Source organism: Diadema antillarum, unplaced genomic scaffold, assembly GCF_040938485.1.
Source record: "Diadema antillarum isolate AM-2024a unplaced genomic scaffold, OU_Dant_1.0 seq00000384_RagTag, whole genome shotgun sequence".
Taxonomy (NCBI): Eukaryota; Metazoa; Echinodermata; class Echinoidea; order Diadematoida; family Diadematidae; genus Diadema; species Diadema antillarum.
This window is the reverse complement of record NW_027271382.1, coordinates 569,589-641,677: the sequence shown is the minus strand read 5'-3', so window position 1 is coordinate 641,677 and position 72,089 is coordinate 569,589. Positions and strand designations below refer to the sequence as shown.

The 72,089-nt window shown below is 39.0% G+C and overlaps 3 protein-coding genes, 1 non-coding gene and 1 pseudogene across 4 annotated transcripts in view; 2 read left to right on the top strand and 3 right to left on the bottom strand.

Moving 5' to 3' along the window:
- The first annotated feature begins 21,374 nt into the window (after positions 1-21,374).
- LOC139731741 (alpha-N-acetylneuraminate alpha-2,8-sialyltransferase ST8SIA3-like) lies at positions 21,375-50,539 on the top strand (annotated as a pseudogene).
- On the top strand, positions 41,084-41,156 carry Trnar-acg (transfer RNA arginine (anticodon ACG)). Its single transcript has one exon. It is a non-coding gene; the product is annotated as a tRNA-Arg (tRNA).
- Positions 50,540-55,192: 4,653 nt separating the features above from the next.
- LOC139731774 (uncharacterized) lies at positions 55,193-59,567 on the bottom strand. Its single transcript, XM_071642653.1, has 4 exons — positions 59,188-59,567; positions 58,330-58,765; positions 57,302-57,635; positions 55,193-56,478 (listed from the first exon to the last, which is right to left on the bottom strand). The coding sequence occupies exons 1-4, from the start codon at positions 59,565-59,567 to the stop codon at positions 55,802-55,804; spliced, it is 1,827 nt and encodes a 608-aa protein (XP_071498754.1). The 3' UTR covers positions 55,193-55,801.
- Positions 59,568-64,396: 4,829 nt separating this feature from the next.
- Positions 64,397-66,524, bottom strand: LOC139731773 (uncharacterized). The gene is made up of 2 exons (XM_071642652.1): positions 65,835-66,524; positions 64,397-65,034 (listed from the first exon to the last, which is right to left on the bottom strand). The coding sequence occupies exons 1-2, from the start codon at positions 66,415-66,417 to the stop codon at positions 64,397-64,399; spliced, it is 1,221 nt and encodes a 406-aa protein (XP_071498753.1). The 5' UTR covers positions 66,418-66,524.
- A 4,060-nt stretch (positions 66,525-70,584) lies between these two features.
- The window catches only part of LOC139731772 (uncharacterized), a 1,877-nt gene continuing 372 nt past the window's right edge, over positions 70,585-72,089 (bottom strand). Inside the window, exons 1-2 of the mRNA XM_071642651.1 lie at positions 71,885-72,089; positions 70,585-71,177 (exon numbers count right to left, since the gene is read on the bottom strand). The exon at positions 71,885-72,089 is cut by the window's right edge and continues 372 nt beyond it. Of these exons, the coding sequence (XP_071498752.1) occupies positions 70,585-71,177; positions 71,885-72,089 (798 nt within the window). The remainder of the gene's footprint in view (positions 71,178-71,884) is intronic.

Below are 72,089 nucleotides of genomic sequence, written 5' to 3'. Positions count from 1 at the left end.
GGGCCTATGAAAAATCTCTCTCGCCTTTAAATTTGCATTTTGCTATGTTACAGTTGTCTTGTATATTCTCTCATGATATCCTTGGTTTTTTTTTTAAATAATAATTGTTTGATATTGACATATATGTTTCCATTGACCTCCCCAATTCAAAAATTTCCATTTTTTTTTTTACTTTTTGGCTTGTCGACGGCAGTGCTATTATGGGTATTGATAATTACCTCAACCATATCCCATACTCGCTTTATCAGACGTCATTTATCCGTTCAGTCATAACAGATTTTCCGTTCATTGGATGATTTAAACTGTGACAAAAAACAACAACAACAACAACAACAACGTTAAATATTGCAGTGAGTCATGGACTTTTTGACTAGTCTTTGTGAATGACAACTGACCAACAAATACATGCATCATAGTAGATAGATATACAAGATATATATTCCTCAGACATGTTAGCAAAAACATAATTTCTTCGTCACACCAACGTCCTTTCGTCTTCCATCCATACACCCATCATCAATTGGCTAAGACTAGAGGTGACATTGTAATGACGGCTTTCGGAAGTCATGAAGCCGCATTTTCGTCTATCTATATAACCATGTGCATTTATGTAAGTTGCGTTAGGTCATGATATCATTATGGATTGTCGAGGAAGTTCTCTGCAAGGATGTTGCAATTTAACTGTTAACAAACCACATGTGCTGCAGACGAAGGATATCACATTATGTCATATCTCTTGAGTGAGTATGTGCATGTGTATGTGTGTGTAAATTATGTTTATGTTTTCACTTCTACATCAGTTTAGTGTGTACTGTGAATAACATTACTTTGACTCCTGATGTTGATATTTTGCAAACCGTGCACTGGATTCGAGACTTGTCGATAGGGGTCTGTATGTATTCATAGGTTTATGCTGTATGAATATTAAAATCAGTATCCAGTATACTAAAATGGAAGAAAACGTAGAAATGTATTGTCTTCGAGCTTCTATGATACGACACGATAAAAAACCCCGCAAATTATCATCCCCTTTCTTTTAAGTTCGTGCACGGTACCATGGAGCTCCATGATCGTACTATGCGGGACTGAGTAACATCGTTACCTGGGTCACTGGTATACTAATTACATGTGGCTTCTATCCTATACTATAATACTCGAAGTTGTTGTTGTTGTCGCGGCCTTATGTATTTCCTGTTTTATTCCGGCGTTGCTGGATTGTCTATCTCCTCCCGAGCCGTCGGCTCCGGGCAGCTGCGACCGGTGCCGTCGGCCGCAGGAGAGTATCCTGCATCGAATGGCGCGGGTTTCGTCCCCTCTCCGCCTCCGTGTCGACGTCGAGGACGAAAAAGAAAAATTAATTAGCTACATGCATAATGCATTTTTGTGCGTGACGAAAGAGCCGAGCGTTTTAATATTCACCGATCCTGCGCTGGACTCCTACTTTCTCGATAGTGCATCATTTATCTGGCTGAGACAGTGGGATACTAAAGATGATGGGTGCAGCGAAATCTTTGACATCTTCCGGCGGACACGCAGGCACGCACACAATGTACTCTCGGGTGGGCACGGTACGCCAGTGTGTGGCCTGCGCCTGTGTGTATGTATTGACGATGGTTACATGAAACACTATCATTCTGCTTTCGCGTGATGGACTCTCATATCGTATAATACACGGCGCGCGCGGTCATACAAGGGCATTTAGGTACAGTGACGTTCGCCATTGGCATTGGCGTGCCCTAATGAAAACAACGAATGCTGTTATTTTATTGTATTTTGCACAACTGCAGGATACTATACATATGCAGCTCAGGTACGTCATTAAGTTTACTCTCAAGCGGGTATCATTGTACTCAGACTGTTTAGGACGGCTAAATATCCACTTAAATTTTGTCCTTGCCGATCGTATCCTTCCATATCAGATTACACGCGCCGCTGTACTGTAGGGCTGCTGTAAACATGAATATTCATAAGATGAGCGGACGTAGAGGAAACCCTCGCTTTGCCGACCGCTTTTTTTTTGAATTTCCAAGTGGAAATAAAATGGGTAATTCTATGGTCCATCACACCAAGTTTTGTTGATAAAAATAAAAAAGAGGGAGCAAATGAAGACAAAAATATTCTTCTTTCTCCCATAACGAGGGAAAAGAGTTAAAGAAAAAATACGAGGCCCTGAGATGCATGGATTCCAACAGGTGCCTACTTATTAAACCTAATGACTATAATATGATCTCCCCCTCCACAAATAATAGTGGAGATTATAGTGGTAATATAATAACGATAATAATAATAAGAATAATAATGATAATAATAATAACAATAATAATAATAACAATAATGATAATAATGATGATAAAATGTACCTGTGTCTGAAGCAGATAAACGGGTGGTTCTATGATCTATCAAACCAAGGTTTGGTGATAAAAACTAAAAGAAGAGAGCAGTATAGTGAAGACGAAAATATTGTATTTCTCTCAGCACAATAGCAACAAAAACACAACTGGGGTAGTCCTGCTCAGCACAAGATTGAGTATGTTAGTGCGGTGAAGCAGTTTTGGACAGTTTGCGCAGGACTGTCTTCAGAAAAGCTTTTTATCAAGAGCAGAAAAATGGGGGACAGAGATTTTTACAATTCTTAACAAATTAACATTTCTGCCTCCCTATGTTGATCATCCCTATATTATGACTCTACTCTCTCCTCTCCCCTAATGATGCCTCGCTCGAGTGACTACATTTGACTACATTTGTTTGACCAATATTGCAATTTTATGTAGCATTAAATCCTTGAGTTTTTACCTTGAAAATTATAAACTATTTTGTTCATTCCGTAGAAATTTATTATAATCTCGACATACTGAATTTCGCATGTGTTTCGTCATCTTTCGTAATTAGCATGTTGCACTAAACGCTTACATTATTTCTTTGGAACCTACATCCTACAAGCATTGCTTTTTAGTAGGTTCCTCATATTTACACATCATTGTATTACATGTCCTTATACATTTGTGAAATTATGTCTAAAATTGACTGTTGTGTTAAACATATTTTACTTCAAAATCAAATGGAATATGTAACCTGAATATGAAATGTGAAATTTGGAACATGATTAAAAAAATAATAATTATTATAAAAATGTTAGTAATAATAAAAATGATAATAACAATAACAATATTACACTGTAATAATGATGATAAGAGAATAGGCCAATACAAATTAATGGGGAGGGGTGCTATAATCCATAACTAAGAGTGGGCGGAGGAGACGCAAACAGGTACTGGATTGTTTTAATGTTTAAAAATAAATATCAATGATAACGAAGCTATTTGAAATAAGTAACCTTGAGAGTAACCTTGACATGACGGACAAAAAGATTCACTATCCTTGACCGATAAACTTTTTTTCTGAATTCCCTCGAGTCATCCCCATGTCAATGAATTATGTAAAATAGCAATGAAACCGAATGACTATGATCTCCCCTCCCTGAAAATAATAATAATGGTAATAATCATAATCATAATCATAATCAATGATTATAATGATAATAAAAACAATAAACAGTATCAATGAGATAAACAGGCGGTTCTAGATCCATCAACCCAAGTTTTGATTGTGAAAACAGAAATGAGGGAGCAAATGAAGACAAAAATAATCTTTGTGTATTTCTTCTGTCATAACGTGGTTGAAGAAATATTAAAAAAAAGAATACGAAGCCCTGAGACCCGTAGATTTCCACGGGTTTCTTATACTTATAAAGCCTAATGACTATGTGATCACAATAATAATATAACAGTAGGAGCATAATAATGATAACAATATGATAATATTAATGATGATGTTTAGTCTGAAGTATATAAACGGATGGTTCTCTGATACATCGAACCAAGTTTTGGTGATTAAAAACAAAAAGGAGGGCGCGATTGAAGACGAAAATATTATATTTTTCTCTCATAACGTGGGAAAAGAAATAGGAATGAAAAAAAAATGCGATGCCTTGAGACCAGCCGCGGATTCGCTCGGGTGCCTCCATGGATGCAAGAACAGGGGGTATAATTAATATCAAAGTCATACAGTGTCAATAGCATCTCCCCGTTCAGACGGGAAGAATTTGTGGGCAGAACTTTCGGAGAATCTCATCAAGCGTTTTTTGGTGATTTTTCCCTGAATGTTTGTTTGTTTGTTTGTTCTGCGAGGGTGAAAATGTGTGTGAGGGGATGGTAGTCATGAGTAGAAGAGAGCACAAGTAACTGTTCTTTTTATTTCATCAATAAAAATGTGTAAAATCGTATATATGAGAGGGAAAAAAAGAGTAAAACCCCTCAGACCCGTGGATTTCCACGGGTGCTGCTAGTTGGTTACTAATAGTCGGCTGTCAGCCATACATTTAAACTTTGGCGCGAAACTGCTGCGGATCCTCAATGAAACTTCACCCCGGTGCAGACAGACGGTTATCATACCCGATTTATGAAAACCCTAAGTAGCAAGTATTGATTTTAGATTTGATCGCGATCATCAAGGCAGGCATGATTGATTGATAGCGGCCATCGAGGCAGGCATGATTGATTAATCTCAGTCATTGTTCCCTATACCTCACTTCAACTCTCTCTATTATAGGATTAGATCTAGCTGCCGTGTGGACCATTAGCATTGAAGTCATAGCGTTAACCTCGATACACTTGTCGACACTAACCAGCGCGACTGAATTTAAAGCAGTGTCGAAGTGAAAATATTAACATTTTTTATGTCGTCACTCAATTGTGTTGAAACAAGAACAATGAGATGTTACTGGTATAATATCGAGGAGGTACAGCCTCACCCAGTACCTCCTCCTCCTTGGTAACATACTTTATGATTACCCGGGTTGGATGAAATAAGGTGAAGGCGAAAAGGGATAGAAAGTGTTCTAAACTTTATAAGAGCACGAAAATAGGCTTACCGGTGCCACATGCAACAATGTACATAATTATAGATTAACCATCCTCACTTTACTTTTCCCCCTAAGTAGAAATGGATGGAGGAAGGGATGAAGGGAGGGGATGGGAGGAGATAACGGATGGTGCTGTCAATTCTGCACCCGACAGGGATCCATCAACCCAGACAGGAATCTAGTCGCTTCTCCGCTGTTATATCTCCCAAGACGCATCGCAGGGTGACCCAGCAGGGCCGCTGCTGACCCCGACGCGCGCCGCTACGGGTTCCACGGAGCTAGGAAGCGAAGACGTATAAAGGATTACGAATTACGGAATTACGACAGAATGGATGCATCATATCTCCATTTGACATCTCGGAGCAACTGTATCTATTTTTCCGTTATCCAACTCCATGAAACTTGTCGTTTTGTAAATTGCTCTCGAGTACTTAAACCACAACAAAGACGAGCTGACATGGACATTTAAACTTCGGTAACCACTCGCGTATACGATAAAAGCTAGATTTTTACAATCTTTAGTAATGGAAATAGATAAAACATCTGTTTTGTGATTATGAGACTATAAGAGAATAACTACTTAGCTTTTTGTCAAGAGCTTTTTCGCTTAAGTAATTGCAAGGTAAGCAAGTAGAAGGTCGTCACGCTGTAGACATTATAGACATAGGTACCAGCCAGGAGTCGGACCCCAGCTGATGCACTCTCGGCTTCGGCTCCCTAGCTCACCGACAGTCTGTGCTGACAACAGCGCTCAAGTAGAGCCTCTGAAAAAGACTAATACTGTTCAGCTCAGCTGTTTGAGGTGTGCATGGCGTGGTTCACACATTAGTTACATTGTATCAGCTGCTGCTCCAAGAAAAATAATAATGTTTAATGTTATTGTTCAGTCCACTGTATATAATACAACAGTGGATTATGTCAAACTCTGGAATAAACTTGATTTAAAGAATTTAAATTTGAGAATCAGAAGATGAACCTCACTCTTTGTGCTATTACAATATTGGGTTGCCTCGTCTTGTGAACGATATGAATACTAAAAAAATGCAAAGCCATGTTAATTTTCATCGAAAAAGAAAAAAGAAAGAGTGATCCACTTTTCGGAGAAAATTAGAAATCCGAGCTGTTTCACTTTAATATTCTGTGGGGAAGACTGCGAAGACGAATGGGAACATAATGAGACACGTGGTCGTGTCTGTCGCGTCTTACGTCATTATTCCTGATTAAATCAGCTAATATCGACCTCCTCAAAAATACCACAGTAGTACCCTAACGTGTTCATTAAAAAAAAGGACAACACTCGAGTTTGCTCATGACTGTGACCTCAAGCTCCACAAGACTGAGGGTTTTCCACTGGGTTTACTCTGATTCTATTTAAGAACCAAGAAACTATCAATTTGACGTTTCAACTGATGAGGATTACAGGGGAGAGGCAAAGAACGTAAAAGAAAGCAGGGGGAGACGAAATTTCCCCCTCACGAACTTCCCTATCAATGCAAATATCCGAACATGGCCCCCATAGCCACGACGGACGAGCGAAATCTTAAGGTTTACATTAATATGTCCCCGCGCCGCAATCAAGTGCAGACACATTCTTATGGCTGCAGAGAAAAGGCGTATGCTCACCTACGCGGAATGTTGATTTAAACCCTGCATCTGCTATAAATTACCATAATTACACTGCTACTGCTATACTACCATTAGTGATGCAAAAAATAACATAGCCACTTCAATCACTACAAATAACAACAACAACGACGACGATGACGACTATGACAACAACGACAACAATAACTAGACCTCTACTACTACTACTACTACTACTACTACTACTACTACTACTACTACTACTGCTGCTACTACACTACTATTACTGCTAATGCTACTACTACTACTACCACTATTACTACTACTACTGCTACTACTACTATTACTACTACTGCTACTACTACTACTACGTTTTCTATACTACCTATAGGCCTACTTTCTAAAACGACGACAACAACTATTACTACTTCTGTCACTTATGTATACAATCATCATGCTACTTCCTTTGGCTCTTTAAACCTCCTCTACTGTTGCGAAAAAAATGGCTACTCCTGATATCACTGTCCAGCTTCAACTATTGTTGCCATGGTAACTATACTACGGGTGATCTACCCCATCTGCGACTATTTCAGCTGCAAGTGCCAAGTTTAAACTCTGTTCTTTGTTGTTCGCTTACCATGTTTTCATTCAAAGTGTCAGATACCATAGCTTATTGTGATGGTAACCTTGGTGATATTGATGATTACTAATTGATAGATAAAATAGCAACTCTTCCGATGATACGCCGCAGCGAGTTACCACCAGAATGGTCCGAATATACAGAATTGCCTCCGTTACGCGAGGTACACGTTTCCAACTGAGTACTGACCTCGCTATAACCTCCATCACAGCCGATGACAAAAGGAACATGCCGAGCGCGAATTACGGTATATATATTATAGGCCTGCCATAGCATCTCCCTATTGTGGTGTTGAAACTCACCTGCGAATCATTTTCAACGATTCAAAATGGATATAAACACCCTACATAGAAAAATTAAGGCTCTAGTACTGTTGCTCTATAACTTAAAAGTACACGAAAAAGAAGACTCATGTCCAATGAGACATGTGTCCATGAGAAAACAAAATACTGCAGTGGTTTGGTGGATATATTAAGATCATAGACTCATGAAATAACCTGGTTCGAGTCCATTGGCAAGAGCAGGTGTAAATGCTAGAAGAAATTCATCGCAAAATGAGTTAACTCCATTTTTGTAAATTTGAGATATTTGCGATTATATCTGCAAAAAAAAGAAAGTGATAAGAATATATGGGACTTTTTTATACCTTTAAGGATATTCATTGGAATCGTTATCATTGGAAAGGTGATATTTTGCTCTATCTGATGATGGGTTTAATTCAGAATTTTTTGAAATAGCGCTTAACCCGTTTTGCAATCAAACTTTTCATTTCTTCCTCATTACCCAGTTCTTTCAAGGGACTTTGTCCAGTATTCATTTGCTTTTAAAGGGACTGTACAGTTTTGGTTGAGACCTAATTTCAGGTTTCTAACATTTTTTAGTGAGATAATGAGAAACCTCCTACATGAAATATGAAAGAGCATGTAATTCTATGAGGAATTCAACGTTTATTTGATAAAAATTGGTTTTGAAATGGCTCAGATTTCCAAAAAAGAGCAATGCTAATGAAGTGTGGGACCCACAATTTATTACGATCGCTTTGTTTTACTTTGTTTTTGGATGTTTCAGTCATTCCACACCCGATTTTCTTCAAATAAACTTTGAATTCCTCTCAAAATGGTATGCTCTGTACTATATTATAAGTGTTTTCTTGGTATCTCGCAAAAAGTTAAAAGCCCAATTCTCATCTCCATCAATACTGTACCATCCCTTTAAAGTACATGTATTCGATTGCCTCCTTCTCAGCCACGTCAAATTAATGTAACTCAACACACCAAGTTTAATCTTGATATGATTAAAAACACCAAAAGAAATCAGAGCCTTTGGTTCCTTTCGTCCTTGAATAATTTTAGCTCACTGTTTCATCTATTTTTTTGGCACATGTTTACCTGACGTCACTTGCCACATTCATGTGAAATGCAGTGCAAGTTTGATAGGAGGGTTATGGGAGGGGTCTTACACCTGTACCTCTAAGGAAATGGGACGGCCTTATAGATGCTATCGTAAGACTGCATCCACCGACACAGATTGCGGAGAGCTGTATCAGATCCGATCTATATTGTAATCTTCTTTAGAGGGCGCGTCATACATGACATTCAAGCGAAAGCGCTCCAGATGACGTGGACGTACTTTTTCCTCTTTCTCTATTTTTTTTTAACTTTTTAAAAGACGCTTTTTAAACATTGCGGCGTCTCAGTTAGAAAGAAGATTATAACTTTGCCTGGCTGACTGAGTTGTATGATGATGTTTGAAAAGCATAACAACAACAACAACAACAACAACAACAAGCTTTCAACTGACAAAACTTTTGAAGATCATGCCAATAGTTATTATTGTTATTATCGTTCTTATCTCTATCAAGAGGTCTGTGAACATATCACTGTATGAATAAACTGTTAAACTTGATTGTTTAGTTATTCTTATACCACTGTTTGGTGGAAAATATCGAGTATGGTAATCCGAACACTCACAGAGTTTTATTCTTGGAGCTTTCGACGTTTATCGCATCATCATCAAAACTTTTTTTCATTGATTCATATTTTCCAAAAAAAAAAATGTTGTGTAGGCTCTGAAAATATATAGGACCGTGCATCTCGGATATATCAAACCAGAAACATTCTTAAACAGGGCCTTTAATGAATGAAAGACTTGATTCCCAGGTGACGATAACTACCCGCGCTTTCAGTACAAACATTATGACGTATTACTCTCTTCCTCAAAGTTCGAACACACTCCATAATAAAGCACCTTCAGAAAAAAGCGACGTAGTGTCATAACAGCTGTCCCTTTTTGTTTACAATTTGTCATTTATGTGGGCCTACTTCTTTGCCGCTAGGAGATTTGACGCCCCCATCCCAGTATTGACAGTTTTATGCACATTAATACAAACGTTCTCCTTAACATAATTCCTGTATATGATTATGCGAGGTGCGCGAAACGACTTTTCAGAGGACGCCCACTGCATGACACTTTGACATCACACCTTCGATCTTCTTCATGAAATTTATAGTCTGCAAGTTCAATTTCTGAATGTAAACATGAACAGGAAGAAAGTTGATCTTGTATTCATTTATGTCCGAATGAAATGAAAATTCTACCGATCTAATTGTTTGACTTTACTCTGTAAAAGGCAGTGACATTAACTTTAAATCCCCCCTGAGTGTGATTTGGCAGGGTTGACAAGACACACAAGTCCTGTCCCATGGTGACCGTGGAGTGTTGCTGAACAGCCCGGGCCTTTTTATTTCGTCAGATTTGAACAGCAATCGTGGACGAAGTTAGAATCTGGCTGGCCACCCTCTCCTCGGACTCGGATAGGGAGCGAGAGAGAAACCTAATGTATAGTGACCCCTCCCCTCCCCCTGTCTGTTTTCAAATATGCACTCATACGCACATGCACATAGATACATCAACACAAAGTATGATGTCGTTGATGTCTTTCTTAAGCATGTTAAGACACAAAATACTTGCTGCAACAGAATGGCGGCAACCGCCGAATTCCAAGCGGAAATCGCTATCTTCCCTTTGGTATGCATGCACGTCTCCACGGTGCCATGCAGTTCATTTTGTTTTTACTCTGCGATGAAACTCCCACGAAGTCTCTAAGGCTGTGTTATGAGAGCGAAACGAAAGAAAGGTAGGCATTCAAATGATGAAAGTTCTCACACAACAGCTCTTTTTGTAAAAATAACACAGGAATGCACAGCAAATGAGGTGACAAAATGACCTGACAAAATCTCCTATGCGCCGACCTGCATGAAAATCTTCGCTTCATAGATTTCATTTCATTTCATTCATTTCATTTCATGCATTTCATTTCATTCCATTCATTTCATTTCATTTCATTTCATTTCATTTCATTTCATTTCATTTCATTTCATTTCATTTCATTTCATTTCATTTCATTTCATTTCATTTCATTTCAGATTACTGGACTTCACTCTTGTAACAAAGTGAACTTAACTTTTGAATAAAGAAAAAATGGAGAACGTAGCTTATCACTCACATCAAATGCTTGCAGCGTTATGATACCTTTAATAGTACAGTGCACTGCTAAATCATCCCAACATTTTTTAAACATTATGAATTATGTACTACCCAAAATAGTATTGTATTGTGATGCAGTGAATCACTACATCTAGTTTGCATAACAAACATATTCAAGACGGACATTTTAGTATCTTAAGAACATGAAATCTTACAATTCCATTTACTTATCATTTTGTGTCCTATTCCAGTGTAATTTGTGTCGTTCTGTTTACTTGTATTAATATTTATATTCACTATCAAGATCTTTGTTACGCTGCTAACTTTCATGAAATTGATCAAGTCGCATATCATATTGTGTCATTTTGATAATAAGTAATGAGGTGTCGCATCGCATGTCTCAACACTTTGTGGGAATTCATAATGTGTACATTATACACGCTATATCATAGCAGGGGATGATGGAGAGCAAATAATTTCCAGATTGTCGGGGGAATATTGAGTGACATTTTGTTCCTCAGTGTCCATTGTAGATGTTTCAATGATGAGATGCTGTACAGGAGGTGTTAAGGATCTTTATGGATGAATTGATTGAATTTCATAGCGAGTAGACAGGGGAAAAAAAATTCACCGATGCAAGAGAGCGAACTTATTGGCTATCCAAATCTTTTTATCATAGTGTGAGAAACTAGTCTTAGGGAAATGTTTACTCAGTGACTTTGGAAGTTTTCGACAGCGAGGAATAAAGAATTCCCGACAAAACATTTCTGCTCAAAATAATGACAGAAATGTTGTGAAAACCTCTCCTTCCTGGGTGTAATAAGCGATAGCTGCGGTGAATCATTGCACTTTGTTAAGGTTTCTCGGACTCACCGGGTGTGCTACCAGAAATAGGAGCGTATGACAACAAAACACGGCGGGAAACATAAATGATAACGCGCAGTTTCGCTTCTATTATATTTATAGATATGTTGTGCATAGCACGAAGTCAACTCTCCTGAAAAAGGAGGATAGCGGTCATATTAAGTATACCAGGGCATGAAAATAGTGGAGTATCTTTGTAAAGAATTTAAAGGGGCAGAAAAAGACAATAAGGAAAATGGAAAGAGAAGGGGGCGGGGAGGAGGGGCGGTAATGAGATGGAGAGTCGCACAGTGACAGAGGGGTATCTCTTAAAAAAAAAGGAGAAGAAGGAGATCGTAAGTCGTCGTGAACTCGGGGAGGGCATAACGTCACGGTCGAAATGGTCTTGAAAGTATAGAAGAGGAAGAGAAATGAGAGAGACAGCGAGGGGGAAAAAGATCATGAAGAGAGCTCGCTTTCATCTTCGCATCGCATGACTCATCCCCCCCCCCCATCAAATAATTGACCCTGAACCTCCAGACGGATGACTTTCGGCATTGGTCGTCTACATACGATAACTGGATCGGCGAGAGGGCCAGGTAACATAATTACAAACATGGTTCCCAACCACTTGTGGATGGATGACAGTGCAGACTCGACAAGAGGGGGTTAGATAGGCTGGAGATGACAGACAAGAACTTGAACTTTCTCTCCTTTTCAGAGTGCATGTGCCTTGGTAAAGTCCTCTTTCCGAGTCCTGGCATATACTTGTCATATTGAGAGAGACACTGGTCTCTTTGTGTCAGTCTTTTTCTTACATCGAAACAGACAGACCTCCACTGCTCATCTGATGGCTCAATACCAGCTGACCTACTTGCAAAACAAGATGTGTACTTCATTTCGCAGCGGAAATGCAATTTGAAAGAATAACTGACCTTTTTTATTTCACTGTTGTGTACACCTCGGCTTCCAACCTCCAAGGCTCTGATAGGACTGATTACAAAGCATACATTTCAAGCCAAATGCGACTTCTTTTTTTTAAAAGTTGACTATTGTATAATTTTAAGAGATTGGACCAATCAAAGTAGTAGAACTGCAGAAACTTTCTTAAAGTCGGATAAAAATGTTGCAAGTGGTGGAATTTTAACGTTTCACATTTATACTTCCATGAAACAAAACCATTTGCCGCAATCTCACATTATACAAACCAAATAAGGCGGCCATGTCCTCTGATCCTAAGTCGCTCATAGATTTGCACATACTGACATTACAAGAACGATAAAGAACAAAATAAAACACATCACACACAAAAGGACGTACTACACTTTGGTCGATTTGCTGTAGGTACAGGTCGTAAAATAGCTTAAAGGACAAGTCCACCTTCATATACATAAGGATTGAGAGAATGCAGCAATATTGGTAGAACACATCAGTGAAAGTTTGAGGAAAAGTGGACAATCCGTTCAAAAGTTACGAATATTTTAAGTATCTGCGCAATCGCTGCTGGAAGAGAAGACTACTACAGTGTATGATGTCACATGCGTACAACTATATAGGGAAAATAAAAAGAGAATTTCACAAAACTTTACTTTTTGAATAAAATGCACAGTTCTTCGACTGCTACTGACGTATGTTAAGGCTGCGTTCACATAGAAGTATACTATTCGGGTATTCGGGGCTCGTTTTCGAGGGCACGCGAATAGCTTGAATCGAACGATAGGATTTCCTCACACCGGTTCACATAAGAGGGCACTATTCGAAAGTACCGAATAGCTGCGAATAGTATAGCAAAGTGGGAATCGAGCTTGTTCGATTTTCTTGCAGCGTATATACCGTCTCTCGTTTATGAAGTAATGACAATTTTGGTCTGGATTTGCCCTTTAGCAAAAATAAGCATGTAGACTGACATTCTGACGCAGTTTAGAAAGTGTTAATAAGATTTGCTGGGATGTAGGAGGCAGAAATCCTCACTGCATGGGATGGTGAGTTGACGGTGCGGGTGATGGTGTACTCGGTGCCCGAATAGCGAATAGCGACTAGCGAATAGCGACTAGCGAATAGCGAATACTTCTATGTGAACGCAGCTTAAGGGCAATATTATTCCCCCTGCCTTCTGAAAGAGAGAAGTCGAGTGTTCTTTTGTTATGGGAGAAAATGGAAATATGTTGAATTTTCTTTATTCTTCCTTTATATTGTTGTACTCATGTGACATCACAAGCTATAGTAGTCTTTTCATCCAGCCGTGACTGAGCAGAAACTTCAAAAATTCATAACTTTTTAACGGATTGTCCGATTTTGCTCAAACTCTCACTGATGTGTTCTACTAATATTGCTGCATTCACTCAACCCACATGTCTATGAAGGTGAAATTGTCCTTTAAAGTACCATATTGCTTTAATTGGAATGTGAGTAAAGACTTTAATAGAGGCTATACCCGATCCCTACTTATCATTGCTGATACAAGAGTCTTCGACACAACATTTGTTGTTAGTTATTTTTTTTTTGTGCCATGCGATCAGAATAGAGAGCGGATGTATTCCTTTTAACGTCTGATGTCCTAACGACTTTGGCAGAATTCCTTACAATGTGATGACGTTAATATATCATTTAACAATTTTTCAGGGATAATTAGTAATTATTTAGATGAGTATATACCTAAATCAAAAGATAAGTTAGTTAATTATAAAACATCCCCCAGATTTCCGTGGATATCAAAATCTCTTCTTCGTTCAATCAATAGGAAAAATAGGCTATATTATAAATTCAAAATGGAAAAAACTGAGAAGTCAAAAAAAAAAATATACTTCCTATAGAAATACTTTAACTAAGATTATACGGTTAGAAAAGAGGAAATATTATATGTTAGAAAAATATAAACATGATATGAAGAATACATGGAAGGTTTTGAACCAGGCCATGAATATATCAAAAAAGAAATCAAATATTACAACAATAAGATATGGCAACAAAATATATGAAGATCCAAGTGACATAGCTAATATTTTTAACTCTTATTTTTCAATGATTGGGGAGAATTTGGCTAGAAGGGTACCACAGTCAAATACGCATTTTTCAACATTTTTAGGTCAACCAAACCCAAGTTCTATCTTTTTTGTTCCAACTACGAAATATGAAGTTATTGATATTGTTACTGGAATGAATGACAAGTGAAGTGCTGGTTACGATGACATAAGTAATTTTATTTTAAAGGGAATTATATTTTCAATCGCTGACCCACTTTCACATATTTTTAATAGATCTATATCATGTGGTGTTTTTCCTGATTTTATGAAAATAGCTAAGGTTTTCCCTTTATTCAAAAAAGGCGATAGTTCTGATATGAGTAATTACAGGCCCATTTCTTTGCTTTCATCTTTATCTAAAGTTTTGGAAAAATTGATATTTAAAAGAACAATTAATTTTTTAACTTTTCATAACGTTTTTACAAATTCTCAATTTGGGTTTCGACAAAAACACAGTACCATTCATGCCCTTTTGAAGTTTATCGACCACGCAGCGCATACTATTGATAATCATTCCCATCTTATTGGTATATTCCTGGACTTCTTCAAGGCCTTTGACACAATAAATCATGAAATCTTATTTTACAAGTTGTCTCATTATGGGATAAGGGGGAAGGCCTTGGAGTGGTTCAGGAGCTACCTGCAAAACCGCAAACAATACGTATCTCTGAACGAGAACGTTTCAAGTCTCGAATTCATTAAGTGTGGCGTCCCACAAGGTAGCTTATTAGGTCCTTTACTTTTTATCATTTATATCAATGATTTTTGCAGATCATCCGACGTGTTGTCATTTATACTTTTTGCTGATGATTCAAATGTTTTCTTTTCACATCAAAATCCAGATGAACTCGTGCACATTGTTAATTCCGAATTAAAAAAAGTGACCCAATGGATAAGAGCTAACAAATTATCTCTTAATCTTTTGAAAACTAAGTATATGTTATTTAGTAACTCTACAGAAGTTTTACGTAAAGAGATTATTTTTGATGACATTCAAATAGAACGCGTATCTCATATAAAATTCCTGGGGATTACAGTAGACGATAAATTTTCATGGAGGCCGCATATTATTAACATAAGTACAATAATATCACGTAATATTGGAATCATTAATAGACTTAAGTTTCATATTCCATTGTCTTCTTTGCTGACGTTATATTTCTCTTTAATTTTACCTTATCTTAACTACGGTCTTTTAGCATGGGGTAACGCTCATCAAACTTTACTAGATAGATTACTGGTATTACAAAAAAAGGCACTTCGTGTTATTTGTGGCGTCCCGCCACGTTCCCATACAGATCCATTATTCACTAAATATAAGATTTTAAAAATTAAAGATTTGTATTTTTTTCAGCTTGGACAGTTTATGTTTAATTTCAACACAAATGCACTTCCCTGTATATTCAATTCAATGTTTGCAAGGAATCAATTTTTCCATAATTATCCCACCAGACAATCTTCTGAGTTTCATCTACCTCTTCTGAGAACATTATTGGCTCAGAATACATTTATATACACAGGCCCTAGATTCTGGAATTCATTAAGTAGCGAAATAAAAAATTCTCCTTCTTTGTATTCCTTTAAGCGTAAGTTGAAATCCTTTCTGTTAAACCCTCTCTGATGTTCGTTTTTGTTAATCAAGTTCCAACAACCACAGAGTTTATCATCCAACCATCAATCAATTGATTTCTGAATTCATTAATTTATGAAATAGCCATTATAATTTCTACACAGCTGTATGCAACCACCGGCTGTTTAAAGAATTTCTTCAATTCCCTCTTCAATTCTCTCTTTCGTTTCTTTGATCAGCGTGTAGGCATTCTCCTTCTTTCTTCCTTCCTTCATTTCATTTTCCACCTTTCTGTCTAGTCGTGTCATGTTATTGTGTGTCTCCCGTTTGTTTCCGTCTTGTGTAAATCATACTTGTGTCCAGCATATACAAATAAGTATTTAGTTAGAGTTTCTTGAGTGGTTCACAATCTACAAGCTTGCTTTTTAGTGGACCTCTCAGTTCTCCTTTTTTTCAACTGAAACAAAGACTTATATTATTTTGCGTATACATAAAATGTTACTTTATTATTGTATCATTTGATATCATTTGTAAGTTGTGTGTATACGATTGTGATAATAACCTAATTCATACTGTGTTGTGTTTTGTTGGAAAAAGGAGAATGAAATAAAATGAAATGAAATGAAATGAAATGTTGCTCACTTATGTCACCTTGCGAAACTAGCTCTTTTTTGTAGCCATGAACATTTAATTTCAAATTCTGGCTGCTGCAGTACAAACGTATTTCCAGCAGACGGCAAGCACGTCTGTCGCTCTGACAACGAGCACGTGATAAATACAAGCACGTGACCATGAATCCACGAGGCAAAGTCTGCGCATATTTGTATGTGTTCCTCCCCTGAGAATTTCTGCTGGGATCATAACTTCGTTGACATTGACCTTCTTGCCAAATTTCAGCCTGATTTCGAGCGAGGAGGGATTTCGTTTTGTTTTTGTTGTTGTTGTTGTTGTTGTTGTGTGTGTTTTTTAACTTCCAGTGAAACTGCCAATAGTCTTCTTTCAGTACACTTCTCGTTTGACAAAGGCATGATTTCGATATCAGAAATTCGCTTGTGAAGGAAGATAAATGTTTGAGCAATTTCCATACTTTTTGCACAAAGCAGGTAATAGCTACTAACTCCAGACGTCAGTTCTTGAATTCGAGTTATATTCACATTTGAAATATGAAAACAGTGATTCATGTAACTGGGAAACAAAAGGCACGAACGAAGATTTAAGTCATACTTTCAAGAAATGTTTTAGATCATTACTTCTTAATCTGATTTTGGGGACCAATTCCAGTTTGGTGATGGACGAAAATGCTATGATACCAGATCACTGGATACTTGTCTCCCGATTTTTCTGCGAGAAGGAGGAGGAGGAGAAGAAGAAGAAGAAGAAGGAGAAGAAGAAGAAGAAGAAGAAGAAGAAGAAGAAGAAAAATTACATCACGTGCACTAGATTAACTCCAGAAATGAGAGTCAGCTATTGATTATTTCAAGCGAAAACAATATGTTCGCAAACCTTCTGACAAGAAACCGCACATCCAGAAAGACGCATTGTAGAATATAGTGGTCACAGTTTCATCAGTTCTTCTTGATTAAACCTGGTTCGTGTGTCGGCATGTCGAAAACGGTGACACGACATTTGTTTGCTCTTGCTACAGTATTACTCCAGTCTTATTTTCTCCAAGCACTTAGGGTTAGGGTTTGGGTTGTGATAGGTGATGGTTAGGATTAGAGCTATGGTTATACTTGTAGGTAGAAATTATGTTTGGCTTCGCGTGCAGATATTTCATGGGGCAATTGTCGCAGAAGCCAATGTCATGGAACCGTTGAAAACAGACTGAAGTGAGAAGAGTCTTTGGTGAAGCATGAGCGATGAGATGTATGAAGGCGTTGATGCGTTCTTCATGTCAAATTCGTTTGATGGCTGTTGAGTAAATATTAATGAGAACGCTCACTGGCAAACTGCCAAAGATAAGCAATGTCTATTTCAACTTCTGTGAGACATGTCACTGTCTTACACTGCGTATTTTTCGTGTTGAACTCTCCGTCGACTGAATTCCAGCTCGTTTGTAGGCCCTACGTAGTCGGCACCATCTTTGGTCTGCACCCAACAACACCCTGTCGGTCCCAATCTGGGGATCAAAGCATAGGGGAACGTGTTGACTCCTTCTCATTTTATCCCCCGATCTCACGTCCGGGAATGAATCTTTTGGCGTTTCAAGGGGTAACCACACAATCCTGTATAATAAAAAAAAGAAGAAGTACTTGGCAAGTCATGATGAGACACATTGCAGAGAAATTCAAGATTTATGTGTGTGGAAAGTGCATTTCAATCAGCTACGCAACATATTGCAAACAAGCTGAAGGGGGGGGGGAGAGGAGGCGAGGTGGATGAACGAGTGGGAAGGGGAATCTATGTAGAGTGCTGGAGATGATGATGGGGAAGATGATAGAGATAACAGGGAAGTGTATAAGGTGCTTCGGCTGATTATATGAAGAGTTTGTTTGCAAAAACCGATAAGTCCATATTTGCCAAATGGAGATATTTGCGATTAAATGTCAAGAAAAATATAGAGAATAATAAGAACATTTTTGCTTCTTTCGACCATAACTTCAAAAAATATACCTATATAATTATGTAATGACCAATGTATCATTTAAAAGATATTATTTTGTACTTTATGACAGAGATCGTACTTCAAAATCTTCAAAAATGGACTTATCGGTTTTTGCAAACAAGGCCTTCATATAGGCTTATTATATCTAAATTTCCTTTTATTTCTTTCGAGAAGAGGATGGGATATTGAGAGAGGAAAGTCGTGAACCTATAAACTTTCAGCTACTAATTACGCGATTAAAATGACGATGCAAAATAAAATAAATTTTATCTGATAGGTCCTTTAATAATTATTTGATCTTAACAGTTTGTAGGTATTGTTAGACATATTATAGTGCAACATCATTGCTTTTGATCTATCTTGACGTTTAAGGAATTATATCATAAAGCCCTATCAAACTTTTTTTTTTTTTGCTCCAGAGCAGTTATGTATCGAAAAGCCATACTTTGAGTCACGAGTGAGATTAAACAGGGTCTAAGAATAGGGGTGGATTAAATGTCGTTCAGTAGGTGTGAATCTAATTGCGCTTGACGATGATTGTACGTGAGCAGATAACACGCAGAGGGGGGGGGGGGGGGTGGAAAATCAAATGGAAAGAGAAAGAAATATTAGACTAAAAGAAAAAAAAACGAACAATTTAGGGTCGGAACATCCCCGAACATTTCTGATCCTGTTCTACTTCTCAGACTATAAATTGGGTGTCGCGCCGCGACGCCTGGTGAAATCCATGTTCCTCCTGAACATCCCTCACGCTGACGAACAATCAAACAAAGAATCGTCTTGGCTCAGCAGTCACGATCATTTTTTTTTTCTCTCACCCAGATCAGTGCGAATTGCAGCACCAGTCGACTGTACGAAAGTTTATTTTGCTCTCCTGCTTGAATGTAAATACGCGGCTTTACTGATGCACGCCTCGATGCCAAGGTTGTGAATCCTCACTGAAAAAAGAGAGAAAAGTTAGAAAGATAATAAGATGGAAGAAATAGCAATGATTTATCGGCTGCAGACTAATTGCACATTATACGTCCGAGATTGGTAAAGGTGATGTTTTTGTTTTATTTTGTGGTATGTTAAGGTATGTTATGAATTATGGTTCTGAGGTGTTTAAAGGATAGCCTTAGACTCTGATTTATTCGGTAATTAAATGCAGACATCTCAAAACTCATCTTGCAATTCGTACGCCCTTCCCGTACATAAGCTGCACCTGCGCAAAGATTGAAAGATCAAAGAACTTCAGTCACGTCCGTAATCTCTGTTCTGCGCGGTAGGCCTACAGTTTTAGTCTCGGATAATATTTTTTCCCGTTTTCCCCTGGCTATTTGAGATAACTTTCGGAAAACAGTACATGTATATCCAATAAAAGAAGTACACTTGTTTGCCGTATGTAAGATGAATACGTTTTCTATACACTTCGAAACGCATGCCTTGTTGGCTCCTAGAGCAGAATATCAACTGTTTTTACAAACCTAAGTCACCGTACGCGTCCAGATCTTTAAATAGTTTGTCACACCATTATGTAAAAATCTAAATTAACGAGGTATGTCTCTGTAACACACCATTTGATAATTTATGAAATTACATAGATCATCTGATACTTTCATGCCAAAGGACATCTTTTCAGAAATACCGATGGGTTTGATCATTTTCGTCTAATGTGATATCTGAGCAAAGGGGAATCAATTATCCATATCGTGTGGCAATGATTAAACAGTTGTGCAGAGATTTTCAAAGAATTTACCAAGCAACTAAATATGATGTAAAGTGGCAAAATTACTCTTGCAAGAGCCAATTGCAATGTATGGAAAAAAAGTAGCAAAACATACAAGGGTCCGTTGATGGAGACTATTCCTTCATAGCTGACAGGCACCACTCAATGAGCAGTCTCGGCAAATGGAGAGGTCAGTCACGTAGTCACGCTAGACGGTACAGAGAAAAGACCACCACCCCACTCACCCTCCGCTGCTTCTTCCAGTGTTTCTCTTTATCTAGCCCTCCACCCCTCTCCATCTCTGCCTGTCGTCATGATGCACGTGCTCACGTGATCGAGGTACAACTCAAAGTGAGAATTAAACCTAAGCGAATTTATGTGTATGTCGACTCCTTTTGGTTAGTCAGTCGAACGCAAGACATCACATTCGAGTACAGTTCGTCAAATCTTCGGCCACGAGAGACGAAGAGTTCAATCAGTGCGGCTGCGCAGCGGGACTGGAGCAGCACGGGAGTGCTTATGTCTCCATGATCACCGCCGCTCTCTCTAGAAAAAGTGAAGTGTGCCTTCTCATTTTTTTTTCACCCATCAGATTGTGCGTGCGTGACATTTCGGACGAATATCATACCGATCACATGCGACTCCCCGGCAACACAGCGATTGAAGAGAAGGTCCGAGGGCAGTCTGCGAGCAATGGTGACAAGAGTCGAGGATTTATTGTAGACTTCTGTATTTCATCATTGCACCCAGTTCACCGCTAGAGGCTTTGTAGATTATAAAACAATGTGGAATATAGCGATTTGAGATAAGGATAACGTGGAGTGGATAATTGCCAGCCGTCTTTTTGATTTGTCACGCGAAGGGAACAACCCATGTTGGAAACACACCTGACGTAGCGCAGAGGAGAGATCCACGCTACTCAGCCACCACGGCGTCGCCCTCCGTTTTCGTCGGGTCTCCTCCTTGCGGTGTAACCGTCGATAATCAGGTCAACATGCTGGTTCGAACTGGACGTCGCATTGTCCTCCTCATCTCCCTCACCGTCGCCGTGTTCTTCCTCCTCTTCATCCAGACACCCGACCACCTTCCCCTCGCCCAGCTCCAGCAGGCCTACCGGGACTTCGCCGGTACCACCGGAATTCTACCCAGGTAAGCTTGGATCCAGGGCTGGGGACCACGTGTTTCAATTCAATTCAATTCAATTCAATTCAATTCAATTCAATTCAATTCAATTCAATAGTTTATCTATTTCCACTTAAAAAATCAACAACGTAGGCTTACTTACCTCCTTTTTGCTTGGTATAGTCTGTGCAGTCATTTAGATAATTTTCAATTTAGCAATCACATGTAGTAGGCCTCTATTTTAAAAATGTTGCCAAAGTCGATAACCCCAGGATTAGATTATGCATAAGGTATTATACTATAAGAAAAGGAAATCGGGTGATTCGTCATCTATCAGTGACAGAAGACATTGCTTGTTGTCTCTGTATTTGAATGTTTCAATTCAGTCGACAAAATTGGAGATGTACCCAGGGCCCTGTCTTTGTAAAAATTGTGATAGAAATCAATCGCAAATCTCTTGAAAGCTGCAATCAATCGCAACCTGTGATTGATTGATTGCAGTTCTCCGTCTTAATTTCAATCATAACTTTTTATAAGATGGATTTGCATTCAATCGTAAAGTTGTGATAGATTTGAATCAATCACAAGTCTTTATAAGACGGGGCCCAGATATTAACACTCTCCTGCCTATGATAATATCTCTGGGTTCCGCGTGACCTTTCGATGAGGTGCCCTGAAGCGCGTTTCGTATAGTTTTCTTTCGACTGCTTCATGTAAAAAAACAATACAAAACAATACAATACAAAACAAAACAAAACAAAACAGGGAATCGCAAGGGAATCATTACTTACATTTGTTGTATGGGCCGAATGAGTATCAGCAACAGGAGACGAGATTTAAGTAGTAAGAATGTGACACTTTAATCCGAATGTATCAAGGATGGTTTTATAGAAAAGGCGGAAAGAAGGATGTTTACATGCCCACACTTCTTCTTGTCACATTAGTTTGTTCTCATTCTAAGAAGGGTGGTACAGCTTTCTGTTCTTACTACAGTCTGGCACCAACGTTTGGTGTGCAATGTGTAGTGCGTGTATGTGTTGTGTGTGTGCGTGTGTGTTTGTATGTATATATGTACGTGAATATATATGGCGGGAGAGTTCGTATGTGTATATTCATTGTGTGTATATAATATACATAACTAATAACTTATATAGAATATGCCCAATATACTTACATATAATGTTATGCACGCATGATTTGTGTGTGAAGATTTGAATGGAAATCAAATAAAAGCACTAAAAGAGGTGTAGGAACAGAAGTATTCAATTGGAGTCATCGTTTGAAAACGGCGGTAAAAACGAAGAGACCAAACTTTGTCCATCAGACCAAACTTTGTCCATCAAGGACAAGGATATACATCCTGATTATCGGTGTCTGAATTCCCTGATCTAAAATTGATACACTACTTAGCTAATAGCCTATATAACTTACTGTTCATATACTTCGTATCATTTGAATGTAAAAATTACACATATTACAGTGTTCCCACCGTGGATAATGCATTTCCATTTTTGTAAGGTCAGTACTCTTATTACTGTCATTGCTTTTGTCACCAATTAGCCGAGCACTGCACATGGAGTGAATAATCTTACGATACGTCATTGCTACACATTACGAGCGTAAATTTTGCTCATTATCATCTGACATGTACAAATATTCTGCCCAGCACTATTTTTATGCACGATGAAGTCAAGCAAGATATTTACTGGACTTTTTGTGTTGTGAGATGAGACTCAGCAATCCCAGTTGGCATTCCAACTTTTCGAATTAATTTTTTAAAAGAGGTCGATGTATATATTTTTAATCGTTTCTCAGTTTCCCTCCTGGATTTAGGGTGTATAGATTCTGTCATCTTTGTTCCAAGCAGTGAGGTAGCATGAATGCATGTGTTTACATATGCCTCAACTTTAGTTTGTTGTTATTTCGTTCGGGATAATCTCTGTACCTCATTGAACATGTCTAGTGTATCAAAGATGTTTTTTTTCTTTTTACATTCCTCGTCAGTTAACCGATCACAAGAGTACAACCACACTCTTCGCAAACGCATTGTACTTTTTCCTATTCAGGAATAAAACTCAACAGAACTCCAGGGAACCCTCTCCATTTTGTATAAAATGTCCGAGTTTAATCGCTCGAAGGATAATGTTGACGAATCAGCAACGACACTCTTCTATAACCATTACAAGTGCTGGCACGACGAGCGCGCAAATCACACAATCTTGGAATTGACCCACACACCCTGGAGTTGACCCTCACAAATTATCTGGTCACATACCTGTCGACCGAGCACATGTTGACCCATGTGCATCGCGACCAAAAAAAAAAAAAAAAAAACGAAAAAAAGGGACTACAAAATATGCTTGCCATCCGGCGATGACCATGACACCACGAATCGTGTCTGTGCTTGACAGTTATATCCGGGAGATGGTTTCTAATTCCACTTCCTATACGAATGTTTCTCTCCTAGCTAGAGAACATACTTTCATAATGCATCCGAGCCTTTTTACAAGAGATGAAGAGAATAGTCAAACAAAATGAAACGTACACATTTCCTTATAATATGACATAAAGTACGGAAGTTGTAGAATTTTTGAATGGACTTTATAAGTTTAATTTCTTTTTGTTAATCTAATATTCGATTATATCTGACAAAAAAGCCACTCCGTGTAAAAGTTGACTTTGATGCGGAGACTTAAACATATTGAGGAGCATGGCAAATTTACTTCAATTCGGACAAAAGTAACGACGTTCTGGAATTTGGAAGTTTGATGTCTTTTTGTTTTGATTTTGATTTTTTTTTTTTTTTTTGCCTAACAGTAGTATTCATCGAAATATGCCAGTCATGAAAAGCGATTATGCCATATAGTTTAACAACTCTCCCAAGTCTTGGGTACAGAAAATCTTACAAAACCATGCAGATTTAGAATACTTCTGCCTATGATTTTGGTTTGTAATTTGACGATTTGATAATTTTGTGATCCATTGATTTGTGTCACCATTGGCTCGATCATGACTATCTGAGGAAATTGTTTTTAGTAAGGTTATCGACCGCGGAGAAGAAAACAGAACAGTAAAACGTCTCCATTTCTTTTCTTTTTTTTGCGGGGGGGGGGGGGGAGGGAGGGATGGGGGAGGGCCAAGGCACTCCACACAAATCATATGTCAGCCTCCGGCGAATATAATGTTCGCTACTATTGACAAGACAACTTCACACAGCTCATTCGATCAATTCCCAGCTTTTTTTCTTGAGTTTTAGAGAGGGAGAGAGACGTAAGCTGCCTGGAATGTTTATTTTACGTCATTTATACATTGGGTATTTGATGTAGAATAATATACACCAACTAAAATGATGCGGTTTACACACCGGCCAGGCAAATAGGTAATGTTCCCAACGGGTGGAGCGGGGGGAAAGCTTAGAAAAAGCGTATTTTTAAGTGGTTCATAGACTGTTATCCAGTCTTCTAGTTTGTCATAAAAAAAGAAATAGTCTCCACACGTGGAGTGTTCTCTTATGGAAATCGAGAAAGCAAAAGAGAGATCAAAAGAGAAATCCTTCCTAACTTTGTTTTGCATGAAAACAGAAAAATCAGAGAAGTATAGATCAGTGAAAATTAGGGGAAAATCGGACACATTACGTTATGAATTGTACATTTTTTTACAATTGTTAACCCTGTGTGATCATGCCGTGGAGCTGTTGTCCAATTCAGTTGATATAGGCTCTATAACATATATATATATATATATATATATATATATATATATCACGAATTATCAAGATTGTTATGAGGAAAACATTCCTCAAACTTGTACCTGCAATATAATCAGAGAAATACGTTTTTAAGTGTCTCCTCGGGGGACAAAAGCTGTCTGTAAAAAAAAAAAAATGTATTTGAGAAAAAGGAAAATCAGAATCAATGAGCTGCTCAAGAGCAGTATCATACAGAGTTGCCGATTTGGCTTTAGAATACACTTTAAACTTTCACAATTTACATCTTAAACGTTTGTGTAAATGTGTCCAACTTTTATCAGTATTCAATGATTTGAAGTTCTGATTTTTTTCACTTTCAAATTACTAACAAAAACCTTATAGGCCTATATGATATTAGATTGGACTAAATTACAATTGTATAAGAGCGAATTCCAAACTTTTTATAGCCGATTGGCTTGAGCTCGACTTGGTTTACGTCGGGTGCAGTTATATTTGGCTTTTGATAGGGGCCCATTCTTAACAGATGAGCAAAAGAACATCCAAAGTCCGAATGGGTGCAGTCGCCTGGCTATGGCCTGACCGTGAGAAAGTGCGATGGAACCGTGCAAGGATGATCGATGTGACGCAGCCATTTATAGGCCTTTATATATACGTATATATATTTTTCTAACATGGCAGGTCAAATGAGGCCAGCATAAATAAATGGAAGGAAGGCGCAGTTGGGGTTTTTATGTCGGCGCTCTGCCCGTCTGGCCTCCGTGGTCAACACGAGTGTTAGTTCTGGCCGCTAGCCAGTCTGTGCTGACCCCAATTAAACGGAGACAAAATAAGGATCAGGTGTATTTTTCTTTCTCCTTTATATGTTCTACTTCAGCCATTGGTGCATTGAATACGCTCCCTTCAACGTGTTTGTCAATTCGTATTATTATAGAGAGCTCCACGCAACCAGGTAAAAAAAAAAAGTCACCTTAGTGATGAATGAACTTTACACTGCCCACGAAATATATGGACCACGCTACATTTCTGCGATTTTCTTCCTTATTTGTATTTGAGGTTTCCGTGACGGTAGGTCCAACATGTAAAGTACGTCAAAAGTGAGCGAAACGTAGGCTAAGTTTCCTTGGCAAAGTTTGAAAAGATTACACCGTCTTCAAACGTGGAGTATTATAGATGTCTACAGATGAATGGTGGTTAAGTCTGATGAACTTATGTAAATGCACCATTGAAGAAAATAATGTTGTGGGGGTAGTTGTTTTGAAATGGGTACAGGGCTGACACAATAACGAATAATTCCACCATAATATGTTCAAGTTTTCCTGTGATACATAGACCAAAATCAGGTGAATCGAATGGTATAGACGTTGGCTTCATCAATATCAAAAACATTTATGAATTTACAGTTGTACATTTTATCAAGTAGTGATATCAGTTGAAACCACTCATACAAATTACAGATTAACAAATCAACGTGACGTTGTCATCATTATCAATAAACTCACAACTCCCCCACTAGTAGTTTGTGTGCAAAAATATCATACATATATTTTTTTTTTGTTCTCTCTTTTGTAATTCAGCAAAACAACTAGAGCATTCGACGCATGAAAGTTTGCAACACAACATTAACTTGATGAGAAAATTACATGTCTTTTTTTGAAATTCATATTGGAATTCACTTACTTTATGAAAGCACTTTACAATATTAAAACTTTATCAATGTAGGTCTGATTTTGATGAAACATCTGAGCTTTTACCGATCACCTCCATCGTTTGATTTGACATTATTCTTTCTAAAGTCGACATGACTGAGTATAATTTGGAACAGCTCTCTACAACTCTTTGCCGCAAGTTTTCAATGAAATATCAGTTACCTTGTTTGACAGGCGCACAGAAGATATAGCTAGCGTAAATAAATTATACTGTCGACCGTTTATCATGATAACTAGGATTATAGCTTTTTATTTGTTTATTCATTTATTTGTTTATCTTATTTATTTGTTTATTCATTTATTTATTTATTTATTTATTCATTCATTTACTTAGTCAGTCTTATTTCAACAGGGTAGCCTCATTAGCAGGTAGGTACAATTGTACTGTTCTTCCTGGGGGCCCTGCACATACAATCATAACTGATAACAAAACAATGACATTTACACTAAGTATAACATACGTGGACAGGTGCAGTGTTCCGCTGAACCCCATACATACAATCACACAATAACACACTATACACTGACATTTTATGAACATACTATAATCAAACAAACGATAATACCATGGTGGGCCTACGTATCTATTGTAACCAAAAAGTTAACCATAAATTTCATAAAAAATAATAATGTCACCATGGCAACATATTATTCGACAATATATTCGACAATAACAAAGAGATGACGGTGTTCTGCAAATCTCTTTGTGGCGATCAAGTGGCTGTTGCATACGTTGTTTTTGTTGGCGAGTTGCCTGCATGGAGCGAGGAGCAATGATTTCTTTCCATTCAATTGTGATTGGTATAATTTTGCCATTACGTGACGAACGAGACGCCATCGGATGGGTAAAGTATTCTTCATCACTCTCAGTAGGGTCCATGCTCTCAACACCTATCTTTTTCTCCTCCTCAGTGGTCTTCCTTTTTTTCTTTTTTTCTCTATAGGGCTTTTTACACTTGTGTTTCTTAACCCCGGACTTTCTCTGACCCAGGACTATCGTTAGTCCCGTACCAATTTTTTCAGCTTTTTACACTCGCCAATTAGTCCCGTACTATCTCTTGTCCGGGGCTAAGGAGAAAACTGACCTTTTTACACTCGTATTTCTTAGCCCCGGACTTTCCAAACCACATGAATATTCATAATTACGCTGTGTACTGTACACGTACACGCACGCACCGGCAGCACTTGATTACCTCGTTTCTGATTGGTCAGTGAGGGTCGGACTTCGTCTCCGTCGCTTAGCCCAGGATTATTTTTTCGTTCTGTTTACACTCACTTGCTTGGCACCGCAATTGCGGTGCTAGCACCGCAATTGCGGTGCTAGCACCGCAATTGCGGTGCTAACCCCTGCTATTTTGCAGGGCCAGATAGTACCGTACTATCGGTGGGGCTAGCCCACTTTGGCAAAAACGAGTGTAAACAGAAAGTGGGCTAAGGATAGTCCCGTACCAACGGTGGGGCTAAGGCCCCCCCTTAGCCCCACCGTTGGTCCGGGGCTAAGCAAAATTTTACAACTGTAAAAAGCCCTTATCTCTTCCTTCGATCTTTTTCCTCTGAGTCTGTTCTTTTTCGTATTTCCTCCCCTTTCTGTCTCTTCGTCCTTTTCGTCTTCTTTCGTACATTCTTTTTTCTGTCGATCTTTTCATCACCTTCCTTCTTCAATACACGATCACGAAGCCCGAGCACGATTCAGTTTAATCTGTTTACAATAGTGTGGCAAACAAGTATTTTCCAATCGGAGGTTGTACAAATGTTTCTTTTCAAAGTGCTGTGTCCGTGAAATACTGCCGTTTCCTTACCATGGTCTCTCAAGGGGACAATTATTGTCACAGAAGTTAGAACGACGTGTGAACAATTGATTTGCAAGTCGACAGCTGTCGACACTGACCGGAAGCGTCGTATCTTGCACCTGTTGTGTTTTGCCTTGGGCTTGCGCGTGTTTAGTGTATCCTTTCGTGTAGTCAGGGGGTGGGTATAGGGAGCCCTGGTGTAATATATGGGTTTTTACACCTTGCGACAATGTGTATGTACAAATGTATACATGTACCGCGTCCGGGTATGTGTCAGTACACGTGTATGACCAAAGAGGTGCTAGGCTCGCCAAGCACGTGTACCTACTTGGTCTAATACCTCCTTGGTGTGAAGGTCTATTGGTTCATGATCTGACAAGTATTACGTGAAATGTGCACGTGTCTGAAAGTGCTTAAAGAGGAAATCCACCCCCAGAAAAAAAAACTCTATTAGGAGAGGAAAAAATCCCTTCAGAAAGTTTCAAAAATGACAAAAGTTGGATAAGAAATAAGGAAGATATAACATTTTGAAATTTCACATTTTTTTTTTCTGAAAACGTTTCTTGACCAGTCATTATGAATATTCAGATGAGCCAGTTGATGATGTCATGCCCTCACAATTATTCGTGTATGTTCGGAAATTCAGAAAAATTGTTTTCTTTAGCTAATGCAGGTAAAGGCATGTTCCCATACTAAACTATATCAGAGTTAACATTTGTTCTTTTTTATCTTGAGTTGTATGATTATACAGCTGAAATACGATATTTTTGATCATTTCTGTGTATAAAATGAATAAGAAATTGTGAGAGCATGACATCATCAACTTGCTGACTTGAATATTCATAACGACTGGTCAAGAAGTGCTACCCGAAAAACTCTGAAATTTCAGAATGTCATAACTTCCTTGTTTCTTATCCGATTTTTGCCATTTCTGGAACGTTCTGGAGGGATTTTCCCCTCTCCTTTTAGAGTTTATATGTTTTGGGGTGGATTTCTTCTTAAGTGTAGGAATTACAGTTGTATTTGGGACGGTAGAGCGCGACGGTGACACAGGTTAAGGAGTCCATTATGATCCGTGGGGAATGACTCGCGAGGCCTTCGGTCTGAGGTCCACAGACGTAAACATGGGCTGGAGGTCATGATGTTGACCACTGTAACATCAGGGGGTCAAGTGTACAAGGCAGGTCACGGTTATCATGAAACACAACTAGAAAGTGTATCAATTCTCTCTGAAGTGAAGTAAGCCTTTATAATGAGTGAATGAACGATATATCGACACCAAGACTTTTTTTTTTCCCTCGCAAGCACAGGGTTTCACCGGAAAGTCCTCAGTGATGGGCCTACAGTATAGTTTGACACTCGTGTTGGTTGAACCAGTAGTAGCTCCATGGTAGCACCTTGACATGTATTCTACGTTTCCCAGTTCGGATATCGGAGTGTTACACAGTGTTTTTTTTTTTCTTCTCACGTCACCTAATTAACGCCAGTGACCTACTGACCTCAAAAGGTTTAACCATGGACCTGTCATGTTTGAGAAATCAAGGCGATCATTCAAGCTGTGCTCACCAAAACTAGAGAACTTATTGACATGCTGTTTTTTTCTGTTCCTGTTCGTTCTTGAGCTCGTGTTTGTTTGCGTGTGTTCATAGGCGTATTGTTGTTGTTTTTACCTTCTCAGGATCAGATATGCGATCGTACCATCTCGTCACCCGGGGAAAAAAAGGAAAGCCCTCACTGGTTTATGAATTTAGATGTACCTTCCTGTTTTCACACGTTCAGAGTCAAAATCGGCACATCAGGGAGGCCCATTCGTGTCCTCGCCTCTCTTTGCGTAATGAATAAATTCACGATTAATAACAAACCCGAGATGTTGGGACGTGATGAGGGCACTTTCTACAAGAGTTAACCTCGCTCTCTAAAAACAAACAACCAACCAAACAACCAAACAAACAAACATGGAAAAAAAACATGGCCGACTGCCCGTTGTTATCGCGTTAGCAGTCCTTATTGTCCCGGCGTACGTCTTATGATCAAACCCGCACATTATGTCGGAAAGAGTATACCGATCAAAAATCCCATAGCGTAATACATAATGTTCAAAGACCATGGTGGAGTAACACATGTTGTAGATCATATAAACCCTCTACTTGCCTTATGGTGGAATATTCCCAATTTGTATTTGATACATGGCACGAGTTGGTACCGTAGGCGTTGAAGTAAGCCCTCCAAACAAATTGTGTTTCCTCTGCGATATTATTAGATTGGAAAAGGCGCGCGAATCGGGACTACACCGAGGCCCACGGCAGGTAAAACATTCTACAAAATCGTCAATTCACTGTCTTGTACTCGAGATGTTGCGTTGCGCGTCTGGTGTGTCTTCGGAGCTGAATGAATGATGATCATTTCGTGGGCATATTAAGACAACATCTGCTTTTTACAGTTCTGATAAAGTTATTAAAAAAACCCAAAAAGGAAAAATAAGCTGTCATTTGGCTACTATAGACATGGATTTTTTTTTTAAACACAGAGAGCCTTGCACGTAATAAAATTAGTAGTAGACATATGGTACTAGTAATATTTGTAGTTGCGAGAGAGGACGGCAGAGCGAATTCAAACCCGAACAGAGATTTAAACTACATAGTACTATAGTATTATACAGCTCAAGGAAGACAATGTGGAAAATTAGTCGCTCTATATTTTCTACCTCCCTAACCATCAAACCCTAACCCTTACCCTAACCCTAACCCTAACCCCAACCCTAACCCTAACCCTAACCATAACCATAACCAAAAACCCTAACCCAACGTTTTTCCCATAGGTTTAACACACGCCATGCCCCAATCTGTGCCGTCTTAAAAAAAAAACGCTTCCCGCTATTGTGTACATAAATGTGTATACAGTACAAGAAATTGTACCATCTCATGCTCATGCATATCATTCCACCATCACTGCTTTGGTCACTCTTTCCTGTCTTTCTCACGGTCAATCCGACACTCCTTTCTCCAGCCACCACCATGCCTCATTACCTCACATAAACATCACCACCTGCATCTCACTTCCTCTGCCACCCACCCTCTTCATCCCATGACTGTAAATACTTGTATTGGATTGTGTTATATAATCGGCCAAACTGGCTGCAACAAACAGATTGTATCTCAGACCTGCACAAGGCAAGTCGTGTTCATGTCTCTCTCCAGCTAGTCATCTCCGTTCCTACGTACACAAAAATGGCGACGAGGATGTAGAACGCTGAGTGCACAGCTACAGCGGCCCCCTCCAACATGGAGGAAGGGGGAGATCGACAATGAGATCGACTAGGACATGAGATTAAACTCCGAGCTACAGAGACACTGACCATGGCCCATGCACCAGAACCCGATATCGACTGCTGATCGACTGTGAACGAAAAGACTGCACACGAGCATGGCGAGCCAAGAAACTGATAATGGAGGAAGTGACCACAATAAATCTGAGCCAAACTCCTAGCTCCAGAGGACAACAGTGACCATGAACATGAACAGCGATTGACATGCAAGAGACTTTGTGAATCAAGCGATCATCACGCATCGCCGAGTGGACATGTCCACGGCCCGAGCATATCAGCAGCATGCAGCATGGCCAGACCATTGACCAGGATAAAAAGCCGACAGAACTTGCGATTGAACATCGCTGAGTGGACCAGCCATCCACGGCCCGAGCACTGATAAGAGAAGACGTGCAGCATGGCCAGATCGACAAAAAAATGCGACTGAACTGAGAAATAAGAGTGGATTCGGATTTCATCCATGGCCCGAGCATCGAACACATGCAGCATGGCCAGACTGCAAAGAGAAATCACGACATTGGACTGAGATGACGACAGTGAGAGACAGCGTGCACCGCATCGGAGTGACGACCACCATGCACGCCACATCAGGACAACCGCGACAGACTATTTTGATTCCAAAGAGGGGAAAATGATTCGACATGATATTATGTGGGACCCAAGCGCGATCTCCGAAGCTGTAAACATTAATGATCCGACGACCATGCAGTGTGACACGAGAGCGACTATGAACAACGCGGAAGATTTCCCACATTGACCACGACCAGTGACGCGACGGCAAAACATCAATGACAAACAGGGAACTTCAGTGAATGAATATAATATGGACTGCCCCCGACTCCAATTACGCGAGTGAGATTTGACAGCACGAAAACTGTAAGTGTATAAAATCATGTAAATAACTTAATTTTGGATCATAGGAGAAAACAAAGGACTGACCAAGATGGACTTGAACTTTGGAAAAAAAGTAGTTGGACATCGTCAAGTGCACAGTGAACATTGAACTCTGTTATCTGCATATTGTCTTTATAATGTTCTGCCTTGATATTGTTGTGTAAAGGGCCTCCCCAATTTCACGTCTTGATCTTTGGCTTTCCTGATTTCACACTCCACACTCCCTCTAGACTTCTTGACTTTTCTTTTTCTTTCAACAAGGGGAGGGATATTGTGTACAATGTGTATACAGTATCCCTCCCCCTAAAGGCGCGGTCACACAGCACTCCACGTCTAAATCACGTACAAAAAGTTATGAAAATCTGGTGGACGTGTTCGTAAGTGGTAATTTTTGGTCAATTTTGTTTGGCCGTGCTTTGTACGGGGTATGGCCGTCGGCGGCTGTTCCACTGCTGAAGCACTGCCTAAGCACGGCTAACCATGTCCAGCCACGTGTATGTACGCGGAGAAATCCATTTGTCAGTGATATGCCGCTAAACACACGCTATTTCCCGTGATACCAACGCGTAACACGCGTCCGATGACCGTGCTCTGCCCGTGACAGACCGCTTAACTTTCGCGTCTTACCGCGTCTCCCCAAGTTTTAATCACTGCCGGAACACGGATTATCACGTGTGTTTCACGTGTGTTGCACGTCTTTACTACGTGTGCCGCCCGTGGTTGTCCGCGGGCTAATATTTTGAGCAGTTCAAAACTTTTTGCCGCGTCCGACGCCGTTCCGATTTTTCCCCGCGTCCTGTCATGTCTATAAATTCTTAAACTCGTCTTAAACTCGACATCAACGCGAACAACATCGTCTGCTTCACGGGAGATCACTTTTTGACGGGTTTTGGCCGTGATTAAGCCGTAAAGCACTGTGCGACCGGGCTTTAAGTAGGACGATGTCCAACGCAAGATTATCAATCTGGTGCTAATTTCCACCAAGACATTTCTTCCCCTCTTGTGAACTTTGAAGACTTTTAATTCTTTCTTTCTCTCTCTCTCTTCCAAGCAGTCACTTCACACATTGTGGAAGGGCAGGACTTCCACCTACAATGTATAGGAAGTACTGGGTGTACCTACACCGCCGACCGTTGACAGATGTTAATGGGGATAGTCCAATGTCATACCCAATGACGTCATAAAGACGTCATTAGATGCGAGTGATGAGTAAGGGCTTCAGTGCTGGCTATAGGATCATTACCTTGTGCAGTGATTGTGAAATAATTATTAGTTTGTTCGGCAATGAGGCGAGAGAAAGCACGTTCTGAGTCAGCCAAATAAGACAAAACAATGGGCAAAGAAAAGCCGTTTAAAAAGTCAAAGTCGAATGCTATTCTTTTTAGAAATATGGAAATATTTTGAATTTTGTGCATCATTTTCTTATTATCGTTGTCCTGCAGTTGTGACAAACTGTTGTAATCTTCTCACCCAGATCCCTATAGCGGCACTAAAACTAAATCTGCTAATTGTCGCATTTTCCTCAAACTTTCGCTCATGTGTTCTAATATAGTATTGCAGCATTCATGCAGGGAGGTCCTGATTCATGCACTCAACCAACACATAATTTGGGTGAACTTGTGTTTTTACAGTGATGTGTCATGAATTTTATGATGCTGATGATGCATTTTCGAAATCCTGCTTTCCAAGCGTCCACCTCCATTCACCCCAAACGTTACCCACCGCGCCAGGGAATGACATTTGATATTTACAGGCCTACATGCAGTGTAAACGATTACGATAGCAAATGTCATATTTAAAGCCAAATCCGCTGGTAGGTAATGGAGCTGGTCCATATATTTTTATTTATGTATTTATTCTTCTTTTTTTTTGGGGGGGGGGAGCTTGGACTTGTAATAATATCTTGAAGTTATGTGTAAGAAGATTGAAAATTGATAATGATTTCCCACACATTTGATATTGATTATCATGATGATGGCTGGCATAATGATCTGATTTAAATTGGAATGAAAAAATAAATAGGATGACAGAAATAAGGTAAAATATAGAAGGAAAAACAGTAAAATTATGAAGATTGAGCTATTCTGATGAGATATAAGAAGTGAAATTAGATAACATTGTATTTACGTCACAATGTAGTGGAATAGAGAAAAGAGATAGGGGCCTATAGGCACTCCTTGATGAAGATATTCCGCTTTGAATGTTTTGATACCGCAACGTCTGCGGGTTTTTGCCGGACAACTAAGCCCATGCGATCTTGAAGGTTTGCAATAACTTGTATTAGTGCGTGTTCCCGTCTGTCGTCTCGTATTTGCCCTCCAATGGAGTGACGTCCTAATCAGATTCTTCGCCTTGAATTTGGCTCATTTCGGTCGGACCAGTGTTTGTGTGTCCCCGAGCGTGAAAACGAGCGTAGGAGAGTGTTGTGATCGCTTTTGCAGAAACCTTCGCTGGCAGTCTGAGGCGCACTGTCACGCGCCAACCAATGATGTCATCGCTTCGATAATCAGATTAGAAGTTTGTCAGCACATAGCATGTACCTTGAAGTATGACCCAGGGTCACGGTATGACTGCGTTAAACGTAACCGCGTTAGATGACAACAGAATATTGGTGATACCTTGTTCGATTATGGATCAGAATCGTGTAGGTAGTGAGATGTAAACAAAAGGGAGAAAATAATGTGTATGATGTTTGTGTGTGCGCATGCGCATGCGCGACAGAAAACGAGAAACATTTCTGATCCCCGCAAAGTTTCCTGTTCATGTGGATCTTCTGCATCAACAACTAGAGAACATCAGTTTTTCAAACTCATGACATCTGATCAGGTTATTTTCTGTGAAGATGAAGATGGAAATATGAGTCAGTTTTTAAACTCGTGACGTATGCTCGCGTTATGCTGTGTAAAGATGAAGATGAAAATAGCAACTTAAAAACAGACGAGCTCCCCCTTTAAACAAAACTTACCACTGAAACTGAAGCTGCATCAAACTTCAGATCGCTAGCTGACAAGCATTTTTTTTAAAGATAACATTATGTGGAACGTTACCTCCTTGGAACATCTTGTCCTCTGAAGCGGTATAAATGCGAATCCTACGCTGCTCTCTACCGCGATTCTTTCATTATGACCCCTTCCTTGCCCCAGCTCCTTTTTGCTATTAAGATTTCCATCCCTATAAAGGACGTAATAATGAACTCTTCCTTTATCATGAGAATTCTTCTTGATGCATTTAGAAGCACTTAAGACTGATGAGGGCGGTGTTCTCCAAAAAGTTAACGTCATTTCTTTGGAAAACATTCGGTTTACACTCGGAACTGCAATTTGGAAGAAGTTCATTCAAAGCTCGCAGAATCGGGAAGAGGTCATCACGACGGTAAGAAAAACCACCCATATAGTACAGAAAAATCGTTCGCGAAGCACATAATTATACTAACTTTGGAGACCATAAACCTCCGCTAAGGTCATCGCATGGTCACAAATATCATTCAAAATGATCCTGGATTATGATCCGGATCACAACCAACAGCTGATCATCTGTTTGTGTTACATTTAACAAATAGGACCTGTCATTAAAATCCATTTATATAACAAACAAACAAAGGCAAACACAAACAAAAATACAATCAAACAAGCAAAACATAATCTCAGTGTATGGCGGGTGACATTTAGACGAAGGGATGTCAACGCATCACATTGATATTTTTGCGCAAAAGATGTATGCCCTATACACAAAAGTCCGAATATTACAACCTAGCGATGTGAACAACGACAAGAATCGCTATAAAAAGAAAGTCGTGCAACTTAAAATTTACTTATCTTCATGAATCACTAATAGCTTTGATCACAGATAGTAGATTAGATGTTAGATTTCGTTTTCACTTCCCGTTCGAATAATGAATAGCAGGGGAAACAGGAAATGGGGTGGTTGTGAAGACATTATTGCCTTTTACATCATATATTGCAATATTATTTGTGTAATTACAATCAGTGATATCGAACTTTTTTTCGGGAAGATATAGCATGAATATTTCAAGAAGTTTTTTGTTTTGTTTTGTTGTATTAAATTTTCCAGTTTCGCACGTTTTACTTTACTTAGATTCCTACACAAAAGCAGGACAGCTTCCCTTTAAATTCCCTTTAAATTGAAACATTCGTGAGTCGAGTTCGTGATGAGTCACCCAGTGCATTGTGTACAACTGCGACATGGTATCGTAACTGTTGGAGCTCTCAGTTGGGATTTAAGTTTAGGAACAGCTGTCGTGGTTATTTTTTTGTATTGCAATGTTTTGTTTTACATGATGTTTTCTGGTTTGTCTTCATCGTTTTTTCATTTTTATAATGACGAATAATCGTGTAAGTGTATAGTATAAAATTGTACTTACCGTGTAATGTGATCTCATATGCATTGCAGCCAAAGCAATGCATATTCCTGCGTGCTTTGGCAGAGAGATCACACCAAGGAAATTCAAAGTCTTTTGTTATGATATGCGCTCGTTCAGAATCCACATGAAAACTGTACATGAATCAAGACCAAGACCTAAATCAAAGAGGCCTGAATGTACTTGCAATGTATAGCAACTAATGGGGCGTTTACATCTCTAGGAGAAAAAAGAGCAAAAGTGAAGGAGATTTAGGTTAAGTAAATACTGAGTACTCAAGTTCCAAGGCAAACTTGCTGCGTCATTAAATTCAGACAATGAATTTGTTATTCATTGTCATCTTTTCCCTCTCTGTCCCCGTCTCTCTTTATTTCTCTCTCTTACTCTCTTTTTATAGGGTCACTTCACCTCGATATGATAAAAGCATGTTATTTTGTTCATTATTCATAATGATTCACAGTTACTTTACATTTTTGAATAAGACCCTATGCTGCTGCTTCTTCAACTGCGTAGTCATGACAACGCTGTAAGCAGTCCTTCCCTCCCGCGTCGCCCAGTTATAACGCCCTTTTCGCGACCTTATTTCAGTCGTTGAGAAATAATGATTCAACGGCACAAAAAAAGAAGAAGAAGAAAATAAGATCCAACCTTGTCAAGAGGATGATATGACAGATTGATCGTGAAGACAATAGCCAAGTTTCGAGGCTTCAAGATCACTCTCCTTTTTTTTTTTTTAATACGGGAGGGGTTGTTTTGTTTTTCCTTGCAAACTCCACAGAAGATTTCATAGAATTGATGTCTTCTTTCATTATATGTGTACATTGATTGAATGTGTTTACTCAAATTGTTTTTTTTTTTCCCATGGGGGGGGGGGGATTGGGGTGTGGTGATAAAGTCAGTCTTGACTAAAATGTTGACAGACTTGATTTGTATTAATGGTGGTTTTGTGTGCGTGCGTGTGCTTTGTGTGTATCGATGGTCCTAAATGATGTGTTTTTATATGAGGGGTGTGTAGGGTGTTTGTTTTTTTTGAGGGGGGGGGTGGGTGATGGAGATTACATTTTAGGGGAAGGTCTAGGAATAGGTTGTCTGACACGTAAAGGAAGAGGGAGAGTGGTGGCAGGCAGGTAGTTTTTATCACTGGGTAAGTGTAACGTTCGTTGTCGAGTTTGAGTAACCTAGATCGAGATTAGGGAGATGTCGTTCACGTAAGGAGAAAAAAAGTAACTACATGAAGGAAACTGCGTACCGCCCTGGAGCTATACCCATCCTAAGAACAAATAACTTAACTATGACAATCATGTACAGTAATTTCACTGATGAACCATGGATATTGCAAATTGCAATCAATATAGTCGTTTTCAAAGCAGCAACACTGCAGCAACATATCAGCCTTGGATGACATTATAATATAGCGGGGTTGTTGATCGCGGTCATAATTATGATGTTGTTGCCAAGAAAAGGGCCTTGGACGTTCATGCTCGACAGCATTCTGTCAGTCATCTGAAGTTCCTTCCATCCACGCCTAGCATGTTTCTGTGGCTTTACCATGAGATCTTCCGCGGAATTGAGTTGCATCTCCTGAACCTTATTTCTCGGATTTGTTTCGCTTGGCTATACCACAATGTATACCCACAGTATGGTGGTAGTTGTTGTTGTTGTTGTTGTTGTTGTTGTTGTTGTTGTTTTCGTGTATAGGACCAAAAACATCACGCCCGCAACCCACATTTTTGGCGCTCGAATGCAAGCAAATCATTCCAGCCATTAGTTTCTCGAAATCGAACTCCTGTGACTCCTCTGCAGGCAGAGAAAAAGAAGAAAATACAAAAATGTACAAAAAGTAAAGCAATTATATACGGTATGGGCCTACATCAGTTATTGTTGTATTAGTTGCAAATTGAGTTGAAACGCAAACAAACATTCGACTATTTTGCTGAAGTGGAACTCACATTGGCAAACGAAAAGGAAATAAATCAAAGCACAACATGAAATAATCCATATCTGAAAAATTTTAAAGCATCCAAGTGTTGTATACAAGTTCAGAGTAAATCCCGGGGAGTAAATTGAACAAAAGTACCGGGACGTCTCTTTTCATCATACTTTTCACTTCATTTATTTCATTCCAAACAAAAATGAAACTGCAATAAGACACTAAACCTGTTCCATACGGGAACCTGGTGGCCTGTGTATTAAGTCTATGGGAAATAATGGTATTCAGTATGGAACGGGTTAAATGTATGAATAATTACATAAAACCACTACAACACTGTAATCAAGGAAAATACTGTGAATTATATAAAATATTGTGAGAAATACCGAATCAAATTTGTTAGAAATGGAGGGGACTGCTAAAAGGCAGAGTTTGTGGTTGCAGTTTCCCCATATACAATAACTCCTTGCCAACATGTCGCCTGTGTCATGTCGATCATTTTTTTCCAGAATTGAGAGCAATATTCGGAGTATTTACACACAGAAAAAGGAAAAAAATAAGGTCACTATGCAAACACAGAAGGATGTCCACTTTTTACATAGCCCGCAAACTGTGTGGAATGGCCAAATCTCTATGCCTACATTGCTTTAGGCCTATTTGATTACTTTATAGGTTTTCTGAATTTCGTGCAGCCCACGTAGTAACAGAAAAAGTAATAACAAAGCAAAACTAAGCAACACTTTGAAAACCAAGAACGATTAGGGCCTAAAGAAACATATTAAGTTACTCAGATCAGAGCTAATTGCTTCAGCTTAACGACAATATCAAGTAGACATTTTCCCTTTTCTGGACAGACGTTTAGCTCGCTCGCTCATCGATCGAGAAGACGTTCTGTCGCGATGATGTATTGCATTTTAGTAAATACAATGGGGTGAATCGGGGACAATAATGTCACGGCTCTGTTGGTCCATGTCGTCCGACACCTGCTCGGCCCCACTGACAGTGCTTATACTGTAATGGGTTTTTATTATCTCCATGATCTCTGAGACTCTGGATGTGTTTGTCCAGTGTGTTATCAGTTGTAAAAGGAGCTTCGTTGCTGACTTGTAAAGTGTCCGCGGTGAGTTTGTGAAATCACTTGTATTATATAGGGTCTAGCTCATTTCCGTTCAAACCCACCCAACCTGCACCCGGAATCCCATAGCCATACAACCGGAGCTAAAGTAGCTCCATGGTGGTATATTTCTGTGGGTATACTGACTAGTGTATATTTCTGTGGGTATACTCTCTAGTGTATATTTCTGTGGGTAGGCCTATACTAACTAAACCGTTTCATCGCAAATGATTGATAGCGTGGATTTCCCTTGACCGAAAGATTGGTCTGTATCTAGAGAATCTGGTCGTCGGGGATAATTATGTTCCGCGGAGCTGGCTTCACGGAATCCTCTCCGTCTGCGGAGAGCCGAAAAAGGGGGAAAAATTTTAAAGGGGGGAAAAAAAAGAAAAAAAAAAGATTGTATCGTTGGCGTAAAGGACGATAGCTGCAAATCTCCGGTATCGATCAGTGAACTTGTGAGTCTATTATTGGAATCTTCAGCATTTGTCCTGTATGTGAGCGGGATTTCATAGAATTTCAGTGACGAAACGTGATGCAAATATATGCGGGTCGCGATTTTTCTCAGTATACAGTTGTATACTTGAGATCAGTGCAGTGCAGCAGAACGTCATTGTATCACGTACATTGTAGTTATATCCGAAGATAATAGAGCGCAGCATTGGTATCACAACGGGAGTGCGCGCGCGCGCACACACACGTTTATAAAGGCAGTGGCACCTTTCCTGTCAGATCGGCCCTGTGGCCCAATGGATAAGGCATCTGACTACGAATCAGGGGATTCCAGGTTCGAGTCCTGGCAGGGTCGAATTTTTTTCACTTTTGTTTTGTTTTTTTGTTTTTTTCCCCCCATATAGAGATCTGGTTTTGAATGCAATTATAGACGCATCCTCTGATTTTGTTTCTTTTTTTTTAAAGATTTTTTCTCATTTTAACTGATATAGACTTGAGGTAGTATACTTTACATGACATGCAACTTTCTCACATGAGAATACGCCATTAGAACTGAGCGACCTATATTTCACTCCCCTCCTCAGCACAATATTAATCCATCGATTGCTGGAATATCTTTCCTTCTTAGTGCAGAAGCTAATGGGGGGAGGGGGACAGTGGAGGCGCTGGCATCTTTTCCGCATCTCGATGTTTCGGGGGGGGGGGGGGTTTACCGGTAAACGAAATCAATCCCTGTGTTTCACGTTTAACAATTAAAGTCGAGGAATGAAGTTCCATTTTTTGTTCAGAATACATGCTCAGTGCAGCAGCAACACCAGGCAAGCGACGGCAGTGGATAGTCCCAGCAGGGAGGTGGGTTCCACCTCCCTGGTCCCAGGGAGGTGTCCACCTCCATGATAGTCCGTTGTCATGGGAGTCGTTATTCGTAATTGTGTAGGCCTGTATAGGGTTCCACTCGCCATCATGTAGCTACTATTGGCCTATACATGTAATATTCGCCATGTTCAGCCGTGACGGTCAGTGTATGCCTCTTGGAGTAGTGAGACTACCAACAACGAAAACTCATGATTGTTACAACCATTGTTGAACAGAAGCACAATGACAATGATATCGAATGGAGGAGCTATACACGAGCGGTGTTATTCCACGTCTCCTCCAAAGAGAACGAGAAAAATTATACGCGCTCTGTGAAGGATTTTTGCAATGTAAATGCATTGGTATATGGCAAAGAGCATACTAGTTATCAGAATATTTTGTGAGGATTATTTTCTGCTATTCTACTTCAGATCAATTAATGGAAACGCCCACAAAAGAATCTTCCAAACTAAGATTCTGCTCGTGGCATCATGTTAACCGCTGTTCCATGACTTATTCGATTAACAGAAAATACTTATATAATTTCCACATGAACTGAGCATGAATTGCATGCTGCCATGTACAGTACATACCCATTGTTTATCATATTATGTAGTATGGAAACGGTGTGTCAAGAAAGGAGCACAGGGACGGAGATCGCGGGCAATTCATTTGATTATGATAATAATAATAATAATAATAATAATAATAATAATAATGATAATAATGATAATAACAATAATGATAATAATGATGATAATAATAATGATAATAATGATAATAATAATAATGATAATAATAATAATAATGATAATAATAATAATAATGATAATAATGATAAATGATAATAATAATAATAATAATGATAATAATGATAATAATAATGATAATAATAATAATGATAATAATGATAATAATAATAATAATAATAATAATGATAATAATAATAATAATAATAATAATAATAGTGGCTACTTGTATAGCGCACAGGTCCACTTTTCAGTGCTCATGGCGCTTCAAAAATGAAAAGATACAATTATTGTATATACATGCACATGTTCAAACATATCAACAAAGAAGAAAATGGCAAACAGAAAACAAATATATAGGCTCCTACCAAATAAAGAATACAACATATACCAATTAAAAATACATATTGTACAATATTGATGATTTTACATGACCGGATTTGCGCCCAAAGTGTACACTGTGATTTTGTAGCGAAAGTCCTCTTCATTGTAAAGGCCCCTTGACACCACAGAGCATATCAAGCCAACGAATTCGAAAATTTGAAGATACATTTGCATCGGTTGCTACTACTATAGAATATAGTTCGTAACATGTTTGACGTTCTTTATACTAAGGGATGCGCAGAGAAACGCTGGAACCGATTTTTTTTTTTTTTTTTTTTGAACATGGCCAAAATAAAATAATAGCATATCTCTGCAAATCTTCACAAAATTGATAGCTAACAAATTGCTATGGAATACAAAGAACGTCAAACATATACAGACTGTATACGAATTATTTTAATGTTTATAATAGCGAGATTTAGATCTGCGACGCGAAAGCTAAGACGACGGAGGCTCCCGGGTTGGACAATGGAAACGATTGTCTCGGGCTTGTGCAGAACACATCTTTTCGCCTAATTATCCTCGTATTAGCTTTCGCGTCGCAGATATCGAGTGAAGATCGCTATTAACAAAGGATGCGAACGTATCTTCACATTTTAAATCCGTTGGGCATTCGTTGACTCTATTCGCTCTAGTGTGACGGGGCAGTCAACATTAAGTCTGCAGTCAAAGACTACGAGCTAAATGTATTTACAATTACATCTTGGACCGTGACCTATTTTTCCACCATCATGTGTTCGGCTCAATTGAGTTCATAAATCCCATCCTGGTGCCGAAGTATGGCTACTTGACATGAGAAACATGTGTCGGGTGTCCTGCTATGTTTAGGATCGCTTTCAAGTAAAACTGCACACAGTATAAATACCATAACAGACAGTATGTCATATAAGATTCGCTATCGAGCATCGGATTTTGAAATTTCACATTTTCTCACACACACACACAAAAAAAAATGATATCTGTGATATATCGCAACCAAAATGTTCACATCATATTCCTCCTAATCATACTTCACGTTTCATTTTACAATTTACAATACTTTGATGAGAGTAGATTTTACTTTGTTTTGTATGTTGCTTTGTGTTGTATCTTATTTCAAAACAGGAAACACAGGAAAGAAAACCAGTTCATAGAGACTGATAATTGTGACGCGATGACATCATCATTTGATTCATTTGCAAAACTAACACGTGACAGAGACCAGTATAACTGCTTAGATAAAAACGTAACTTTCTCACATTAAAAGTCACAGGATAAAGGCCTCTCTTTTACTTAATACCGATTGTTTGTTAAATGTTGTTCCTTATGTAACATTGTAGCGTCATTCTGCGTCAACTTGAACATGATACTAACAGCGCGAAGCTTACCTTTAACTTACGCCGCCGTCAGGAATTAGGCCAAACCTGACGAGTTCTCCGAACCCAGACATCATAATCTACTCAGCAGTACATGGTCGGATCATATTCCTGAAAAGATGTTCGCCAAATACCACATACCGCGAAGTGTATTGAAGCCGAATTACGATCGTTTGGCCATTTCATGTTTTTCCGGTCTTTGAAGACCTCCTTCTTCCTCGTATTTTGTTATTCGCATCTATTATGCAACAATGGATAGTTTTTGCTTCCAATCTGAATAAATTTAATCAAAACGCTAATGGTCAGATAAGATCCATTAAGAATGCTTCTACACAGTTGTACATGCTTGTGCATTGGGAAATCAATTTCACTCTCCTCTATAAGATTTATCACACCTTGTTGAATTCATTTTTCAATTACAGTTGTAAACTAGAACTGGCTCATTCTCGTCGAGTACTTTGTCCCACTTGTTTTGTGACTCTTCTCAAATAACATAATCTATTACTCAGATGACTCGTGAAGTGGCGGATAAATAGTGTACCATGATAGTTTTTTTTTCTTTCTTGTCCTTTTTGAGAGAGACCTTTATGAGAGAACAATGGATGCGCATTAGTAATTTTGTCAACCTCTGTGCAGAAATGCTGTAAAACATGATATCTTCGCGGCATGAATTTTTCGCGAATTGGAGCCGACAGCTTTTTTTTTGCGGCATGAAGTTTTCGCGAAATGCCACTGGCATTCAATGCATATAGTGTGGACAAGAATTTTCGCTTGCATTTTAATTTCCCGAATCTTGGCGCTCGCGAAATTCGCGAAATTAAAATGCACGCGAACATTCCTCGTTTTACAGTATAGTAAAACTAAAACACGCCCTCGACGAAGAAACGAGCATGCAACTTAAAATCGATGCCTATTATTATATTATAGAACTCCACTCACACAGAACTTCTTTGATAATGATTTGCGTATTGTTTATTACGCAGGCGGATGCAAGGCTTTGCCGACGAACAACCAAACGATGCCGACTACGACGAGGAATCGTACTACTCCGTTGTCCACTACAACGACCGTGCCAAGGCCGACGTCGACGACATTCTGCAGCACATCTGGACTGCAAACAAGACCGCTCTCCTGCAGGCGAGGTACTCGAATATTCTGGGTATACGAAGTTACGATGCATGTCTTACTCTCCAAAACTATAGCCATTTCTTTCTTTCATTACGACGTTAACGATTGCTGGTCCTTCTACTAATACTATTATTCTTTCTACCTCTATCATCTCATCATACTTGTTTGATATTGTATACCACTAGCTACCTACAATATTCATCCACTTCTGATACTACTACTATACTACTGCTGCTGCTGCTGCTTCCACTACTACTACATGTACTACTATTATACAATACTAATCCACTATTGACTACCATGGTAACTGTATGGTACTATTATACTAGAGGGCCTACTGTGTCCAATCCCAAAAGCTTTGATGCACATAAGCATTTCAGAGAAGGCTAAAAAAAAAAAACACCTCTAAACCTTATTATCAAGGAACAGTGAATTTTACGTACAGTGATGGATGCATTACCATCATTATTATCATCATCATCATCTATACAGCTGCATCACGTTTACACCAGACTGTAACAGTTCTCGACTGTACCGTCTCTTATTTTCTGCCATTCCACTTGCAAATATGCATTTACTAGTATTGACCTGCATTATGGTGTGCTGACCGCACGTGCACGCTGCTCTCCGAACTTTCCCAAGGTCATAAAGTTCCTCAACTTTCTCGGAGTTATAATATTCCAATAAACGACAGCGAAACATGATATTTTCATCTAAATGCAAACATCAAGTACAAGGTGAAATTATGCAACATACCAATTGTAACAGGGCCTCTAGCATTCTTAAAGTTTTATAAACTTTCCAAAACAGTGGGATAAACTTCTTCTTCGACGGCGATCATCCTTATGTCTTACGTACAATGTCAGTGGCACCCCTTGTTAGCCTAAGAGCTAATTTGCATGTTTGCCCGAGGTGTTTGTATAGACGTAGATGGCGCTATTTCAACTCCCGCAGAGCGGGTTGATAGATCAACCCGCTCTGAACTCTCGCAACAGAGCTTTCAAAGCTCTGTCTCGCAATAGAGCTCACACGGGCAAATATTTTCCCATAGGGACGTGTGTAAAAATTCAAAATTCAAAAATTCTGTAAAATAGCTGGGAGAAATGAGGTGTTTTATCTTCACTAACCTGGATACTAAGTAAGTGAGATATACCCTTTCATCCATCAAATTTCCAAGGCGGGTTCTTCAGCTCAAACTCTGTCCAAGGGTTCGCATAGCCAGACTACGAGTTCTTTTCGCTCAAAAAATCACCTGTTTTCTGTACATGCACCCAACTTGAAACATTGTCCCTTCAAATTCCATGAGAAAAGATTTCGTCTTCCAACCAAAATGCAGTTTGTAGAGGAATTCATACTCAATATCTGCAGCTATTCAGTTTTTTGCCAAACTGCATTTTTGAATTTTGATTAATTTTTTTCTTCATTTATTTTGGTATCTTTGGTACGATTTTGTGAAGCGGTCATGGATATTCCATTTTATTTATAGGTGTGAGCCCAATAAAGCTGTGAGTAAGTTGTATGTGCCTAGTCATTGAATGTATTTTGACATACTGCAGTACAATATATAAACGGCTACTCACTTACATATACCTTTCAGAAAAAGACATACTGTATGCATTTGTGTACTAGTATATTATGATTCATACTAATGTTTTTACTAGTTTGTATCTATAAAACATAATGAAATATAAGAAACAGCACAATAAATCGTAAGTCGTCACGAGCACCTTCGGTTGCTTTGTGCAGGTCAGTAAAGAAATCTTGTAGGATTTACAAATGGGAAATGAAAAATGATTTATAAATTGGAAATTAAAAGTATGACCAATGTCTTGAAATTGTAGTGAGATTTTATTCCCGTGCAATTCATTTGAATAAAGTGAAAGCCTTTATTCAGCAGGTGTCAATGGTAAAAGGTCGTTAAGCCCCTCAATTTTAATTTCCATCAAGTCCTCAATGAAACAAGATTTATTTCTACTGATCATGTGACGTTATGATTATGTTACAAGAGTATACCATCATATTTGGACGTTTGCATTACCCGATATTAATTGTTTTGAAATGAAAATAAAACATGAATGAATGAATGAATGAAAGTAAGCATATTCATTTTTTGACGTATACCTACAAAATGCAATATCTGATACCTAGTGTTCATGAAAGCAAGAGAATACTAGTAGTAAGCGGAGGGACGAAGGTTGTAGAGGGAGACAGATTAAAAAAAAAAAATCACGCCTCAACCTAATGTTTATTTCCAATATTTCCGATTGAGTAATCAAGAATACGCACAAGATGAATATATCCCCAAAAGAATGGCATTACATTGTATTGTGACGTTCAAGATGCGTTATAAAAGTAAAACAGAGTAGTAATAGAAAAATGCCGTGGAACCACAGTCTTACATCAGTATTGTCCGTTGTATTTTTTTTTTTTTTTTGCTTGTCCTAGAGCCGAGATGCGAAAGTTCTTCAACCCCTACAAGATGATCACAATGACGTCAGATGACGACACGAGAGGGCAGCTCAAGCGATTCTACAGCGCCAAGGCCAGGGCAATGACTCTGATCCGGCGGGACTCAAGCGGCTCCTGCCGACGAAACAACTTTTCCGGAACCAGTTCTTCAAGACCTGCTCGGTCGTAGGGAATAGCGGGATTCTGCTCAACAGCAGCTGCGGGAACAGGATAGATTCCGCGGACTTGACGATTCGCTGTAATTTCGCCACCGTCGACGGTTACGAGAAGGACGTGGGAACGCACACGAATGTAATAACCTTTAACCCAAGCATCCTAGATCGATTGTATGGGCGACTTAAAAAAGACGGAGATAGGGACAAGTTTGAGAAGCGCTTGGTGAGCTACGGAAAGTACGTGCTCTGGATCCCAATCTTCTCGACGCATTACATCAGCAGGACAGTGCAGGAGATTCTTGACTTTTTCAACCTCAATGCAAAGAGATTTAAAAACGTCCAACTGGCCTTTCCTGGAAACATTCTCCCGGATATTTCTGAGTGAGTGGCACCGGGGGCGTGTGTGTGTTAGTTAGAGTGTGTGTGCGCCTGCACGTGTTGGTGTGTTGTTTTAATGTGTACGTGTATCATAACGTGTGCGATATGTGATTTTGTCTTCTTCTTTTTCTTTAATGGGGGATAGGGTACGTATTGAGAAAAAAAGGGAAGGATGTTACCCACAGATACATGTCAATACTGCATTAAGATACTGGTATTTCATCAAGCCAAAAGTTTGAGAAATATAAAAAGGGAAGAGCGTATGGTTCCTGCATGGAAGTAACGAAGAGTCTGAATAATGGCGAAAATGCTTCATAGATATTGTAAAAGTAAAATGAAATCTCAGTTTCCCTTTGTAAGGCCCTGACTATCAAAGTATGGTTGTAAGAGTAAGTCTGTAGCATAATAAATTGAGTACACTCCTGCCGTTTCAAACTTTATAACTCATGATCTATATTTTCTAGGTGAATCGATGAATGGTCTGTTTATGTACTTTGGTCTCCACTGTTTCTCACAGTCGAATCAAATTGATTATTACCCTGCTTATTTCTAATTTCAGTGTACCGATGGTCGATTTGATATCAAAATAATTATGTTGAAAATGAAAGAAATGAACAAGAAGGCCCCATCAAACAAGGTTAACTTTGAGTATCGTGCAGTTTGGAAATTCTTTCGATATCTGCTCATCGCACTGTACAATGGCAATGATACGTTTCAATCGGGCTTTCACCCAGTGGCTTCAACATCAACGAGACACGAAAAGCAATATATAATTTCTCTGTCTTTCTTTTAACAAAATGATGGAGTTCCTTTTGAAATGATAGATCATGGAGTTATGGCTAAATATCACATTGGTCGTGATAGTAATGTAAGTGTCTTCTCAGAGAGAATGATGTAATACACGTGGTTCAAAGCACGCAGGGTCCTATATTGACGCATCAGAAGTTGTGACGAGCGCTGAGATCAATTTCTATCTCAAATTCTTGGATCACTGTTTTTCGCAGCCGTGGATCTTTCTTGTAGTTAGTGCGGGAAACGTAATAGAAGTACGACTAACTGTTGTGATGACGTGTATGTAATGATGTCATTAGTCTAACGAAACGTATATTTTTCTTTCTTACTTTCAGTTACTGGATGACGCAGGGTATCGACGAAGAACGAATCAGTACAGGGCTGCTGATGTTCAATATAGCGGCCACTATCTGCGACGAAATTCACATGTACGGATTTTACCCCTTTCCCGAATTCAAGCAGACGCCCATTCCGTATCACTACGACGACAACCGGGGAAACACAACGCGTAATAACTATGACTACGGCTACAGGCGGTTTCACAACTTGCCCGATGAGTTTGTGATGCTGAAGAAACTGCACAAGGCGGGTGTCCTAAAACTGCATCTTGGACAGTGTCAAACATAATTTTTTTCTCTCTCTTCTTGATTCTTGAGTTCCACCTATGACGATAGAGCAGAGACTCTATTTTGGGAAAGAGCTGTCACCAAAGCAAAATCGGATTTTGAGACACTACGCGTTGTTCGTTCGAGCTGGTAAACAGGCTGAAGGAAACGCTTGCGTGATAGACAGCGCCTGTGAGAAACATTCAGCCACGAGTGACTTTAGTGATTCAAAGTGGCCTCTGTGAACCAAAGAAATAGCAATGCATCATACCTTCGTTTTGAAGTGCCAAAAGAAAATCCCTTGTGTCATGAGTCATGGATTTTTTTATGCGACATCCTTACTGTTGTTCGATTGTGCTTATTTCGATGAGCTATCTTAAATTGAGGTGTTGTTGTTTCATGCGGAGTTTCAGGATCTTAGAGTGACGATATAATGTATTTGTGACTTTTTGCACCTCGCTCTGTCTTCCAGAATTGTGTTGATTCCATCCTAATTTGTGTGATGTGAGCGTGAAGTTTACAAACTTTGCAAACTACAAACGAGGAGGGAAAATGTCGTCATCCTCAGCAAATTAAAAAAAGTTGTGGAGAAAACCGTATTGTGAAGTTTATCATGCCACGATGATGCCAATTTTGCTGTTGTTCTTCTCATGGAATTAACTAGTTATGGCTATAAGAAAATACACTTCTTGCCCTTTAATTCGCTAATATCCTGTGATTTCCGTCGGAATGATACTGATATTGTATTCGTTACAACTATTGCCAATTTATCATTCTCGCCGCTCTAGCCATGTGCTTGTGCCTTGTTGATGAGGTGCGATTGTCGTCAACTGTCTACCAGTTCAGTTGTAAAACGCTGACACCATCTCGAAGAATATCTTTCTCATCAAAATGAAAATTTTGTTGAAATCACGTGAATTATGGAAGTACATGATGTATGTCTCATGGCGTTACACAGTTAACTGTACATCTCCATATTATTTTCACAACTTTATAACAGAGAGGTAGCTTCGATATTATACAGTACTATGACAGTCCCATACGAGATGTTCGTTACTGCGTGGATGCGGTAAACTACAGTAGCATTGTCAACCAATTTAGTTGATACGTCACCTTTTTGATATCGTATTCTATGTAAGACAGTGGCGGATCCAGGGAGGACCGCAACCGGCGCACGCCCCCCTTTTATTTTTTTTTGTTGAAACAAAAGAAATAAAAAGAAAAAAATGGGGGGGGGGGAGGGGTGCGTGCGCCCCCCTTTAATTTTGTAAACGCGCCCCCTCTTTACGGAATTCCTGGATCCGCCCCTGTGTAAGATGTTAAAGTATCATCTCGTCTCACAGCAAACCCAAAATAAGCGAAATTCTCTAAAAGTCACATGTACGCTTGAAATTTCGCATGGTTAAAGAATATATTAATATCTCTCAATATCGTGTATGAATTCCTACGGTAATACACCTCAGAGTAAAAAATAAAGAAAGAAACAGCAACCATGGCACTCGAGTATGCGCTCCCCATTTGTACCAAGAATAATGGTTGTCCATAATTTCCCTTCATCATTAAGAAGTATAATTTTATTATTCTGAAGAAAGGTCTAAATTACCTACCTCGACAATAGTATACCAGCTTACGAAAGGAATGTAATTTTCATGGTTGCAAAAGGGACACACGAACTTTGAATGAATAATCTAAAATACCATGATGAAATAGATACGAGAGCATTGTTTCCGATGCAACATATACACCTTTTTAAGTTGGCATGTGACAATGATTTAATTAATGATCAGCATTCATGATAAAGCAAAATGTAGTTGTTCGCATGTATTACGCTATGGCAATCATTGCTAACCGTCTCTATTATTGAGTTATTTATGTGTGATTGATGCCAGCAGAAGTGTTCGCGTCACGTTATGTTCAGTCAATTGAAAGTGTATGAAATGAACAATAAATCAACGCTTAATGAGACAAGAAATTGACCTGCTGAAATACCGTAACAATGTTTTCTGTTGTATACTTTATTGACCACCTATATAGGAAGCATGCGAAAAAACCCAACAACAAACAAACACCAAAACAGACAAACCCTATATACAAACAAATGGAGAGCGCATGACGTTGTACATCCTGTCTTGTACATTGCATCATGGCGTAAAAATGGTGGGAACGATTAGCGTAAATCAAATCTCCAGTTTGTAGTGACCAGTTACAGAAGTGTATGAAAATGAATCAACGTAATAAGTTTGCATGAGGGGTGTTGATTTTTTCACATTCTGTAACATGCTTCTCAAGCTAATTCAGTGTGTCGGAAGGACGGTGTGCTGTGTAGAGCACTGTCCGACATAATTAAATCAATAGTAATGCATTACCCGTTTTTGATGGTAAAATAATTCTAAAAAGGTATACACAAGGGTTACATTCTGTTAGCATATGACATAAGTTAATTATTCGATTCAATTCAGTTCAACTTTATTTTCATTTCCTTTAAATAAACAGAGAAAATTACATACATTATATACAATGCATTAGTAGAAAATATTTGTAATGATTTCAAAAACGGAAATTAACAAAATACATGTGATCATGAGTAACAACATAATTGTATTTTTTAAGGTATATAGGCTTACATATGCATAGTACAAATTAAATAAGGATGGGAATGGAAATAGAGGGTCCCACTGAAAAGCAAAGCTTGTACGATATGGGACCCTCAGAAAAAAATACATAAGAGAACGAATAATGACTTAATGAAACTATAAACAGCTATATAAAACAAGATAAAAGAAACCAATGTCAACTGACATGAAATCAAATTAGGAAGGAAAGAAAAAAAAGGAAAAAGACAAAAAGACAAAGAAATGAAACTACAACACGCGCCATCGTGGACACAAGCAAATTGGATTCCATTATGTAAGAGTAATAAGACGCACCCTGGATTAATATTGCGAAGAATTGGGTACATATACCGGTAAGGATGCAGAAGAGCGGACATATAAACAGGAGAGAATAGACACAGTGATATACAGTAACATCTGATTAGGACTTATGTTTGACAAATTATTTTTGTCTAATAAAAAAATGATTTATATATAATTGATTAATGCTTATAAAAAATGATGACTAGATTGAGATGATGAAGCGAAACTAATTTGGTTGTATATTGTAAGATTTCAATAAAAATGATTTTATTTTTTTCTTGAAAAAAATCAAAGTTTTAACTGTTGATATATCGTTAGGAATCATGTCGAGTTTCGCTTCCTTTTGCGAAAGGCACCGCAGGCACCGAGACATGGCGGACAACTTCTAAACTTGAGTTCGAGTTTTGGACCAATATTGCTTTACCCACGCTGCATGTTTTGACGCAATTAAGTGAGGAAATAGATACCTACTCATATTGCTAGGTAAACAAAAATGGTAGCTTGTCGAAGAATATGCCGGGCGTCTTGGGTACATGACACCGATTATATTTTTCCTTCTATTTACCGGGCGTTCTAATCATCAGTATTTTACTTCTTCTTATTGTTATCAATACTAGTATTGTCATCGTCAATGTCATTGTATACTGCTTTTTTCCGCGACATGAGGGGTCAATAGCTTATTTTGTCGAATTGTACGCCAATTCTAGGCCATTCATTTTCAGAGAATATTTTATTGGTCACTTCTTAGCGCGTGCCCAGTGTATAGAGCTTGTCCAACATTTCACAGTAAGTCTCACGTGAAACATTTTTTTTAACCTGTTAAGTGGATTCTACGTCACTATTGAATACGGTTGCTGTGTCTTGTTCCATTTAACAGTACACAACAATAGGCAACTAACACAGAGCGATAGTATGTATTCACGATATTTCTTAGCGATAGATGCTTGAAATACCATTGGTAATGAAGTTTTGTTGCTATAGCGACGACAAGTCGTCTAAGATTTCACAAATTTAGGCCAAACGGAATGGCGCTCACTGACTAATCTCCTCCAAGTTTGGCTGACCTTATCTAGTTAAGGCAGGACATATTTTGAAGAACAAATTCATTTGCACGCACTAAACCTTGGTATAATCCAGTGCTATAGACTTGAACCTTGAGAACGGGTCAAAAAGCAGCGGCGAGTGTATAATCTTGTATAAAAGATAACGCGGGGGGGGGGGGGGGGGGGGGGGGTGGGGGATTCTCGTCAGACAACCAGTGAAATGCAAAATGTTGAACTTCAGGGGTGCTTAGGCGTATTTCGTCTACAGCTTATGCTTGTTTTCCCCAACCATATTTCTGACTGCTTTAATGGTGATATGGTGGTATTCGTAATTATAAACAAAACAAGAGAAAAAGCAGAGAAAAACAAAGTTAGACCTGAACAAAACATGCAGAAATGAAATTGTGGACGCTGCAATTAATGATTAAGGTTTGATTGCGTATTTTCATATTATAAGAAACGGCCAGTCAACACTGTACACTTCAGCATGAAATGTGTAGAGCTGGAGCAATTTTGCCTGGTTATGCAAATGGGAGGAAATTTTGCCTGATACCCACAAAAGCGTCTTCAAGAATTACAATCAGAATTTTTGCAACGATAGTTTTACAAATAGCAAATCAATCAAAATGCAATTTCAGGGTATGAAACAATAACTTATTATCTTCATCTCACAGAAAACCCCATCCAATTTGCTTCAGTGGTTATGAGAAATGGGGATCTTTGTAAAGCATGTCATGCAGATGTTCCTTCCCTCCAAGTTTTGTAAGAAGACGCATTGTCCATTGCGTTCACTCCTTACAAACACGACATTGTTCATTGTTTTCTTGCACAAAAAATATCTCTTGACTGTTTGTTTCCTTTCATTTGCAACTTATGAAAAAAGTAATTTCACACCTTACATTGGTAAGGTGTGAAAAGGAATGATTAAAGAAAGATATTAAACTACAGTTTGTATAGAAGACTGGATTGAGCTCTTCTTCCTTTTTACTTTAAGTTTTTTTTTTCTCGTTTTTGGTCAATGATCATAAACAATATCATTTACATATTTGCACATGTATATGTATTTACATATTGATATAATGTCAAGCAAAAAAATTTGAATTTATTGGTTAGTCGCCCTGTCAGGTGTAAGCAAAATATTTCCATTCATATGGATGCCAAGAACATCCAAGTGCTTAACTTGGTAGAAACGGATCCATAACATGCTTTACAAAGATCCATATTTCTCCATGATTCACCGTATGCAAGATGTATGTATAAGACGTTATTGTTTCATACCCTGAAACAGCATTGGGATTTTGAAAGTTATCAATGCGGAAAGTCCAATTTTATTTTATTTTTTTTTTTGATGGGAACACACTGTATATACATAATTGTATAATGATATATGTATATACCTTTTACAGGTATAAATTATAGATATATATTCATATATATATTTATACATATCATAATTCATAAAACATTCGGACAATTTCTTCTTTTATGCGCATATGCATATGTAAGTATGTAATGAATATACGGTGTCCTATAATGATAGGCAAAAATATTAGGTTTAATCTTTAAGATGGGTTTCCACTCTACGGATAGGTTGCAAATGTTACGATTTCATAAACACTTCGATAAACGATGATAAAGGACCAAAATAGGGATCAAGTGAAAGTTCTTATCATATCTCACGAAACGCTCACAATTAATAGTTCACAATTATTGGGAAAATATAAACTAATCACAAAAAACAACTTAAGTTTGTCTGCGTGTTTTGTTTTAACTGGATGTATTAAATCTCGTTGACTATAAATCTAAGCCCTAGACCGTGGTATACGTTCATAAAGTACATAAGACACTATTCCACGAAGGAAGTTCAACAAATTCACATGCAACACCACATGATTGTGTTATTGAATAGTAGTCATAAATGGCATAAAAGGTTACGCTTCATCAAGGCCGAATCAGTATAGAGATCAACTGATCAACTGATACTTTGCTGGTGCACAATATGAACAACCAGAAAGGGATGCGCCAGGTGGCTGTACATTGCTCTATGTTGCTCTACATGGTTATGCATTCAAAACATCATGTCTCTTCTAAGATATTATACAGTATGCTATCCAGGAGTAGGGCCTACATAATTTATACTTCTCGTATTTCAATGAAATTTGCGGCTTCATTTTAGTGGTCTTGCTTCGGTGGGATACCTTCCACCACCTCTGCGGCCCCTGCGGCCCCTTCGTGAAATGCTGAGGACGAAGGACCGGCTGTTTCCCCTCCAATCGCAATAGTGGAGTGACCCTCTGCCGCATCTGCCCTGTAAGGTGGAGGGGCCTCTGATAGGTTGACGGTGAGTCCCCCCGGATGCTCAACTGGCCTGGGCCCAACATCACCATCTCCTTGGAAACCAGGATTCCCGGATGCTACCACGTTCAGGACGATGGCGTTTGGACTTGGTTCCACTCCGTTCGCCAGGGCGTGTTGGAGTCGCTCCCGCATCTGCCGCTTCTTGTTGGCCTCCTTAACGATAAGAGTCATTTGAACGAGGTCCGTCAGCCAACCGACTCCAAACACACCCAGCGTGCAGAGGAAGAGAATTCCGCGTGACTTGTTGTACAGGTAGAAGTGGTGAAGTCCGAACAATCCCAGGGGGATGGCAAGAAGATACGCGTCCGAAGTGACGTAAGGGTCTTCGCCGACTCGGACCCCCTTCTTCATGAGTTTTACGTCTGTGTTCGCCTTTTCAACCATGTACGACAGACGGAATAAATCGACTATCCACCCGACACCGAAGAATCCCAGAGTACACGCATGGAAAATGCCATAGCGAGTCCTTCCAAGGTAAAAATGGTGGAGGCCTGTAGAAAATAAGCAGAAAGAGTGATATGGAGAGAGAATAAACCCTCTATGTCATAACCGTTTATAAAGGTAACAACGTCTACAGAAATTAAGAATACATACATTAATTGATACTTCGAGTTTACTGCCTTCTTCTGTAAGCTAATTAGTTTGATCTTGGTCTAATCCTTTCCTTGTTTGGTTTGCTTGAGACCTACCCTTAGACACTTCATGGGAAGTAAAACTTTCCAGATGTCGACATAGAGGGAGGGGAGATAAATCCCATGGTCCCAATGATACTCTTTCGTGTCATTAGCTGCCGCACAACATGGGAAGAAATCGACATCTCTTAACAGAAAACCAACCAATATTCGTGAAATTGCCAAATTATAGTTTATAAGAGCTTTTTACATTAATTCCACATTATTTTCACCAATTCTTTGTCAAAATATCTAAGCATTCATTATTACATAATATCATTTGAGTAGTCGTTTTTCATTTTTTCATTATGGAAATATGTTTCTTTTTTTAAGTTAAGAAAACACAAACAAAATGATAATCAGATTTGTGTGTGTGTGTGTGTGAGTGTGTGTATGAGGTAGTACTATAGAAAATGCTATCGTAACGTCATTGCTTTACACGTTAACATAAGTCAATATAATTATCCACATCAATTACATTCATCTCCTTTTCATATTGAGCATACGTACTTAGCACGTCATTGCCCATGAGACGAATGATAACCAATAACAGTAAACGATGCAGAAGTCTCCTACTAGTATACTGTAACCATCACTTCATAGCTATGAAATCGAGAAAGAAAGGGCGGCATGAAGTAATTACCAAAAAGGCCAGACGGAGGAAGCCAGAGAATGAGCGCATCACTGAACTGCTTGGGAGACAGGTACCCCGGATACTTCTTGCTGTGTATCCAGTGACCTCTACCACGTGCTTCAGAGATGTGCTCGTTGCACTGCTTCACTAGCTTGCCTATCCGGAACCAGTCGATCAGCCAGCCCAGGAAGAAGAGCCCGAAGGTGCAGAGGTACACCCTGCCGAAGAACCGCCTCCTCAAGTAGAAGTGGTGCAGACCGAATAGACCCAGGATCGGGTAGCAGAGGACCCGCGCCACGCTCTTAGACTTGTCCTTCATGGTCGTACATGGAGTGAGGTAGACCTCGTAGATAGCACAAGTGTGAAGCAACTTTACTGCTGTAGCACCCTGTCATGCGTGTACGCCTTAAATCTATATCTCATTCCTGACTTTAGAAAATGACATCAATCCTACGTGCGCTGACGGCGAGGGGCGTGTAATGATCTGGTCGAGCTCTTATAGGGGGCAATGGTCCACATCTGGCCAATTATTAACCCATGGTTAGATAAATGCTTTGCACGCTCATAGCTATATATACCCGGGTCCTGTGCATGGCTGTGTATTACATTGATTAGTTTTAAAGATTTTCACTCGTGACAAGTCAGGTTGGAGAAAAAATGGTGCTTTAATTGCAAAAGGCGAATGAGAAAGTGTTTTTGTAACTGATAAATTATAACAATTGTGACTAAATTCTTTTAATTGCTCCATGCTTATGTTTAACACAGAGCCGAAATTGACTATTACAGTGTTATCATCTGCGATATCAGCATTTTATCACGTATCAGTGGTTCTTCGTCATTCTTACTATAATGCTTTTATATGCTATAATTATGTTATATGGTGTGTTTCCTGGGTCATCAAATTGTAGCAATTTACATAAAACGAAAATTATATGTTATTGACAACAAAGATAGTCGCTGGACATCAAACAATCTTTATATGTCTGTTTTTGGTTACTTTAATATAGTCCATAAGTGCAATGTAAGTTCTGATCCACAATCGACGTGGTGCACATTGTTGTCGAAGAGCGGCCTTCGTGGTCGCCGTCAGTATCGACGAGGAGCCGCTGCTTTATCTCACTATCGCTGTTTGCCTCTGATACCAGCAACGGCATCCGATAGATATCCGCCAGCCAGCCGAGACCGGCCACGCCCAAGGTGACGAGAAAGAAGACCCCTCGCCTGGTGTTCCCGAGATAGAAGTGGTGGAGTCCCAGAAAGCCCAGAGGAATGGCCAAGGTGTACGCGTCGCACAGCGAGTAGCACTCCTCGGTCACGTGACCTCCCCTCGTCATTGTCTTGATGTCGCTATTTGCGCGGCGCACCATGGATGGAAGACGACCGAAGTCGATGAGCCATCCGAAGGCTACGCGACCCAACGTCAGTAAGTGGAAGATCGCGATTCGCCGACGCCCAGATAGCGATGATATAAACCTGCAGAGGGAAATATGGACATTGACGATGTGCTCTAAACCTCCTTATTTCAGAACACTTGCACTGAACTGAAGACACAGACATTTCTGTTCATATCCTCGTTAATATAAGTGAAGTTCTTTATTTTGTTACCTTTCAAATACAAAACAAACTAAAAAACGAAATGTTAGTTTTGGGACTGAGTGCGCACATGCTAGTTGTTCTCCATCAGTTACTTGTTGCATGGACGGTTAATTTTTACTCAAACAGTTCTGAAATTTGATCCTTTTCCCCCAAGAATGAAAGTGCATTAATAAAAAGTTTAGTTTTAGTCTCACTTCACCTTCCTGAGCTTACCAAGCAGACCAACTGGAGGCAGCCACAGTAGATAAGCATCCAAAAGGGAAATACTGTGCAATGGCCCAGGATATCTACTACTGTACAGATGGAATCCCCTTAAATGAGCCTCGTGTTGGTAATCGTTGCAATTGGCTACCAGGGATCTGATGCGGAAGCAGTCGACCAGCCAGCCCAGCCCACAGAGCCCGAGGGTGCAGACGTAGACCCATCCGAAGAAACCTCTCTTCAGGTAGAAGTGGTGGAGTCCAAACAGGCCGACAATAGGTACGCAAAGGACCGCTGCGAGAATGGTGGACTTATTGAGACCGCCGGGCTTGGAGTCAAAGGGTACCACGGTGACCTGCTGGTCAGGCTGGTGGAGAGGTGTGGTCTCCCGCTGATGAGAGTCTCGGACACTCCTTTCGTGATAGCCCAATCGATGGTTTTGAAGACTAGATTTTAATGGTGGCTCTACTCTCTTCATGTCTGCAGTACGACGGTAGACTCCTCCCGGAATTTATAACGACCATCTCCCATCTATTCAGGTGGCACATGATTCCCACTCACAAATTTAATTGCTTTTTTTAAGATCATGAATTTAGTAATGAAGAAGATGAGCTTTATAAACGCGCCATAATGTTTGATGTGTTTCCGTGTGCTGTATAAACATGCACGTCAGTCAGTATACACACAATGTACGCTAATGCGACAAGATATTAATAACGACGACAATGCGGTGTGTTTGCTGGAAAATGATTGATAGCTATAATTGTTCAGAGCCCATGCATGTTTGATATAGCTGTCTTTTCACGTACCCAGTATAACCGGTACGATAACGGTAATCTCATATGGGTTGTTAACCTCACCCCATTCTGAGTATGGAGCTCGCTTTGTGATATTTCAAGCATGTCGTCAAGTTGAATGTGGAACATGATATACAGTTTGGGTCAGATTTCTTTGTGACATGGATGGCACAAAATATTGGACGGTACAAACGAATTTTCATGTAGGTGCACAGTATACCTATGTGCTTGTGTTTGTGTTTAAGAATGTGTATTTGTGTATGTGTGTATTACATGTGTGTATGTATGAGTGTATTATCTTGTGCATACAATTGAATGCATAATATACTGGTATGCCTCTTTCTAAGTCCTTGCACTCTTGTAATGCATGGGTTGGGGAATCAATGGGAAATGGCTACTTGATGATAGTGATGACAGCACTCTGGTTACTTCACAAATCATTGGGCCAGCAATTACAAAATAGAAATGAAATTAATTAGTACTTCTCCCACCGCCACACTACAAAACGTCGGGTGTTCAATATGAAATACCGAGCCTGTGTTAAATTCCCGGTGCTCGTTTGTGGTGTTACATTGACACACATGGGTGTCACTTCAAAATATAAAACTTTTGCTTTGATAGGTAATTAGTTTCTGTTCTTCTTGTTGATTTTGAACTTCAACAAAATGAATGCTTCTCGATAAAGTACTTGATTTCTAGGGGAAAATTATGAACACATTTACACTACAATAATGCGAGTTGCTTTGATCTTATTCACACTGGGCAGGTGTTATACGACTGAAATTAACACCGGCAATGTCATATCAATACTATGTAGTGTCGTTGTTGAATTGACACCAGCGCAGTGTCAAAAATATCACCAGCTACAGTGTCTAATTAACACCATGAAGTGTCAGGTGTACACTTTTCAACACCATCGCAACATACTTTCTACACCTTTCGGTGGGGTCCCTATCACTTTGTATTAACACGCGTGGTGCCAAAACTAACACAGATCTTTCTGCAGTGTATTAACAAAGTCGGCAACAATATACTTACTTTGTAAATCCTCCATCCAAAGACTATAGGCGAGCAATATATAAACACCAGTGCAACCTTATTTCAAGTTCAAGTTTCATTTTTGTGAGTGAAATTAACAAAATATCAACATTACCAATCAATAAAGAGAGGGTACATTACTGTATACTTTTGATGGGGATATCAGAAATAGGGCATCTTGGTGATGAATAAATTAGAAGGTGGAGATAGGGGACCCACTAAAATGAATCTTGTAGATTGTGGGTCCCACCTGTGTAACCTTAATCACTGTTCTGTAACTGTTATCACAATCTGCATGATTTGTACCAGCAGAAGTAAGAGCACTAGATTGAATGATACAGTATTAATTTTTGAAACGCAATTATTTTCCTTTCCTTGTGATTTAAAAACCGCAACGTCTCTTCGTCGTGCATAATATGATTATTGGTATAGGATGATTGTGTGAAGATTGTGTGATTCATGGAGGGAAGTTGAACCAAAATATCGCAGTCTTAACGCCTTTATTTGATATACATTGTAGAGGTGCAGTTGCTATCCTTTATTTGGATCTAGATATACCGTAGACCATCCTATGAATGCACTCTTGAAAATGTATACCTGAAACTTCGTGAAAAGAAAGAATGTTTGTGGAGCATTCATTGTCACCCAAGTTGATAAACTCAAAGCGTTTTGGTATGTGAGACACAGGTTACTTGTACTTTGCAAAATTAGTGTCGGTGTGATCACTGTGAATATTTATCAACATGTTAGTGTATGAGAAAAACAAATGTGGGCACTTTTGAATGTGCTTATGTTTTGGCATGAATGCAAACTTGGATGTGCAGACAAATTGGCTGATTGATTGTCGCATTGCTTTAAAATATTTACGTTGATGAAGGGTAATTTATCAAAACGTTGGAATAAAAAACAACTCGATGCAAGAATTCCTTCATTTGAATAAAATGCTACAAGGATTAGAACCAGCACTGGCTGTCCCCTGGTAAAGTGGATAAGACGCCTGTCCGGAGATCAGGAGATCGTTTGGTGCGAATTCAATAGATAATGTAATCCCATTTTTTTTTTTTGCTACTACTAAAAGACTGATTTAATCGGTGCATATTAATACGTCGTTGTTGGGCAATCCATTATTTAGTTGCAATAACTACCAGCAGATCTCATAGGATGACATTTAATTATCAAAATGCCAACGTTCCTTTTTGCCGTTTTACTAAATTAAACATGTGCGACTTTGCCATATCAGGTGAAGTTAAGTGCTTAAAAAAATCACCAATGCCTTGTGAGAAGGCATAAAAAAAGATTATGCAAATTACAATCATGTAACATTTTGGTACATGACGGAGGACAAATATGAAGGGATAAGATGCAATCAGTTCAATATCTGGCACAAAATGTATACAACTATGTACTAGATTATATTAACACACATTTGATAAATATATATATATATATATATATATATATATATATATATATCATATCTCTCTCTCACACACACACACACACATAAGATATCATCTTCCTGTGAAGATAGTAAATGTGTCCAACATTGGGAACATAAAAGTTTTCCCTGAAGATTCGTTAATTGGAACTGGCTTGAGAGGTTATTGGCTTCTCTGTTCTTTTTTTTTTCATTCCATTTATTTCTTCTCTGGATTCATTTTTCATCATACATCATCATAAGAATACAAATACTCGTTTTCATAAACAGATTATAGAAGACGATGACAAGGCCATACGGAAATGCAATACATCGTTTAAAACAAAAAACGTAGTTTTAATCAGAGCGACTGCGGTATGCATGACACAACTCACACTACAACATTTATTGTTTACTCTTGCAAGAATCCTCAGTGTTTTGTTAGAGATATAATTTATTCTTTGTGTACTTTTAAAACTCTCAATTGGAGCCTATAAATGACCCATTTTCTGTTGGAGCAATTTGCATTCAACTTATCCTTTTCAATTAATTTTGTAAGAGAATATGCCATCAAGAAAGACGAAAACACAAATCCTTTTTCAAAGGAGTAACAATTCCCTTCTTTAACTAACAGAGATGATATTGAGAACATTACAATGCACTGAGATTTTACACACCCATAGACACTCACACACACACACACACACACACACACACACCTGCATTCACGCACATTATTATATCACTGTAGAAAGTGTTAAACAACAATGGCAGGTCTAACAGATGTCTAACATTCCGCATTTGCAACAGCGTCGTTTAATACCTGAAAATGCATCACATATAGTTTTCAAGTCCATTTCATAGCGGTTAAATGCGGAAAAATGTTATCCACTTATCTTCTTATATTCGTTCGCGGACATAGTCTTGATATCAACGTTAGAAAAATTGTTCATACTTCTGAGACAGCCTAGGAGCCAAAAAAAAAAAATTATATATATATATATATATATATATATATATATCCTTATCTTGTTAAGTTACGAGTCCTGAAGGAGAACAATATCGATTGAAACGGATACACTACTTTGACACAAGTGTACACATCTTAAATAATACTTACATTGAACAATTGTTAGTTGTATTAACTTGGAGATACAGACAGTTTACAAATTATGTACAAAGTTAAACTTACTTTTTCCGGACTTGTACATTTGTATGTACTTTAATTCATTTACTGATATCTTTTCATGACCACAAACAACGAGGAGGAGTTATGACAACAGATGATACTATGAAGATGAATACATGTATATAGTAAGACTTTGTACCCCTTACCAGGCCAAGGAACAAACATGACAAACGTATCCGTGAAAAGTGTAACTGTTTTCTGAAAACTTTCTTAGAATATTTTACAGAACAATTCATATACATGTAATGAGGGTATATACACATCTACAAATTTTTGAAGCGATCCCAGCCTTGCACTATCTTCCATTTACAATTCTCCGCAAACCTTCATAGCATATTTACAGAACAATGTATGTACACATAACTTGATATCTATACATCTACACATTCTTGAAACGATCACAACATTGCAATGTCTTTAATTGACTTTTAACAAGCAGTAAATCAGTGGAATGCTGTTGTTTTTTAATTGTGAAATATGAAGTACTGACGCAATGATGACAGCTGCACTTCTACATCACCAGCAGGTGATCACTATTGAAACGAACCATACTACCACTCAGACAGCAACGTAAACTCGCATCACCAAAAATTACCTCAGTCGAGAATATTTTATCGGACATTTTCGAGTAGTTGCAGAAGTTTAGATGGTAACTTGAAATTGTCCGTTTACTATTTTTATTTCTTGTCATCGTGTAGTGATGCGTAGCAAATTACTTTGTTTCACTGCAGTGTGGCGCTTTGACAATGTAGCCATCTAAAGTGTGAATGCATGGTACTACGCCTGGCTACGAAACTTGCGATATCTCGACCGAAGACAGTATATTGCCTCACTTCGGGCCAGAACGCCTCGGATTTTCCCCAAACTCAAGCAACAAATCCATTTTCTTTTGTCAGGGGAACATCTTGAAAGTTGGACGATGCTGCAGCATCTCCACCGCTGCCGCCGCTGGCCCCCTGAACGATTCTCTCGCCGGCTGCTGCTTGCATTGAGTAGGCTGGAGGTGGCTCATGCAGCATTTGCCCACCGCCGACGTCGTTTGGCCCGCCCTGGTAGCCCTGATTGGAAGACATCACGACCACCGTGCTCGCCGGGGCAGCGTTGGCGGCATTGTTGACCAAGGCGCAGTTGAGGCGCTGCCTCAACTCTCTGTTCTTATTAGCCTCGGAGACGAGCATCGGCATCTGGAACAAGTCTGCGAGCCAGCCGAGCCCGAAGACTCCGAGAGTGCAGAGGAAGAGGAAACCCCGCTTGGTGTTTCCCAGATAAAAGTGATGTAGTCCAAAGATCCCCAACGGGAAGGCCAGGGTGAAGGCATCGCAGAAGGTGTAGCGGTCGTCTGGCACGCGGATGCCGTTTTTCATCATGGCTATCTGCTCGTTGGCCTTGCGCACGAAGGCGGGAAGTCGGAACAAGTCGAAGAGCCAGCCGATACCCAAGCGACCGAGAGTGAATGAGTGATACATGCCGATGTGGGTACGGCCTAGATAGAACTGGTAGAAGCCTACAAGAGATAGAGAAAAGAAAAATTGAAGAAAATTGGTGTCAGGCGTTACTTTCCTTTAGCTGATTAAATTATGTCGCATCACTTACATGTAGAGATTTGCTCAAATGCAGTCACACATCAATGTACCAATCAATAAATATATTGTTCAGTACATATAAGAAGTATGAATGAATTCTATTTATCATGATTCAAGTGGATGAAAATCTTAAGAGAAGTTCTTTATCTATTTTACCGGACGGGCACTCATTGTTCATGCACTTGATATTCTATGCTTTTATGATCTCGGGAGTGGAAAACTGAGTTTTTCAATCGTTTACAACGAAACATGTCGTCATAATTCTCACTTATAACATGCATCAGCTCCAATCTTTACTTGCATTAGGGTTTCTCTGTGTCACAATTCTGCAATAGGCACCCCTACTTTTTAACTCTATCTGTGCCGGGGACTTTGGACAGCGTGTACAATGCAATAGAGTTGCCTGGCCAATATTATTGGCACTCAACGCAGACAAAGATTTAAACACTGCGTAATGTAAATACCCCAGTACAGTGACACTGCTTTGTCGATTGCTACATTCTGCTTTGTTATGTGTTTGACAATTCAAGATTTAATTTTCGTTGGTAGTTTTTTTTTTACCATTTCAACCTTCAACTAAACATTAAATGAACATTCATTCCGCTCCTACTTGGATGAGTACTGTAATTTGTCATTTGATGCATCTTCTGAGTAGCAAATAAAAGTGTTGTTGTATTCTTTTTTATTTGTAGATAATGTAGAAATACTTATTAAATCTTACCCATGAGGCCTACTGGAGGTAGCCATAGAAGAAAGGCGTCCCAAAGTGTCACTTTTGTCAGAGGAAATGGAAACCTGTTGCTGTACAGAGTGTAACCGCGAATCTGCGCTTCGCGCGTCTCCTGGTTACAGGTGCGGACCAAGGATTTGATGCGGAACCAGTCGAGGATCCAGCCCATGCCAAAGATGCCCAGGGTGAAAGCGTAGATGTAGCCGAAGTAGGTCCTGTTGAGATAGAAGTGGTGGAGGCCAAAGATGCCGAGGATTGGGATGCAGAGAACGACGGCCAGTGTGGTAGACTTCGTCATTTGAGATGGTTGCGCGTGGAATGGGAGGATGGTCACCTGGTCGGCCTGGAACTGGGGCGCCTTGGTCTGCTGTTGCTGGTGTTGGTGCAGATGTTGCGGATGTTGCTCCAAATGATGCTGTGGCTGTTGCTGCACCTGTTCATGGGGCTGGGAAGACGGGTAAGGATATTGGGTAGTTTGCTGATACCCGGATGGATGTGGGTAAGATGTTGCTTGTGGCGGATATGGGTTCCCTGCCTCCACCCCTCCTTGTGGTACGCCATTTTTCGACGCCATTCTCCTCCTATTTCCGACAACTTATTTCACCGAAAGTTGAGAAAGGGTAACGTAAAAACTCCTGAATTTTGCCGAACTCAGCAGTTGTTGTCTTGCTTGCAACGATATATATACCAAAACGATCCAACACGCAATGTCAATGTCGGCGAATGGCCGAAGTCAGCGCGCGGATCGAATATGTTAATGCCCTTCCTGTGATTCTGCATTTATATGCCAAACAATCTCACTGTTTGCTATTATCACGTGGGTGGGTGAGATAGTGACGTGATCCTCAAAACATAGCTATGACGTATATATTGAATACTGAATACCGCGCATGTGATTTTTTTTTCTAAGTCTGTCCGTTTACTTGCAAAGACCCTGGGAAATAGAGAATAAAGGTCAGGTTGCCGTATTTTTATGAGGTAAATTAGTGTACAACGCGATTTACGCCGACACGGTCATGGTTAATGTCTCAAATTGCCATGTTCTTCGTGTCTTTTCTTCCTGTGTGGTTTTCTTTATAGAAACCCTCGATCGTTTGCATATCAACATTAAGATTTTAATAAAACAAAAGAAACGCCCCGAACCAAATAACTACTCTCAACAGAACAGGAATTACAGTTATGAACTATGGCCTTCCATTTTCAACCAACAACAATATCTTATATACATAAAACATAAAGTATAAGTAACAGCAGCAAGCAGTTTATCATATAATGCGCACTAAAGTTCAGAACACGTGATCGATTACTCTTCGACTAAGTGTTCAAAGAATTTAGGAAAGATAGAAGATCCTTGCATCCTTGTTCATGACTCCTTTGATTTCCTCAATTTGATTATCAGAAAGTAAGATAGCGTAATACAACATTGGTTTTGACAGTGGATATGAATTAATATGATGTCTCCACAACTCGTATTTCTGTTGCAGATAGCTACAATAACAATATCTTGCTAACGAGTAACTACGCCAAATTTCCAAGTGTCTTGGTAAATTAGACTTTCTGTTAGAAGTCCAAATATTGAGATGTATCCGGATGTTTCATCTTGTTATCTTTTTTTTAATAATTTTGAGTAAATTGAATTGCAGAATCAAAGGATAAATTAATTATGCAAGAAAGCTTCCCCTCTCAGCGAAGAAAAAAAAACAGTTGAAGAACGTCACGGGAGGAAAACCGTATGGCGTCGTGTAGTTAATTCTAACGATCATGGTTCTGTGTTACCTTCTTCTTGAGTAACCCATTGTGTGCTTTGGGGTCTAGGGCAATTACCCCCTGGGCAACTACCCCTGACCCTTCCCTTTATAGCCCTAATCCTAATCCTGAACCTAATCTTAACCCTAACCCAAACTCTAACCCTAAACCTAACCCTAATCTTTACTCTAACCTTACCACTAACCACTTTTCAGCCGGGGTAAATGCGGGGGGGGGGGGGGGTAATTGCTCTAATACGGTGCTTTTAGTGTCAATATAGGTACAGAAAAATGTCATAATGATGTATAAACTGTCTACAGACAAACTGACCCTTGCAGAGAAAGAGGTATGATTGGCGGCAATCTCCTTCAAATACAGAATAATGCATTACACGTCAGTCATGTGGTGTATGTATCGCTTCTTCCAGTTGGTGTGCGCAGTGAACAGGATACTCAGAAGATATACAGTGACAACAGGAACACTAAAGCATGACTGAAGAAGATGACAATTGACAAACTCGAAAGCATTATGGAAATATATTACAATAGTACTCACGTTCCGCTGTCATGACGTCATTTGCACGTTTTCCTATGTACATATGGGTTCTGATATATTCATTCATTCTTTCATTTATTCATTTATTTATTCATTTTATTTTTCATTTTTTGCTTTCATTCAAAAAGAATAAATATTGGGCAACTTCTGCGCGGGAAGTGTTAGAAACATAACCAATATGGGAAAAAAAATTGCATGGTGGAGATCGCGAAATATGGCGAATCTTTCAGCACTATTATCATTATTATCATTATTCCTTCGAAGAGGGGGTGTATGACCTTAGGTTTCATATCTTCGTACCTCAGACGTCTTCTCGTAGCACGGCGAATCGTTCGCACAGACAAATTTGGCTGAATCGATAGCCCACAGCTTAATAAAGTTAATACGAAATGTGTTTGCTGAGAAACGCCCTTTGCTCCTTTCCACTGCACGCGATGTACACTGTCACGTGTGGTTTTTATTGTTTGCACGAGGCGGCATACAATAAAAGCATACGCACCTAACGTTACTGGGGCGACAAACTCATTTAAGGCACAAGATGATGTAAGGTTCCTTTTTTAAGTACTTTTATTATGTGCTACTACTGTGATAGATTTCATAGTTTATTGCTTTAATTATTAAGAAATGTTGATGATAATTTATATCGTATATTCATTAACTGGCAATAATGATAGTAGATACAAATAATGTATACATGTAATTCTGTGTTGGCTATATTTCCAAACTTCATAGTATTTGATTTCCCTCATGTATGCGTTTTTCTTTTTTTTTGGTTAGGCTTCTCTCGTCTATTGAGACACCATAGTTACGATTTCCATTTGAGCAATTAATTCATTGAAATTCATCAGCGCTATATGGTTTTCCTATTTTGCATAAAACACTGTTTAAAAATAATGGATGATATATATTTCTCATGTCTCCCACTTTTCTTGTTATTGCAAACTTAGATTAGAAAAAAATATATTACACTTTCATGAGCAGCCGCATACAAAAACATTCAACCACACACACGTGATCTCCTTTAGGACAAAATGTGCCATAGATATTTCATAACTTTTTACATAAACATTAGCATTCAATAAAGATATGAACATTATCATTTTTCTTTCTCTTTTTTTAAAGAATTAACATTTGATATCTCTCTTTCAAAAATTTCTTAACTTTTCTTCTTCAGGTCGTAAACGAATCGCAGAGACCGGATTTTGTTTGAATCTAGTACTTGTGCTACTGGATAAAACAAGACAAGCAACAGTGTTTTGCATATTTATAGAAGTAACTGTGTGGCGAATTAGTGATGCATTACATATTTCCAAATTAAAAAGAAAGAAAACTGAGTTGATTAAAAGAAAATCTACAGTCAAGACCATGAATCAAGAACATTATCATTATAGGCAACATAATTTATTTCAATTTTTTCGCAGTAATAATACCATTGCACTTTAAACATAGAAAGTACCCTGTATTCCTAAATTATTTTGTTCGTTTTGTTTACCATTGTATTTTATTCTAGAAAAGTGTATTCAATGATTAATCAATTAATTAATTCATTCATTCATTCTTTTATTTATCTATCTATCTTTTTATTCATTCATTCAGAATTCTTTACCCAAGGCAGCCCAATCAGTGTTATTCTTGTAGCCCTGCAACAAATTACATTGTACAACAATTAATTCAACATTTATTTATGTTGTATCATATCCGCACAGACCTGCGGAAGAACAGTCAGGAAAGTCTCCGGACTGAAGTATGTACCGTGATTAGATTAATGAATGGAATTTAATTAAATGAAACAAATCAAGGACATCCCGTTATACATCGCAATATCAAAATGCTGTCAATGCTGTGTGTACAGTGCAAAATAACAGATACATTTAATCAGAATCTTTTGATTGTTGACAGCAAGACTACTGCTTTGAAATAATAAATAATTCCTATATTAACATTATGCCATCAAGGACATAGTAGACATGGTAGATACATTGATTTTGGGTTCTTTTAGCAGATACTATAGTTTGGGTTGTACGGCAAACTAATATAGATATACATGTATATCTCATACCATACACAAACATGTGCAATCACAGTTCCAACGAATCCTCTTCATAACTGTAAACATCAGAGAATATGGAAGATTTTTTTGCAAGAATTTATCTGTCTGAAACCAAAACTGATAACTGCAGAGATTAAAAACAACGCGATGTCATGTTCTGACGATGAGAGCATAAATCTACCCTTACAAATCCGCTAATCTTAATTGTATCATGGTTTTACAGGCCGATTGATGAGTGATCATGACATTATAAGCAGACTGCTTCATCCATGCTAGTTAATGTCAGCGCCGATCATTAAATCAATAATGTTATTGGTCTTCAGGCATCACAGTTTCTTAAACAGGTTTTGTTTTAAGTATTCTTTTTTAAAGTTTTGAGTTGCTATCGGTTTAGGCTACCGCGGGAGGCGGGTAAGTTGTCGTTGCATATGGTTGCGTAGGAGCTGGAGGAGGAGGTAGCACCGTCTGCATTCCTGAGGCTTGGGGAGCATACGGTGGCGGTGGTTCGACGCCGTACCTATTCGGCTGGTCATTAGGGGCATTGTTCGTTACCACGATAACAGTACTTGTAGTTGCGGGCATAACCCCCTGCGCGTTGATGACGTACCCAACCCGCTCCTGTAAGTCCAGGTTCTTGTTGGCCTCACTTACGAGCAGGGGCATCTGGAAGAGGTCGGCCAGCCAGCCCAGCCCGAAGACGCCCAGGGTGAAGAGATACAGAATTCCCCTGCTGTAGTTCCGGAGGTAAAAATGGTGGAGACCAAGAAGTCCAAGCGGCATGTGAAGGAGGTAGGCATCGAGGAGTGAGTACCGAGGAGGGTCGAGGGACCCGCCCTGTTTGAGGAGTTTTACCTCCTTGTTCGCCTTCCAAACCAGGAAGGGAATGCGGAACAGATCCATGAACCAGCTAAATATATTCAGACCTAGCGTTGCGGTGTAAAGCAAACCATAGCGGACCCGGCCGAGGTAGATATGATGGATACCTGAACGCAAAATTGTCAGAGGAAATGAAGAATCACTTTAGAAATCGAACTTACATGGCATTCAACAGCTGGGTTAGTTTATCTAAGGGCAGTTTCGTTGTCATTGTCAGAGAAGAAGATAACGATCGTACATTGTCTTTTGATAATTCTCACAGCATTGTTTATTTTGTCAAACACTTTTAGTGTCTAGTATCAAAAAGTTTTTCTTTCGTATACACAGTGTATTTCTGAGGAGAGTTGCGCAGAAAGGAATGCAAAGAACCTCTTTTTTTTACACATAACACATTTTATTAAGTGAGATATCTTACGAAAATCATCGTTAAATGTCTGCAGAAAGAAATGAGAAGCCAATTCAATCTTTAAATCACTGTCAATCTCGTTGGTTATAATAAACAGCAATAACAAATTTCTGAATTATCAGTTGGATAATTAAGCACAGGTGTAAGTAACAAAATAAAACTACTGAATTTCTAAATGATAGATCATCACCATGACATTAACGGAGAGGTTTTTTTTTTTTTTCAAATGAATATATTTTTCTATAGCTACTTCCCCTCCCCATCCTTTTTTTATCCTTTAAGGTTCCCACTGCCAATTTATGTAGGTTTTCTCTAAAGAAACAATGAAGTGAATCTCAACAACTTCATAACAGAGTAATGGGTCTATACCTAACTCCCACCCCTGGTGCTACTGTACTGTCAACTTACCAAACAAGCCACAAGGAGGCAACCACAAGAGGTAGGCATCGATAACAGACATCTTTCGGAGTATCCCGGGATACTTGTGGCTGACAAGCCAGTGGCCCTTCTCCCTCACCTCCCGTATGACTTCGTTACAGTCTCTGACTAGGAACCATATTCGGAACCAATCGACAACCCAACCGATGCCGAAGATCCCCATCGTACTGGAGTA

Bases quoted from the DNA above. Each gene is read 5' to 3' on its own strand.
- LOC139731773 (XM_071642652.1), bottom strand. From the start codon at position 66,417: ATGGCGTCGAAAAATGGCGTACCACAAGGAGGGGTGGAGGCAGGGAAC. The intron at 65,035-65,834 runs GTAAGATTTAAT...TATCTCTTGTAG, and splicing joins ACCTCCAGTAGGCCTCATGG to GCTTCTACCAGTTCTATCTA.
- LOC139731774 (XM_071642653.1), bottom strand. From the start codon at position 59,567: ATGAAGAGAGTAGAGCCACCATTAAAATCTAGTCTTCAAAACCATCGA. The intron at 57,636-58,329 runs GTGGATCAGAAC...GCTATCTACGAG, and splicing joins CAATGTGCACCACGTCGATT to GTCTACCTCACTCCATGTAC. The intron at 56,479-57,301 runs GTAATTACTTCA...TATTTTCTACAG, and splicing joins TCCTCCGTCTGGCCTTTTTG to GCCTCCACCATTTTTACCTT.